The 72089-nt window shown below is 40.7% G+C and overlaps 2 protein-coding genes and 1 long non-coding RNA gene across 9 annotated transcripts; 2 read left to right on the top strand and 1 right to left on the bottom strand.

The window, feature by feature from the left end:
• Nucleotides 1-30081: 30081 nt before the first annotated feature.
• LOC147756244 (uncharacterized) lies at nucleotides 30082-32033 on the bottom strand. Its single transcript, XR_015326134.1, has 3 exons — nucleotides 31922-32033; nucleotides 31233-31480; nucleotides 30082-30476 (listed from the first exon to the last, which is right to left on the bottom strand). It is a non-coding gene; the product is annotated as an uncharacterized LOC147756244 (long non-coding RNA).
• A 6674-nt stretch (nucleotides 32034-38707) lies between these two features.
• Nucleotides 38708-48262, top strand: Rep (Rab escort protein). 7 transcript variants are annotated; one of them, XM_022805457.2, is made up of 3 exons: nucleotides 45047-45246; nucleotides 45547-45665; nucleotides 46242-48262. In XM_022805457.2, exons 2-3 carry the CDS (start codon nucleotides 45656-45658, stop codon nucleotides 47918-47920), a joined length of 1689 nt encoding a protein of 562 aa, XP_022661192.1. In that variant the 5' UTR covers nucleotides 45047-45246; nucleotides 45547-45655; the 3' UTR covers nucleotides 47921-48262. The 7 variants fall into 7 exon arrangements, with proteins under 7 accessions (XP_022661198.1, XP_086842836.1, XP_086842838.1 ...); XM_022805460.2 differs by having other exon boundaries at nucleotides 46238-48262; XM_022805463.2 differs by lacking the exons at nucleotides 45047-45246; nucleotides 45547-45665 and adding an exon at nucleotides 38708-39085 and having other exon boundaries at nucleotides 46238-48262.
• Nucleotides 48263-50485: 2223 nt separating this feature from the next.
• On the top strand, nucleotides 50486-52575 carry LOC111250351 (uncharacterized). The gene has a single exon (XM_022805468.2). The coding sequence runs from the start codon at nucleotides 50949-50951 to the stop codon at nucleotides 52221-52223; it is 1275 nt and encodes a 424-aa protein (XP_022661203.1). The 5' UTR covers nucleotides 50486-50948; the 3' UTR covers nucleotides 52224-52575.
• Nucleotides 52576-72089: the final 19514 nt, after the last annotated feature.

Genomic DNA, 72089 nt, shown 5'->3' with positions numbered 1-72089 from the left:
TGCCAAAAGTGAAATGAGTTAGGAGTCAAAAATGCATTACCAGAAATCATAAGCAGAAGTATCCCCTTTTGAAGCTTCGAGTTCCAGTCAAAATGTTGTCTATCACACAGCGGGCTTGGAAAGCAGTTTCAAATGGCCGACAGACGTGAAGAGGGATGGCAAAGGGAACTTAGAAGTAGAACATTACTTTTTGCCCAGAGTTACAAAACTATGCGCAGTCATCTACACCGCGCGTGTCATATAGGAACTGTGTATCTGAAACGGTTATATCTAATTGCCTCATAGATGCCAAATAGCTTGTATGCCGCCATGTTTGAAAAGGGGCAACCTCTTGTGACAGTATTGTTATTCAATAATCTAAACTCCTATCATTATTAGCATTACATGTTAAATAGAAAGTACAATTTTCAATTGGCAGTACAGCTCCTACTGGCTTTTCGCTCAGGCGAGTGTGAGATGTTCTTTCTCAATACCTGCTAGTTGTGACGCTTCTTCTGTTAAATCTATTGCTCCGAGCTTTTGCTACGAGTCTCCACCTTCAATCATCGGCCCATTTGTATCTCGCTCATAAGAGTCAATGCTGAAAACCTTGAATGACCCACATATGCCTTTATTGATCAATCCGTTTCGGCCCACATTTTGTATGTTGTCCTGCACGGGGCTATTCACGCCCCTATATGCAGATGCTTTGATGGTATGAGAAATATCAGGGGTCCCGCTAACTGCACGTTGTATTTTACTTACAAATGAGTAAAACCCCCGCCGCGTACGCTGAAAGGGCAATAAGGCGAACCTCAGAAATGTTACAGCAAAAGCAAGCCCATATCACTGTGTACAAAGTAGTATTATGGCATTCACTTGATTTTATTGTATCTGAACGTACTTTCATGGCCTTTGCACGTCTGGCAGCAGAAGTTCCGGTGACATTTCATGCTACCTTACCAAAGCATCGCTTCGATAAACAAATACCAATACTCTGGTTTTGTCATACCTACTAGCATGATTACATTGGACTTAGGCCATCTTTGCAGTTTGTGCCTTTATAAGATTTATTTTTGGAGAATATATCGTAGGCAGATGAAAACGATTGCGTCGACCATTATCATGCAGCGTGCAACGAACATGAGACGAGGCTGCGTGCGGATACCGGCGTGTCGCGTCCATCATCAATCATTTTCTCGGCAACCCTTTTCGCACCGAAGTATGGAACATTGCGGTACGCCATTTTATACCGATAGGCGCACGAGCGCTTCGGACGATGTCGACGTTTCTATGAAAGGCTACGTCCAGCTCCGAAAAGTCGAAGAAATACAGGGTCGATGTTAGCAAGGCGTCACTTAATCACAATAACGATATTTTATCCTATTAAAACAACTCGTTTTAATCTTGATCAGATGGGTCATTAAGACTGAGAACTGGAATCAACGAGGATTGTTTTTTAAGAAATGAAATATAGCGCAGACATTTGTGTCGAGAAGGTTGAGAAGATACACACCGTCATTTGTGAGTGTATCAGATGTGTATTTTTCGCGCAAACGACGTTTTGGCATGGCAGGAAAAAAAATCGAATCAACGTCTCAGCAAAGATGCTAAGTGTATATACTGATGTATTACTGATAAATTTATAATTTAAATCGATAAATTAAGAGTACCCACGTTGCCTCTGAGAGGTCTGTCGCTTTGTTGTCGCTGGAACTGTTTTCTAGAACAGTATTGTTGATAATAAGACGAACAGCGTCCTAGAGGATAGGCTCTTTCCGACTGAAACTTACTTGATGGCCTGTTATGTTAAAGCGTAATAATAATAAAGATGATAATAAGAACTTGCCAAAAGCAAAAAAGAATTTAAATTTTAACGTGGCGAGGTGTACTTACTTTTCGGATACCACCAATGAGCAAGTGGATGTACAAACGAGCCTTGAGAGTTCGCCGCCACCAGCTGCGTATCAACGAACGCAACTTAAAAAGCTTCTGCATATCGGAATTGTATTCTTGGTATAGTAGTTATCATAGCAGTGACATGTGTACCCTTAGGGTGTGTTTAAGATGTACTCAATTCAGTCATTTTAGGCATACGGTTTCAGTTTATTATCTTCATATTTGGCATGTATTGACTCATATGTGATAATGTGTATGAGGCGCCTAAGTAAAGCTATAGTTTTTGCCCGAATATTCTCTGAGAGGCCTTTAGGGCATGAGAAAATATTATAAACGACAGCGAACACCTACAACTAAACGGACGCACCTTCCCGTTATTGCTTTTATAAGACATTTTTCTAAGTTGGTCATTACTGTTTTATATACGAAAGTATCAGGTACACTCAGAACAATGAAACACACATTTATCCCAAGTCCAGACTGCGTGTTAAAAACGTCTCGCTGCTGCACCACTTGCTAATAAACGCTAGCTGGCATAAGTTTTATGCCAGTCCCCTTGCGCGTCGTTACCTGCCGAGGATACCGCACGCGTCTCTAAACTAATAACAACTAACAGCATCCTGCTAACAGGCATCAATAGCTATTTTTGACGCCTTAAATTCAACTTTAACTCAATTCCCTTTCCAACGCCCTAATGCTGTCGTCCTAAAAACAGCATGCGACCAAGAACATTGTTCAGATCCCGAAGTACGTTACTGATAAGTCTACTCCTGTTAACGAAAAGGCCACTAAATTATTGTCCATGGGGACTGCAGCACAGCTTCCTGGCTCTTGTTTTTGACCGTATAGTCTAAAACGTTTTGTTACGGTATCTTTTAACATTTGGTATTTGTCCAGCTGCCTACGGTTCACATGTATACACATGTCGCTATGGCTTGCAGCTGGTGTATGCACGCCAATGACGCCATTCGCGCTGAACCCTCTGTGACGGCAGAAGCTAGCAGAATAGCAGGACTTGGAAATCTTCTCCAGCTCTAATGAGCGCAGCTGGAAGAAATTCGATTTTCCGGCTGCCGTTGTTGGCTGCTAAAGAGATGTTAGGCCCTCACTGTAGACGAGAGCCGTCTACCGTAGTGGTCGAGGCTTATCGTTAATGTTGCCCGCAGTCCGCGTAGTGTCCGCAAACCCTACGCGTATCCCGTCGCTCCAAACCGAAGCTTTGAGCCTAACCAATATCGACTGGTAGACGTTAACAGAGGACGAGAGGACGCAGTGGGTCGGCCCTAGCCATACTGGAAAACATCAATTACTAAACAGACGGTAAATTTGTGGTTTGCAGAAATAGCCGCCTCTACTGCTCCTACTACCGCTGATTCTGTTATTCTGTGAAGAAATGCTTTAGGTTGAGTGGCGAGTTCATCGCAGCGGTAATAAACAAAACACCCGAATGGGGGGAAAGCACAATCTAGAGGTTAGGCGGGGGAGCATGGGCCGTACGCTGGGGGAAGCAGACGCTTGCGCTAACAGCTGCTGAATGACTATGGCTGACAGCAGTGGTAGCGGTGGCGGAAACAGCGGCGGTGGGTTACGCCACACCGGGACACAGGCAACCAGCTAACTCACTAAACTCTTAAAATGGCGAAATAAGAGAAACGACCAGAAATGGCAAGTGGCAATTAGGACCAACCCCACTACTGCCGACAGCACTAACATAGGGGTCGAAGGTAAACCGTCGAAATCAGTACGCAGCAATGGCAACTAGCTAGCAGAGGGGAAAGCGATGTGACGGTAGAAAACGGCAAAAAGCTTCAGAGCAGCCTTCGGTTCAGCGGAAGGTAAAAAAAAAAGGGAAGTGGAAGAGGTTGAAGTGAAAGACGGGCCGAGTAAGGAACTAGCAGAGGGCATTTAAAAAAAGCGGCGACGACGACGACGACGACGACGATGCTGCTCTGGCAAAGCAGCCGCGACGTACATGGTAGCGTCTGCGACAAATTCCCTCTGTTACATTCACACGTTTCTGCCTACGCGATAGGAACATGCAACAGTTATAGTTGAAATAATAATAGTAATTGCTAGTGTTAGAAGAAACTGGAAGTAGATACGGATAGTATAAGAATCACCATCAGGCCGAAGAGCGTATAAGTGCTAATTCGGGTGAGTTTTTTTTTATTTCGATGCCCTTTTACTGCTACTGTTGCTCGCCAAGTCTTTTTTCCTTCTCAGTTTCTTCAACGCACACCTTATAAAGTCTTCACTGCGGAAACTCCTCGCAGTCTAGCAACGGCTACGAAGTTTATCACGGGACTGTCGCATTTACCGGATCAAATGCTCAAACGCAAGATCGGAGAGTGGATAAATTTTATGACCTTACTACGGTTTAATGTGTACTGTTTTCTAATGATACACTAATGCATAAATCGGAAAACAGCTATGACGAAATGCTAACAATCGGTCTTTTTAAATAATGTATATTATCTTCTCGATTGGTTAGATTCCGTCGTGGATTTGCCAATGCTAAATTTTGAAATAGATATCTGTATGCTTAATGCCCATCCAGAAGCCGACGATATGAAAATGGTCTATTAATGCGAAATCGGGAAAACAGGGTATTATGATAAAATGATGAATGGCCTACGCGAGTATATATATATATAGGGCAGGCCATAACGTAACCACAAATATCGTTCAGTCAATGCGTATATGTCTGTTCGCCTACTATTCTCTACGATTCTTTTTCGCAGACCCTTTCGAAATAGCAGTTTCTCACTACACCTTATAGACTACTATTAATCACTACCCGGTTTGGCGTCGGTATTGAACGTTTAGGTCAGCCTTATAGCCACACTCAGTCCTTCTGGAACTGCTGCCTTCCATTTAAAGGCTTCGCAGACGCATAGGAACAGGGGCTTGGGGACACTTTGCTACGTTTAAGAGATTTCGTTTCTTCGCTCAATGTGCCAGAAAGCGGGTAACTGGTGCGTGAGACAGAAAGAGGCAGTACGAAAGAAATAAAACCGAATAGTGAAGATGGTATGGTGGCAGCATAATGACGCCTGAAGGAATGCTATGTTATACTCGAGGTAACAAACGAATCCGACTCGGCCAACAATGAGTGCCATTTTCATAGCGTTCAGTGGCCCCATGCGTGTAAATTGGCTGGCTAAAAGGTACTTGATATGAAAGCATTGTATAGGTTGCCCAAAGGAACCTGTTTCGAAAATAAGGCATATTTGAAAACCAGCTTCAGGTGAACTTGAAGCTAGCTTCGGGCTGAGCACTGTCCACTACATCTTAGTAAGGCTCTATCGAACCCGATAGTGCCGCGACTTAGGTTCACAACCTAAATCGTTCGTTGTGTTTAATCCGATATCTGGAGCATTCAAATGTCTGTTAGGGGCAATAAGAGGAACGAAGATCTTTATCTCTACGCACATGAGTAAACGAGTAGGCATAAACAAATGACGGAAGAATATGTGGTTCCGTTAACAATATTAATTGGCAAAGTTCGATAGCTTGCTATGAAGATGAGAGCATCTTGGCGAGACCACATTGAAAAAAAGAACGGCTTAGCGGTAACGGGAACAGTAGCATAGAAGGTAGGGAAAAGGAAGAAACAGATAAGATCAGTATAAAACGAAGCCAATAGGACCTTGAAAGGTACATGCACTAATAAGGTATCGAAATTTTTTGCGCGTCTGATTTTGTCAGAATGTAACTAGGCTTGGTCTCAGCTATCTAGGGTTAAGGAGTCAAAAAATCAGCACTAGGGACGCGCCGGCTCTACGATGTGTTCATGTGTTTCCATACGTATAATGAAAACTAAGATGAACGATTGCAGAGCAAGGAGAAGAAGAAAGAGATAATAACGTGCGCCGTCGACAGACATTTGTCTGCGCCCCCGATTGCTGTCGCTGTGTCCTTTATCATTATTGTTCTTGTAATTCGATGGTCATGTAGCAACATGGACACGCTGGAGTTCGAGACAGTGGAGGAACAAATTTGTGCTCACGAATGATAATTTTGAGAGCAAGCATTTGGATCTGAAAGTAGACAGGACGGGGCAGCGGACAGGAATGAAACTAGAGCCAGCGTTGCGGCGCCAACATCTGGAAACGGTCTGATATAATGGAATAGATAACGTCTGCTAGAGAACGCTGCTGTGCCAAGCTCTTTCTTGTCAGTTCTCCTGGAGCACGGCTGTTAGCCATTCTGCCATTGGGATAATTCATTGGCTGGCCATATTAACTTAGTACCCATGGCTCAGCTGGAGCTGGCTTAGCGTAAATATTGCTCTCGCTGAGTAAGCCTATTATGGGCCTAGCTTATTGAGCAAAGACCTAGGTGAGTGCAAAGAACATCAGCCAGAACCTCCGGGCAGATGGAAACTATGCTATAGAGCGTAGTTTTTTTTATTTGATTTACCTACATGTAGCAGCAGCAGGAACTAGAGGCGTTATCTAACTGCATCCTTTGTTTTCGCTCGCTCGTGTCCTAGCACCGCTACTGAGCCTTTGGAGTCGTAAATTTCGCCCGCCGCTTGTAATGCTACGAAAAAATGTCAACTTTACCCTAGAAAAATGAACTGGCTGCCTACATATTTATAGAAATGAGTTAAATGAAGATCAGGCTGTGTTTTTACGAAGTATCAAATCAATTCAATTGGCTCGTTTTCGTTGCTGCTCAAATTCGGCCTATCAGACGTGGCTGCTTTTCGTTATGGTCCTTTTCCATAATGGCGATTAGACATACTATACAGGTGTATTTTGCTATCTAATATATCTATTGTAGACTGTCGAAGCCGGGATCCGCTTATTAATGGTAGGTAAAACAGCTTCGGTAAAAATGTCGTCAAAGAAACAGGTCTATATCGAACAATCCCACTCGTGTAATAGCGGTAGAAATTGTAAGGATTTCATAAAATGATGTCTCGTTTCGCGTCAAAATAAGTCATTTTTTATGACTGAATTGAACTTTTAACGAGAGCCCCTTTCGTTGTCCATTTAGGTATTATTAAGGCCCGTTAGGCTGGCCCGCGTTTTAGCTTCACTTCCCCGACCAGAAAAAGCTCGGGTTCATAAACCCGAATCTAGAGATTTAGTAACACGTGCTCTGACATTGCTCAACATTCAACGCGCTGACGACAGCGTTTGCAATCAAGATTCCAGGGTTTCATAAACGTGCATTATAAATAGCACAATTACGCAGTACGTGACCGGAAAAATAGGATGTATTCACTTCATAGAATTAAGTAAGTGTAGCGTTCCCGCTAAATTATATTACGTGAAGTACGACTATACAAGGGCAGAGATTATAGTAGCCGATAAGTATAATGAGAAGTCATATTGACATTGCGTCCTTTATGTTGAGATAACTAACTAGCAAAAATAATTAACGATAATTTGATAGTAATATTACTATTCGTCATAAATTTACTTCGTCTTCTTGTTTCATGCTTCTACACATAATTAAATATTACGTGTAGTAGAAATTTTTTTTTATCAAACATAGCCGAAACGAGTAATGAAAGCAATATTTGAAGAATTTATATTTCAAACTTACCTTATATTGAATACTGGATAGTGATCCTGTCGCAATTAATAATCGAAACTTGAGAGACACTTATGTATACTTTTCTCAATTAACTAACAGCGGAATTAAAAAGCAAAAAGAAAAAACTATTCGGCGCTTTCTCCAGAAAAATCCCTAAGTTTAAGGAAATGGTCGACAAGCATTTTCGAAAGTACCTGTTGAAAAATCTTTTCCCCTTTGTTTGATGGGTGCGTTTAAGCAGCTCGTACAGCTGGCTGAGTTGCGGGCCCGTCTACGGGTTATGAATTGATGAACGAAGTTCGATAGTTTCCTGAAAAATTAAATATTGCCGCGATAATAACTTTGCAAAACGACTGATCTGTCACTATCAAGGAATCGAGAGTGGTTGGCCTTAACGAACACCTCTATGGTTTTAGCAGGGCAAAGCTGATAAAGAATGATAGTGTCAACTACTTCATATAGCTAAGTAGGAAGACAGTTTGGATCATTCGTACAAATCGGCTACTTATTTACAATACGAGAAAGCCTGTATGTCCAAAGTCCAAAGTGTGTATGCTTTTTATGGATCTATAATGTTTCATAAAAAGCGCCCACCTTTATATTTGCGACACTTTTAATGTCAAAGCACAGTTACGGCTACGTGCACGCCTGACAAAATCAGAATCCTTCATATACCGAATAATCAAAAAAGTCTGACTCATGCAATTTCTGCAAGTAGAATTGGATCGAGCCAAAAAGAGACATCAGATAAATGGGTAGTCGAAGATGCAGAAACAGTTTACCTTAGATCGTTCAGGCTGACGAAAATCAGGCGGCCAACGATTTCTTTCAATCAAATCACATGAACCTAAAGCTTGACTATTGTATATAAATAGAATGTTCCTACGCGTCCAGAACTTGACAAGCACTACGATGTTTATCATATGTACGCATGGCGTGTTACCACATATCGACTAATTCGGTTAACGATATACGATCGGCTGTTATCCGATCGCGGCCAGAGTTCGATCAACAGCGATAAACGTCACGTAAAGGATCGAGGTCGATTCCTTTTCTGTCACGTGCAAAATTCAATTGTGTAATGGTTGTATCGGCTAGGCGTAGCAAAAAAATCTTTTATCCAGGTGTACCGGCAACAACTTCCGTTAATTGCTGTCATATAAAAAATAAGAAAAATGTTCTTCCTTTTTTACACTCTCTTCTTTCTATCATGTATATATATAAACTAGTCATTACTAGCCGAAGTGATGTAGCCTCAAGAAGAAGCAGCAGACGACGACGGCGGCGGCGGCTGTTGTTCAGAACTTGTCCACTAACACGAATAAAGCGCTCCATTTAAGATCAGAACACGGCGACCTAGTCGGCGTGTCATACCCCGTAAGCCAACATACTGAAATCGGCTGTAAAATCTAAACACACACACACACACACTCACTCACACACGCAACTCGTTCGAAAAGCCCCCGGAGAGTTGGCCTCTTCGTCGTTCTCGCAGCTGCTATTACGAAGAATGAAGGACATCGAGGACTATTTTTATTATACAACAAATTTTAAGCCGTTTTCGAATCGAGTTGGTAAAAAAGACATCGCTAGTGGCCTGGACTGGTTATCCCTTCTGAGATGCAGTTAGACCATGCTTGTTTAAGTCACAACGCTCAGCTAAGAAGGGGCAAAGAAAAATGACCTAAGATGTATTCAGGTTAGTCAAGTACAGTGTATGTAAATAAGTAAAAACAGCTTTCACATTGTGGTCATTACAGGTTCTAGTGGTGACCGCTACGCGATTTCGATGTTTGATTGCAATCTACTAAACGCCAACTTTGCAGATCCTTCTTGTGGGCAGCTAATCCTATTTTTGTAAACCATGCACTATTCTGTAACATAGTTTATAGAACCATAATAGATCGGCCATACAAAACGTCGCATACACTGTACATGATTATCATTAGCTATTTACAAAAGCGAACATAAACACAGCATTTTACTAAACCTGCCGCATACACACACATAAGGTGAAGAAGAAAAACATACTTTAATACGTTCTTAGCTATTTGACGTAGTAGAGGACTCTTAATTGTGTAAGTTTGCAAAAATCGAAATCGGGCTTACTAAAAAGTCGTTTAGGCGACATCCGCTTATTTTGAATATGATATCATACAAGTTTAACCTTTTACAACGCGATATGCCTGGCCTTTAATATTTCAAACTTGAATTCGGCAGTCGGGCAGCGTGTCGTTCTCAGCCACCCTTTAATGATGATGATAGCACTTTTTTTTTTACTAGGAAGCATTTACAACCCCACTCAAAATACATGCAGTCACGACACAGCTATGTAATGTGTATGCAATACTTATTTTCGTTGTTTGTGATATGTCTATCTATATTTGAAGCCACTGCCTTATATTGCCTGAACTGCCCCATTTGGGCCCATTCCCAAATATAATGGCTCGAACCAAGGCCCAATGCTGGCGAATGCAGGGCAACTTCTCTCAATTCCGCAACAACCTCAGTGACACTTTTCTGTATGAAGGACACTGCTCGCGTATATAGGAAAACGGCGTTCCAATCATATGGCAACGGGAAAAATGTAAAACGATCTATACGAAAAATTGCGCGCCCATAGCTAATTCGTAAAAAAAGAGAACGATGCAATTTTGGGCGAAAATCTAGCCGTCCATTGGATCACCGTTATCGGCCATAATCTTGTGTCGCAAGCATCAATCGTGCTGAACTTTGCGTACGGCTGTTCCTTTTAGGCCAAAAATGTCCGGTCAAGGCCTAATGCATAAACTCAAAAAGAAAAATGAAAAGTTTAAAAAAGGTCTATATATCGATACACTAGTACCGGAAAGACATACAAAAATACTAGCTTATTATACGGCAAATCATATACGAATGATATTTTTCCTTTCCGTTTGAAGAAATGTAGAATTACTCAGATGATAGCGGAGCTTGTTAACATTATAGCGTTGTTGACGTACTTGTTTAAGCTATATAAACACACGCCGAGACTTGTGCCGAACGCAGAAATTGATGCTTTATACTATTCTCGGTAACAAGGGTAACAAGTGTGATAAGAACCGTTATGACACTGCGGTTTGCAAGAGAATAAACGTTGTCCTCTTTGGAAGGCTAAAGCTAAGGCGTCTTTGTGTATAGGGGGTGCGATAAACGATTCAAGGGACGCGCGAAACTGCGTGCATTACCAAATAAGCTCGATAAAAGTTTCCTTTAAGAACTAAAACACGACCTTCCCACTTACAAGGAAGACCTCCCTGATTTCGAGCATGGCTTCCGTAACTCAAAGCCATTGTAAGCACGGCGTGCTTACAATGTGTTTGGTACCGCTTAGTTGATGTTTCTGTTTAACATCTCTATTCTTCAGTGTAGGGTAATACAACATAGCACTTGAACAACAGTTAAGAAAGATCCTTTAGCAGTAACTTAAAAAACTTCGTTATGCAATCCGTTCAGCTTCATACGCACTCCTTTTCTGCAAAGCTAAAATAATACTTAAAATAATTATATTTCGTGATTAATTTATTTACTAATTATTTAATAAAGTCGGTAAGTCCGTTTGATCCCTAATGTAGAATGGTCTTGCCGCGTATTCAATTTGCGACGCAATTTTAATTCTTTTTTTGCGTTTTCACATGCGTATATCATCCATGGAACACCCTGATATACCACGGTTCGAATGATTTTTTGGATAGGTTTGTTTCTAATGGAATAATTGATCTGTCTGTTTAGGCGTATTATGAAGGACGAGGTATTGTTTAGGTTTAAAGCAATGACGACATCGAGGAACTGATCTAATCGAACAGTTCCTGGCAGAACAGGGTATAAATTATGATTCAAGGAACACAGAGAGCAGGCAGTTCTCCGGGTACCAACGTATAATCCTTTATTCCTTTTGATATTCATTCGGTAGGAAATTCGATAAAAACATACTGGAACAAATTTGAGAGTTATTTAAAAAAAACAGTCAGTTGACGCACAGCGGAGGTTCAAGCGTGCGGAAGCCGAAAAATTTTGTCAACTTATATCTGGTTAATAGTTCGGTGGTAGATGGTGGGTCTCCCCTCTCTACGCCTTCACTTTTCGCGTGCGATACAGACTCCTAGGGATAGCAGACTGATGAAAAGGCAATCGCTTACGTATGTGCCGCGTAGAAAACATATATAATGGTACCTCCTCACAGAATGCTCACTTTGTTTCGGTGCCTCTATATGTGTTGTACGCGCGGACCTTGCTATGAACTATTACAGAACGAGGTCGCCCCTATTACAAATTGCGAAATGATTTTGTTGCTGTTTGGTAAAAACTATTTTACGCTGTCCATGTTACACTCCTACAATCTATACAGAGATAAAGACCATGGCAACTCAATTGTCATTACGTGGCAATAAAGATGGATCGCTGCCACGAAAGATTATCGTCGTCACGTTCCTTAAGTAGTAAATCTTCACCGATTGTTCAGACGCTCTGGCCACCAGTCTCGCGTGTTATGGCCAATTAACACATCTTCGCTATTCTGTTTCATATTTGTATACAGTATCAGGAATCGTCGCAGTGTTGTAAATCATTGATCACTTCAGCTTCGATTATGGGCAACCGGTGTATTAGAGCTAATTATCTCCACAAATCAGAGATCCTGCTTTCATCGCCATGACTTGCTGTCACGGTCGATCCTCGTGTTCCCTTCCTGGCTTTCAATGATAAGCATGTATTCAAGGGCACACTATATCTAACAAGAAGGAAGAGCCTGGCAATGAGGATTCAGGGTAGAGTTTACAGGGGTATGAATGGAGGGCACGTGCAACTGTCTCGAAACAGCGATGTCCAGCCACTTACTACATACGGTAGGTATACAGATATTCAAGAGAAATCAAGTCGAGGTATTATCCACCCGACGGCAGTGGCAGCGAGGTAGTACCGTAGCTCGCAAAGCCATTGAACCGTCACGCTACTAGCCAGCAGGCAAATTACGAAGCGCTGGTGGCTAGCGTTATGTAACCATACATCAAGGTAAAGTACGTGGGAGACGAAGGACATTTTTTGCTTGCTTCGCTACTCCGTTTCTAACAGCGAACAGGCTGAATGGGCGTACTGAGGGGAGCCTGCTGTTTTAGCGAAGATCCTGCCAAACCAAAAGAGCTCAAGCCTATGCGTTGGTTTTCGTTATTCATCGTTGCCCCCGCCACGTTGGCGTTGGCCGCATTTCTATGTTGTCTTCACTTCGCTTTCGTTAGCTTGAGCTCTGCCTGCATAGCTCGACTTTGATGCTTTTATGTCGTTCCGTTGAGGACGTACGTGCGTATGTGTATATACGTGCGCGAGTTTTACGCTAAAGCGGTAATTTTATTTAATTGTGCCTTGCGTACGGTACCAACGTCAAGCTTTGTCACGCAGTCGACATGGCAGTAACGATGACGCAGACGCGATCCTTATACAGTCGGAACGGATTATCCTAAATGAGGCCAAACTATGCCGGAGGCAGACAGGCGACATGATTCATTGTTTGTCATGTGCGCCCCAGACAAGAACCGGCGTGGAACGGCAATTCCCTTTAGACGCGGCCCCGAAGCGGCTCAAGGGGTGGAGTATTGCTGGTCGTTCTACCGACATGATTGCCGTCACCATCGGAACCGCCCACCCAGAGGTTCCTGAAAAGATTCTGTGAACAGGTTCAACGCGGCGGCGAATGTCCTTTACTTCGTTAATCTATGGTAAGCATAAGAAGAAACATACCACGTAAACCAGATGAGGCCTTCAGCTTCAGGCTGCTTCAGTGCGGCGCATTCTTTCTTTGTTCTCCTGCCAGCCTCACCAGTTACCTGCAGCCCCATGTGGTCATAAAGCTCAAAAGGCAACGTTTTTTGCACACAAGGCTGTAAGTCTAAGCCTGGCAGGCAGCGTATATATCCCGGGAGAATAGCCTTACAGAAATTCACCATTATACGAAACAATGCGTACGGAATAGGGTGAGCTAGTACATACTAGCTAATAAGTGTTTCTAAACTAATAAAAGCCAAGCGGACAGCATAGCAGATAGGCCAGCATAAAAAAAAAACTGTCATTTTGATAATACTATATGATAATGAATGACTCGTTAATGAGAACAAATACGTAGAAGAGACTCGGGTGATGAGTACATACGAGAAAGACCAGTAACGTTTTCTTTTGTAACAGATTCGTTACCATCGAGTAGTTTTCGTAGAGCCAATGTTACATGAGGGCTGGTATTTATAATGTTTATTTAACCATATATCAAGATTACAAGCAGAAACGAAGTAGGGGGCAACGTCGCGACATGAAGTATACATTGTTAGCACAGACGAACGTAGAGACTTACAATGCGCCATGGATTAATGCAACGGTACAGACGCCGGTACAATCCATGGTCCCTGGCAGCTCGAATGCTATGGGGTATTCATGAAAAATAATTAATGTATCACGGACAGCCATCGAAAATTACAGCCGACAAAGGTTGCCCTAATGTACAACATATTTCTCTATTTGTTCACTCTGTAGATTTGTCCGTCTTTTTATATTAAAACAAGCGTTTGAGACAGAGAAAGAACGAGTAAAGAGAGAGGAGTTCAGGATTGGCAATCAATGCGATTTAGGCACGTTTGCAGGGAAACCCTTTATATGTATTTTCGTCTGCTAATTTTTGAGATACTCAGATGGACAATTTAAAAATGATTATCAATCACCATGGACTCCTAATGTTGTGCCTATTATATTGTGTCTCAGACAAACGCAAACCCGAACTAAAGCCATCAGTGTAAACAGAGAACAGCAAAATATAGGACTACTATATCGTGCCATCTCATAGCAAATCGATAGGGTGCGACGGTATAGAAAATAGGTCCCACTCTCGTTGCATTGTTTTCCGTTCAGTCCATATTTTCCCTTTTCTCTTTCATCTCGATGTTGTTCACCCTTGAGGGATAGTGTCGTCTGCCTATCTAGCTGGTCCTAGTCCTAGTTTGGCCTGTCTCTTTTTTTAGGTGGTGGATCCCATTCACCTGTCCATCGTCCCATGTTTGTACGGGCGCCGCATCGATCAACAGCACAGAATGGGCGAGTAGATGGCGTAGGCGTCAAACCTAACAACAGTGACACAACAGTTTTGCAACTGCGAAAGCCGTTGCGGCAGAAAAGCTGTGCTTCAGCTTACGGGTGCTTTGGCCCAGCTATTAAGCAGCAGTCGCTAAGGGAAGACTGCCGATATTGTACTTAGGAAAGCACCGTACATACGCTGAGACGACAACTCTGTGGAAAGCAGAACCAAGAGAGTTTAACTTGCCAAGGCTTGCTACTCCAGCTGCGCTGTTGCTCTCGCCAACCCTTTCGTTGGCGCGGTTGGCATGTTATTCAGGGCAAACCTCTTGGCCACAGGGGCACTTTCCGCTCAGCATTTTACACCGTTGTTCATTTATCGTCTATACGATTTCTGCCGACTAACTGGTCTGTAGTGTGCTCGTCTAATGCTTTTATAACTACTAAAGGTGAACTTTTCCTTTTTATTTTTTTCTATCAGGTCGTACACTTCTGTTGTTTCGCTGGACAGTTTCGCTGTCTGGATAAGGCTTATCTATATAAACAAACACTCCGTGTTATTTCAGCAGAATCAAAACGTAACGATGTTTCAAATAGAGGAACTATGAACTCCCACCTTTTGCATATTTGTAAACACATTTTCTGAGTATTGATCACCTCTTTAAAGCTAGATTTCCTAATACTATTGTCATGTGTCTGGTACAAAATTAATTTTTAGCTGGCGATCGCCCCAGAAAAAAATAAAATTTAGACCTTAGGGCAATTGCACTGGGCATCAATCAAAAAGGGCCGTCACAGAACAAGACTTCTTGCAGTGTTTGTTAGATTCCACGTACTAATAAGATTCCAAATCTAAAATTACGAAGCACGTTCCCCTACAATCGAACTGCAAAGATGAACAACTATTGCATAAGTTTTTTCTGTCGTGGAACTTGCTTCGTAGTCTAATTACGTAGCCGGTCGTGTAGCGGCGGTTTTTTCTGTATCTCCCGGACCCTCTTTTTCGTTTTTTTAAGCATAGAAGTAACAGTCTGGACGCTGCTATGTTCTTGCAAACAAACGAAGATTCAGGGGCGAACTAGCGAAACTACAACGGAAGTACTCATTGTCCGTTCGCTTGATAATGAATCGTCGGCCTCTGTTACCTACGGTCCTATAGCAGCAGCAGCAGCAAGAGGTATAAATGGAAAAGCAGCCGACGTGGCAGACGCAGAACCTTTCTCGCGTTTTCTGTCGTTCCGGCGACAATAAACAAACAGAGACAAAATGCATACGTAGACACGAGGAGAGCAGTACAAACAGTATGGCAACGGTGAGCATCACAACGTTACAGGTCATCGAGAGCACTAATCGACACAACCCGACGTTACTAATGAAAATAGGCTAGGCTGCTGCCTACGACTTTGTCATACATACTTAGGAAATCCGATCAAGCACGTGTGTATGTGCATGCACAACACGCTTGCCAAAAATGGCGCGGCCGGGAGGCAGATACCATCATTTACATAGACGTTGCTGTTAATGGTGACGCTTCTACTGTTGAAAAAGCGGCCAGTGAGAAGCCCAGAACACCCAGAGAAACAGTCATCGTCAACAAACGGGTTTGAAAAGGAAACAGGCGAAAGATGCCAGCACCAAACAGGCAGTGGTTGTATACATAATGTGAGGGTAATTAGAAGTGCGAGAAGTCAAGAGCCAAATAGTGTGTACGACATGAATAGGATTGCATGACGTGGCGCACGTTGGTCAGTTGGCATTAGTAAACCTACTACAGGCTGTACGCAGAGACGGAGTTGTAGAGACGCGAGAGATCGGAAGAGGCCGACCATGCGCTGAATAAAACCCAGCTGTGTTCGTTTTCATTGCTTGGGATTGAAGGCAACGTTAGTGATGCATTAGCAAGAGTCAATTGCTAGCGTCGATAAAGGGAAGTGATAGGATCGTCCCAGCCGATGAACCTTCATAGCAAATCTGGCTTATATCACTCGTTCCATCATAAGCATATGTGAGATTTTTCTCATCAATTAATTATGCGTAATGTTTCATGTTTGTGCGATGCATCTGCTACGCCGCCCTGTTGACAGCGGGACACGGAATAATCGCGTTATGGGGGCATCCTTGCTATATGGCGTTCTCTACTTACGCACAGACGGATTATTCTCTATATATATACATATATATATATATATATATATGGGTCGTACTTGTATATATTTCCTACGAGCACTCAAATCTATAGAGTAGCTACTCAAGTTTACTATACGATGATGTGATAATGTTATTCCTACAAAAGACAAGCAGTTAATTTCGACACAGATACACTTTGTACGTTGCAGTATTGGTGTAGGTAGAAAATTATATCAAGGTGGATTATTAGTGCCGTAGCAATGAAAAATATGCGTACGCACGCCTGGTCTTTCCTCCATAGACTGCGTAGGATATTTGATTCATCAGAATACTTCGGGACGCTACGGAAAAAGGTAGGGACAACATGACCCTACGAATGCGTCACACCCGACGCTGGTCATCTGCTTGCTGTGATTCTTTGGTAATGATTTTTGGCTATGCCACAGGTCGATGTTGCAGGTCAGGGGACCTATTTTTTTTCGCAAGTGTAAATTTACCATAACGATTCACCTAAACTTAACGACGTGGAAAGAATGATATTCCGTAGAGCTCAAGTTCACGGATCCGATTATACTATCCTTACCTGCTGCTCGATCTTTAAGGTAACAAGGTAAGCAGTTAATTGGCTAAAAAAATAATGAACCAGGAAGAAAAAAAAATATTCGAAAAAACTTTCTCGATGCTTGTGCCAGCAAAACAGTTTACGCAGTTAGATGCAGATGCTTAAAGTGATCTCCTTTTACCATCGTTTACGACATTCATTGTCAATGTAAGAGCCAGTCATGTCTCTCGCTGAGCAGTCAATTCTAAGGCAACAAACATTGACTGCTTTTCCTATGGTACATCGAATAATCTGTACATTAAGAGAAATATGGTAAAGACATGTGCTTTAAGCCTTTACTCGCATTTTGTGCGTAGCAGCTGACATGAAGCAAGAATAGGCTTCCAATTAGGAAAACGTTGCTTTTTAGTCCAATTATAAAGTGCTTTCTCTCTAAGCATACTTCGGTGTATATACATATGACTAGCCGACTGACTGGCGTTACCTATAAGTGCTGTTAACAATTTTCGTCGATTTTTTCTTTGGAAAGGCCCCCAGTCGCGTCCCTGGCACTCTAATGCTAAGCGTGGCCATGCTGCGCCCTCTACTTAAGCGCCTAATGGCTTGACCTAACTAAGCTCGAGTGTACCTACGGCCCTACCACCCATTCTACCACGTCATCATTGACAGCGTGCTTAGTGCAGTACCATTTCGCCCAGAATCAGTCACTGGAGCTCTCCTCCTATGGCTCCTCGTTCGCTTCAATCGTTCAACTTGCTAATTGAGGCAGCTGAGATTGCTTACCACTCGAACCTCTTGATCTGGTCACCCGTCAGCCTTCTTGCTGCAGCCATAGGCTGGCATTTGCGCTCTGCCCAAAGTATAAAGCCGACCACGAATGTAATCCGGACACGTGAGGGTACAGGCGTTGGGCTTTATTAAATCCGGGTGCTATAAGGTTCGCTCGTAGCAAATATTGGAAATAGGAGAACGGCTAACGCGCTATGGGTCTACCCGATTTTTACTCTCTGGGGCGGCCTGCGTTAATGGATTCCTATACAAAGGCGTAGGAATGTGTATGTCGCTTGGTGCCATTCTTCATGGATTGTCCCCGTAGTAACTGCGATAGTCATGCCCAAATTCCCTCTAAGGGGATCCACCATGTGGTACTTGTACGCCAATCGAAATGGTCGACAAAGCAGGCTCTGTCCCTTTTCTGGCATATTCTCTATTGAGGGTCACCGGTCCTGCGCTAAGCATTAACCACATCCTAATGTAAGCAAACAGCATTGGACGAACATCGTGCCTATAGTGCGCCTGGGTTACGAGATTCGAGCCTTATTGTTAGTCGACTTATTAAGCAATTCTGCTAACTGGCAATGATGTGGGTGGCAATGGGTGACTGTTTGGAATACTAGTGCACTTAGGGTGACTAACACTCATCATACTTAATAATGTCATTTTAGTCCCATTGGCCTATACCAATTGCTTGTTAAGGCTGCGTTCTGACCAAGGAAAAAGTACAAGGTAATATTTCTAACCAAAACAGCTGCAAGGACAGACCTGCACGACCCGGAAATTTTTGAGTGTTATAATCGCACTTCACTGAGGCTATACAGACTCGTACCAACTGCTGGAGATCTGGAAGCAACTGAGTTGTTGAAAGCGATAAGCGGTAGCTGATTCCAAGCAATTGCGGATGCATGCCTCAAGCCATGTTGCTCAGGACCTATGACATGCCAAACCATTGCGACTCGATGCAGTCGCACGTGGGTGACAAACTAATATTACCCATTAGAAGAAAAGCTTGCCAATCAATGGGTTAACTTATCTTTGCCTCAGAGATTGCGTGTCTTCAGCGTTGTTTCGACAACGCCTCTTACATGAAGTACACGGCCTAACTTCAAACTCGCAAAGAAATACAAATATTTTCATAGCACATTTTGTCATCGTACAATATACGCTGAAAAAGAGGATACGGGAAAGCAGAAAAAGGAGAGCTTTTTGTTTTCTTTAAATAGTAACAATCGTTAGGTTCGTACGTAATGATTTACTAAAATAACGAGAACAGATTTTTTTTTTTACATATTTTGGCTTCTGTACGATTATTATGAGCGTACATTTAGCGATATAAAAAATCGTATGGGAACAATTGTCAAACGGTAATCGCAACGCAGCCGATTTTATTTGTGGTATTTTTGAAGTTAGTGTTACAAGTTTCTTGATCACATGTTCTTGGTAGCCACGTTACTCAAAAAAGGTCTGCTCCATAAATAGCCAACATCTAATGAATCTAAAAATCAGAACAGATGCAAAAAAGCGTTTAAATCATCTTTTACCCCAATAGGCAATGGGTTTACTGCTGCCTCTAGGAGAACTTAAAGATATTACAACCTCGAAATCATAATGTTTGAAAGTGACTAACGCTTGCAAAGTTAGGACCAGTTCCGATTTAACTGCGGTGAATCAGCGAAAAAGATTAGAATAAAATAAATGTACTTAGTTTTGGTGTACGGTCTATGGTGAATGATAGGTCCCCCAAAAATAGCTCTATTCTGAGCTTTTCGATGAGTGAGTGAGGGATGATAACTGTAAAAGCTACTTTATGTCTCCAAAATCCTAAAGCCTTATTACACACATCCTAAAGCCACAGTACATTAGTGTCGTTGTTAGTGGTATGCGTCTCTTCTCAGATCTGACTAAAGAAAAGTTTTCATGGAAACACGCACGTGGTTTATGTATTCTGACGGCAGCTATTTTACCAGAGATCAATTGACCAATGCCGAATTAACGCGATTTCATTACCAGATATTCGTTTGAATGCACCCATGTGCAACGCGTATCTCACACTACTCAGCGGAGAAATCCTGTCTTCACTTATATGCATAAGCTCTGGCCAGCGGAGCATTCTCCTCTTAAATCGTATCCCACCACTGACGTCCATTTCCTTACGCACCACTCATTATAGTTGATCAGCTATATCCCAGCTGTAGAAAATGCATAGAAAGATGTATATATTTTATTCGGCTCATCGTTTCCGCCGTTATCATTGTCGCAACCACCTGTAAAACGAAGGGTGGTTGATGAAAACGCCACCATCAGTCCTTGTCAGGTCTACGGTTGGGGTCGGTCCTCGCCTACAAAGGAACTGTCTATTGAACCTGCAGCCCCCGTTCCTTTCTTACTTCGATGGTAAAGAAACATCGCCAGACATACCAACCCAAGCCTAGCCGGCGAGGTTAGCTCGGAGGGATTATCGGCTTTCGGATCAGCTCAGCCATTTGCGAGATATTGTAAGTGGCCTTATTTAAGGAGATAGGAAGTCTCAAGGGGCGCTGAAAAACGTAGAGGGTATCGCGGACGCACAAGGAGCGGCACAGTGGTAGCGATCACGACACGGTGGGAATGGCATTTAAACCTTTCTTCCCTTTCCTTGCCAAGGCCACCTTCTTTTCTTTTCGTGCCTAACAGACAAGCAAACAGCATCCCTGAAACCTAATATCGCCACCCCAACCGTTGTTGGCGTTACGCCAACGTACATTCAACGGTACCTGTGAGTCGTTGCTTGTAAGACGTGACCATGAACTCATCGCCGCATTACGTGGCGATCAATCTTTTCTCATCATTTCTCATCCAGAAAGAGTACAACCACTACTGCTAAAGTTAGGACAAAACGCTGTCTTCTGTACCACACTATAGAAAACGGTACTGTTCAACTGGACTGGGCAGGGCAAAGGACGTCCAGGCAAGCGATCGGTAGCAGTCGTGGCTTATTCATCCGTCGCGGGCACGGCAGCAGGGTGCTCAGAGCGAACACGCGGTAAGAACTAGCAGACTAATTTTATTTATAGCCAGAGATCCATCAGTTCTCCGTGGAAGATTGGAAAACCGAGAAAAGAGATAGACGAGCGAACAGACGATCTGTCGTCGATAACCGTTTCATCTCTTTCCCAGAATAGAAGGTATTCTGCGTCTATCGATCGCAGTACCAAGATTTAACTGTTCGAGGCCATCGAAGGGCACCTATGACAGTGGTCGCAGTTATGAATAAATATGTTCTTAAGGTAAGCTTTGCAGATCGACAGAGAAAACAGCTAAGAACAAACAACACACATGCACGTGTCTAGGGGCCAGGTTTTAGGAAAGGCAAACTAATAATGATGATTATATGATTTGATGATGACGATCAAGATGGTAAATGACTATTGATTATTGACTGTCGTTTATTTCTTGTGCATTTATAGCCGGGGGATTTCCCTCTCGTGGCTGTTCTCTAGCGGAACACTTGAGTGCTGAGTACGTCTTTGCAAGACGCTTTTAAATAAGGAGAGCACGTTTCAGATCAGAGGCCACTATAAATATCTGAGAAGGATGTCGCGTCCCTAATCAATGGATCTACCAAATGCAATTAGCGGATGCTGGCGTCAAGGTACATAGAAAACTTTTGCGTATAAAGAAGACGTTATAGGTAGCTTGTATTGCTTTCTGGTAAGTTGCTATAACAGATCAGGTATCAGGATCGTCTCGATCAGCTCGCCTGACGACACGTTTTCATTTTTTCAATTTTCAATCTGTGATCCTGTTTTTAATATAAGTCGAAAAGAAAAAAACTCTAATTGAATTGAAATAAACTTTTGTTTTTCAACAACGTTCTAAGACACTTCGTAATGGTAAGCTAAAAAGTACATGGTCTACGCGCCAATGCGCTCATTAGCCAGATGCTATTCACGCACGGCCCCGCCATTATCGTCTTCAAAATTGTATAAAATAGCTAGACGTTACAACTAAAATATGATTCGTTGGCCTACCTGAAGATCACCATTACCATAACATTTGATGCCCAACTTCATCCGACTATCCGTGTTAATTGTCAAAGTTAAATATTTACCATGTTCGCTTATGTGGGTGGTATTTGCCACCTGCCAACTATGCTGAAAGTATGGTTGTATAAATAAACAGCATTTCTGTCTTCTTAGGCCTATAAGATTTATTAAAAAAATTTATAAAAATTCGGTTATTTATCTTATCCTCATTTTATTTTTCCTGGAAAGACTCCTCTGCCCAATTAAATGTGAGGTTTCTCCCTACCGTAAGCACGTTTGTGCTGCATCCAATCAAAATTAACTCAGTCCTTTGATCAGCTAAATCTAGGTCTTTCTTAAATCGGAATTCCCGCTGTAAAATAATAGGCTTGCCAGTAACTAGTGGGTGCAAAGAGGCCTGCTTCGTTGGCCACAAAACTAGACAGTAATTGAGCTGCGAAAACGTCGCGCTCTTAGTACACGACCTGTACGTGGGTGCTATCTAAAACAGTCGTGTTTGAAGCCTCTCATGAACCCCGTTAGTGATTTAGGATGAATAATTTGCCCGGCTAACAATGGCCACGCTCCTTCGTAAAAATCAGAAAAAACCTCTTATAGGTTAATGCGAAAGATTTACGATTAAAAACGACATTAAAACATATCAAAATATCCAAAAATACCTACTCACGTATTCTGCTAGCCCTATTTCTAGTACATTAGGGATGTCTCCGTGGTACTTGGCCATAGTCTAAATCATGAACGTACTGCGATCGCAAAGCAATCACTTCTCCTTATTAACATAAATCATGTATATACTTTATAGGGAATGCGATCCAGCTATCCAGCGACATCATCTGAACTGAGAAGACCAGCGCTCTTGATGCCTATACATCTTCACATTTACATTAACGCGCTCATGTAATACGCGCTCAATCTGTCAATGATACTATTCGCCAACAATGATATTGCCCACCCTTGCCAAAATAACTCAAGTTTTTATTACGATACACCGACTTTTGGCGGCGATGACCTTATACAACCATAAACAATTCGATCGTTCGCTGATTTACTATCTAGGCTCGCCTGATCTAAAATGCAGGCCAAACCAAAGGCCTTAGCCCGTACGATTACCGCTCGATCCAAAAGACTGTTAGCTCGGATTCACAGTTTCACACTGGTCGAGTGACCTATATATAAGCTGTTAAAGAAATGTTTTGTGGAGCTGCATGAATCTATTTTATACAGCAGTATTAATTTAATAGAAGAACAGTGAAAAAAAAACAATCACCCAGATTTCTCTATTTTTTCAATTGTCGAAGTACAGTGATCCTTTATCGCCCTTTTTTAATATCGTGTACTAAATAACTGCACGCGTACGCGCCCCTGTAGATGCTGTAGTTGTACGGAAAGCACAACTGACATATACGCACTTAATTGAGATTTTAATCAGTAGTTGTCCTTTCCTATTTGAGGGCCCTGCATGCCTAAATTGTACTATTTAGAAAAACTGACATTTTTTGATTGTGTTGCTAAGTTATACACATATGCATAATTCAATGAAACAATCAAGTAAGTCTTCAAATAGAAGAAATAGAAAAACAAAAACATGCCTGCGAATCATATACAGATTATGTATACTAAACCCTGTGCAAAACAGAAATTATAAGCAAATTAATGCGCAAAACACATATAATGTATATATTGGGCTGCGAGAAAAAATATTGATTTTTTCAAGGCCAAAATCGGACGATATATGTTCATATAGTAAAATGATGTCACTAAATAGGTATGACTTTCTGCCGTACTATAATCTCATCACCGTCTGATTTTTGTAGCTTGTGGGTAAAAAGCTGTCACAAGTGATCCTAAATTTTGACTGAAATTAAATTCACAACAATAAGAGAGTTCTATAGGGACCGAAACGGCTTATTGGCGCAAGGTCCGGACTATACGACGGACGCCTAAAAATTTCCCATCCATTGTGCATCAAATCTTTCCGGGTGGCTAAAGGTATATGCGGTCTGGCGTTGTCATGGTGGAAGGCAACGTCTTTTTTGTTCACTGGTTTTGATCGATTTTTGTTTTGGCGGCTTGTTGTAGTCATCTTATTGATTTATAGTACAAACACGAATCAGGCGACAGCTCCTACTAATGCATGATTTCTTCTCAATCCAACCAAACACATAACATCACCTACCTTCGAACAAGAGTTGCAGAAGCTTCCTTGAGCCGTTTGTTCTGACAACGCATCCTGATCATAAACAATGTAATTGTTTATGGAAACGTGTGTAACAAAGATACAACGTAAAATATATATTTGCAGAAATGTATCTTTTTTTTCCTTCAATCTGAGAAAAAGCGTTCCAGTAACGTCAGCAAATCTGCGACCATCGGATATAGGTTTTCAAATGACAGCAACAGCAGTCCGCCGCGACCCATGTTACTTGCTATTAGTAGCTAGCTATTGGGAAGAAAGAGGTTAATACTTTTTCGGCAAGATAATATATGGAATTGTTTGAATTGCTGAATTCGCCTACATCCTTATCGCTGAAACAGGGCTAAAGATGCTTTACTTTTAGGGACAGCAAAAATGAAAAACAAGTTAGCACCAATTTCCATTTCTGCAAATCTATCATAACCTCAAATAAGCTGAATCGCTGATCCCATATCTTCTCCTTGCTATGAGCATCACACAGCGTCTAGACACAGACTGTTGGCAGAAGAGATAGAATAACTATGACTATTTAGACCAACCTGAGAGGTCCTCTACAGTCTTGAGTAGGAAAAACGATCTTCTTCCATGTTTTCTCCCACTTTACAACTTTACACGGCTATATGATTTTTTATGTTATGTTACGTTATGTTAACTAACAAAGAAGTCAAACGAGGCGCAAGCTGCGTTTAATACAAAACCTGTTTGTGTTGCCATATATTGTCGAGATGCTTGATTTTACCGTCCTGCTATGTAACAGAATATAGGAGACTGGTCTCGAATCGCACTGAATTTACCGCTATGAGACAAGCAGTTAAGCTTCCTATTTCAGGTGTATTTAAATAAGCTTCGAAGACATCAATATTATTACAAAGAGATCTACGTGAAACACGAGACTGTCGATACGTTTCTTTTGATAGCGTTAAGCTGATAAATAATATACATCATTGTCCTTCATTGTTCCGCTTACCGTCGCCCGCGCGACCAAAGTCACCTTAACGAAGTCTTCCCAGGGGCTGCAGTGTTGCTATAATTTCAACCTCACAGAACCTCTACCGGCCGATTCAGACGTCGTGGAAAAAGGGGAAAAAGAAGTTTTCACAACTTTAGTCGTATTAACTGAACCGATGTCTATTTGACCAAATCGTAAGAGTTACGTACATTGAGAACACTACGACCTGTTCTGGATAGAGGCTATTCTGGGCTTATGAATTTGAGTGAAGCCATAAGTTCGTTTCTTCGTTATGTTTTTCAGTCAGCCTTCATTGAAACAACACTGACAAAAGTCAGTTGAAACAATTCGCTAATATGACCGTGAAATATAATTTGAACAACGAAAAGGCTGCCTCTAGTCTGATTTTATCGCCGCCATTGCGAGTTGTCGGACTTCCGGACTATCTTTTTTTAGATCTATTTTGAGCTATCATGTCAACGACGTCCCATCCTGGCGCGGACGGCTGGTTGTATCATTGAAAAGTAGGAAAAGAATTCCCAGGAAGGTATTGCTCAAGGAGAGAAGCCCGCAAAAATAGGTGGTCCCTTTACAATGCAGTGGCAAAGCCTCTATAGGCAGACGGAGAGCCACGGACCCAGTTGTCAATGCTCATAGAAGGTGATCTGCAGGACAGTGAATTCGATTTATAGATAGACAAAATAAGATGTTCCCATAATTTACGAATAGACAGACATACGCATGGCACCGGAAAGCTGGCCAGCTAAACTGAGTACAATATTGTCTTTGAAGGAAAGCCATAGAATTTTAGGAAGAACATCAAGGTATGTAGCAACTTACGAGCACAATTATGATACTTATAAAGTTGTGTTAGTTAATAGTAATATAAAGAACAACAACGCAGGCCTGTGTGTTATAATTGAAGCAAAATTAGACTATTGAATATAAGACCTTCGCAATGGAATCTTTTTTATAAAGCAGTAACCCACTGGCTAGCACCTGAGGCTGATGAGTTTTTCATCACACTGATAAGTTGCGCATCTGTACAAAACATATAATTGACGGTGTTTACCGAAAACAAAATGCGGGGTTTCGGTTGAACCAGAATTTGTTGAAATAGAGGGAATATTTAGAAGTTTGCAGTTCTGCTACCCACCAAAATTCAGAGAACAAGGCATAACATGTTCAAGCATCTAACGTCGTGCCTTTACCTGTATTTCTATACCAGCTAAGAATAAAGGACTCGAATCAAGAATACGCATTATATTAATTATAATTACGTCATTAATTATAAACAGGTATCATTTCTCCTGAACTGTCACCTTAGTGTTATTTTTAGGAAGTAACTGTGACCTCTTCGTCCGACACGGGTTGTCTCTGAACTGGTTGTCTTTACCACTAGCTGCAGAGCTTACCAGCTATTTTGCCGAGTGCGAGATCCGTTAACAGCAGTTCTCTCCTATCAGCTGTAATATTGCAAGTATAGACTAGTTCTCGGCACTCGAAACGATCAACTGAATAATATGCCTGAGGTATGTGACAAGCGATCTGCATTATACAGTGGTATGGTGGATAGCTACCAACAATACTGTTTGACCATATGGCCATAAAAATGATTTTGTCCTACATGAATTTTTCGTTGCTGGATAGTGTTAGTGGCCAGGCTAGGGATCCTGAATAGAAATCCAGATTTCTCTCGACTCAGATAGGCGGCTATCTGTCTGGACTAAAGGTTATTAAATGCAGGTCGCATAGGATTGACTTTGGACGTCATCAGGCCAGCTACGAAATAGGCACCTTATTGAAAATTTGGCCTTTACTTATAGCTTGGTCCTTTATATTTGGCACTTTATATTTTCATGGCGACGGTACGATCTGAACCAGCCACTCCTGTCCCTTTGAGGTTTCTAATTGATAAAAAAAAATGGCAAATAAATAAAGACCGTCTGACAGGCTTGATAGACAAAATCAAACGGTTTGACTTACCTAATTTGAGTTTATTGATAGATTGTACTTCCAATGAGATCAGGCCAACAATTTCAACTCATCTATATCTTAGCAACAAAACTCTGAAGGCTCTCATGCAGTAATTTCACTATTATCTATGGATATCGATTCGAATTTTCTTCGACTTTCCAAATAAAACACTGTCTAGCCATATTTGGGAGCTAGCTATTTTTTTTTCCATTAAAAAGATCATTGGATTCTAGAAAGCTGACCGGCCGGCGAGCAGAAGGAAAAACGCAAAACTTTATTTTCGAAATATTAGTATTTCGCTGAAATGATTTAAATCGACTGAAGTAGAGTCAGATGGATTGCTTCGGTTGGCTCACACTGCTTAACGTCAATTGATGAGAGAAAAACTATAGAAAAAAAAATCGGGCGTTCATTTAGAGATAATGTGTGACAGTGTATTACATAGGGAAACAGCAAAGGCATTTACACGGGAAAAAATTGCCCAAAATACTGATTAGCTTTTCAAAATAACTGACCTAACCTAATAGAAAAAACACCACGAAAGAACCTACCAAAAGGCTAACAACTTCGGATCAGGCGAATCCGGTCTGGCGATTTCGGAGCAGCGAATCCTAAGCACGTTTTATTCAATTTATAATATAAAACCTGCTACATAGTTACAGAATAAGAATATTAATTTACCCACGATGCATTATATGTCAGTTCTAGTCTTTTGTTTTTTAATTTTCCTTGATTCCTCTCTATCTACAATGCGCCGGTTTGGATCGAATCGATGTTCAAGTGGAAGGGATGACGGTAACCGTGTTCGGTTGACGTGAACGTATCCCCATCGACTCCGTTCTATCCGAAACGATCTTCTCATTTCCTGTCATTAGCAATAATCTTCAGAATGTGCTTTGTCGATGATAACACCGTTGTCTGTCTGCTACGTTGACCGGCTATTTTGTTTCGCCCCATAATCGCGATTGAATGTTTTCCACATATAAGCGAATGTACATATCTACTATTTTCGATTTACTCTGTACACGCTAATCAAGGTACTCCCCTGTCCATTTGTTTTTTGCAAAGAGAAGCTTAAATTGGTCCCGTTAGATCCTTTTTTGTTCTGACTCGCCTTTAGTCTCGAACTTATCCTGCCTTGCATTCGTCTTATCGAAAGGGCGCCCTTACAGCAGCTGAATACTATGCAGCAGCAGAGGCAGCATAGCACCACACTAAAATGCACATATATGAAGCATGTGTGATTGCGTGTACATTAGGCCAAGCCTCACAACACCCGAAGTCCAGCTGGAGTGAATGGTACGTCGCCTTGAACAGTTCAACGAGGCTTGCCGCTTCATAAAACGAGCACTAGGGGGTGATGATACCCCGGGTCACCGAGACAGCTTTCAAATATCTATCATCAATTTACGAAATATTTTCAAAAATCCTTCAGTCATTTATGGTTTTCTATGCATGAATAGTAGGAAGCCGAAAGTAAAGCAGTAGCCGTAATAGCGTAGAAAGAACAGCTCGCTACTGCTGCTGCTGCGGCACGGCATTCAAGCTTGTAAGTGATGATGGTGCTGGTCGCGTGTGTGTAGGGCAACCCTGTGGGTTCGCTGTGAATAACCCAATTCTTTTAGTTAAAAGGAGATGGTCGAACGAACTAGGACTGGTTGGATAGGATCATACAGAGCCCGAGTATGAATTAGTGAACGGGTTTGTTCGCCATTTTTGCTTTTGTACCTACCAGGGTACTTCTACTGCTGTTATTACTTCGACTATTTCACCTAGATAACTAGCCGAATAGGACCGCCGGGGCCCCTCGAAGATAGCTAAGGAGGCTGTAGGCTCTATTGCTTTAGGCTACTATGAAATCGACTGCGAGTCGCCCTGTATGAACCAACGACTTGTTCGTTCCTCTCTGTTTTTCGTGCGCGTTCCTTATCTCTGGGCCAGACTCTGTGAGCAGAGCCGCCCACGTTCACTGCCTGCATTCCTACGTACCGTCGTCATTTCCCATTCAGCCATCCGGCTCTACGCCTCTCGGGTCCTTTCTGCGCCTATGAGAGCTCACAGCCATCGTCGCTGCCCACACCGCTAACATATTTTACGCCTGCAAACTTTATGAATAGACAGACGGTACAGGAACCCGACTGACGACAAGCAAACAAAGCAACGATCGAATGAGCACGACAAAGGTCTGAGTACTACTCAGAGAATAGTCAGAGCGGCCTCCCTCACTTATTATGGGAGCCCGGCGGCTGAGACCCGTCCGTTGTGACAGCGTACGGTCTCACTTTGGGTTCAGGATTGATCAGAAACGTCTCGAGTTCTCCTTGGCAGTCGCTAACGCCTTTGCTGCGTCTGCACCCGAATATCGAAGAGGTTCAGTGAGTCTACATCCGTAGATCTGAATGTCAGGGGATGACTTTACGACCTTGGGGATGAGTTTACATTACGGACTAATTTAGACGGCTTTTGTAGTTGGTGGATCAAAACCGACACTGTCTATTGGTGCTTATTGCTAATGAGTTAAATCCTGAACAACAAACCTATTTATTTGTTTTATTTACTTGCCGCTATGGTCAATTGATCACATACAACCGTGTTCGTTGGCATTGGATTGTTATTTAATTGGCATTGAGGTATGATTGACTGACAAGTAGAAAACAAGTCTATTTCGGAATTTACCTATTCGGACTAATATTCTAATAGCCTACTCTAAAGTATATATATGCATATATATATATATATATATATATATATTGGCACTTGGATAAGGTACACCACTAGTGAATATGGAACTCGTCAACCGATGACCCAAATGTATACAAATTGTATATTGTACAAATCTAAGTTGTGTAACGCGGGTGCATGGCTTTATAACATTTTCGTAATTATTTCTATCACTGAAACTTAGTTACCTAGAATTAATACCCAAATACTTACTGCATACCCAAAGAGTACTTACGGCAAACAGAATATTTCCTGTAGTCGAATTTAGTTGAATGATGCCACTTTGTTTTTCCGTTTCTTACACATCGCAAAGCACTCCCCGATTTTCAAGAAAAACGGGTTGAGATATAGGTTGAGTCTGCGTAGGTGTTTGCTAGCGTCGCGCTTTGACCTTCGCCTCTGAGCAGTCCAACGTGTAGAAGGGATTACGGTACGACGAGGGCAGAGTTGTTCCTCTTGCTCTCTGCCCTTGAAATCAACTCATTTTGCTTGTATCATATATAATGCACGTCTACAGACTCATTTCTGATGATAGTTCATAATCTAACCATCCTTTTTCTCCTGGGATAGCATTTCTTTAAATGTTTGCCCACCTTTTCCATGTATGTCCAATGTTGGCATCTCGCGCTTGAAGTAACGCTTCAAACCCTAAGGCAAATTCATACAAGGATTTATGCCCATATCAATTTTTGTCGGCTTTAATCAGCAAGCAATCAGGCTTCAACTACAGATTGGATAGGTCTACAAAGAGCAAACAGGTTTTGCCTACCACCCACCTGGACATCATCCGCTGTGTATAGTATTCGTCGTGGAAAAAATGTGTATTAATAGGATTCCTACGGGTAGGTTGCTATTGCCAACGGAAATCGTCTTACGAAAGCCGGAAATTCTATAGTGAGCTAATGGCATAATTTTAAATAATGAATTTATAACTCGTGTTCTGAACGAGTCAACGAGCTATCGGCTGCTTGCGGGATTTCACAGCTTTAAAATTCGTTCAAAAAAACGCAAACGACATCAGTGTCAAAAGTTATATATCTGAACTAAACTCTTCAAATCTTGAGCTATTTCAAATGATCTTGAAGAAACGGTCAGAGGAAAAACATTCTCACTATCGCAATAGCCAGAGTTGTGTAGTTGCAACTTCCGAATATTCTTTTCTTTGATTTGAAGCTGAAAATCTAGTTGAAGGTTATTGAATAATCAAAATAGATTTGGTTCACATAGAACTTTTATAGATCGGTACTTGCCACAAGTCTTTAAGCACAAGGTCTTCAATAAGGTTCACTTGAATGAATAACACAAAAGTAAATCCCGGATTACCATAAACCAAAATGACAAATAAAATCAAATGCGCGTTTACAAGTAAAATGATTTCGTCCTCGGCCAACAGCGTATACTCACCACGGCTGTGTAAGAGTTTTCGGTCCGTCCGTCCGTCCCACCTTCGGGGTAACAACGTTGCTTCCCTTTTTCCTTAGCAGGACCACAGACTTTGTTCTCTTACGATGCTTTAAACTCTCTTTATCGATAAAGCTCCTGTTATGCCTCATCACTGGAGATATTTTGTCGGATTCGCTGGCGACGCTATCTTTTGTCTACCGTATTTATCAAAAAGGTTCCGTGATAGAGTTTCCATCATGGCTCGGCACCTACATAAATATTAACCTATGTTTAACGAAGACATATCCCTCTACTGTGTTGGCTGTTTTGTAAAAAACCTCAAGGTCGAATTAGACATAGTCGGCAGAAATGCAAAATTAACAGACAGCAGCAGTAGAATGTCCTTTTCATAAAGTCTAGCGTATACTACAATATAAACGCTGTGCCCTACTGCAAACAATAGGGTCATCCTATAGATAAATTGTTATATTTAGTCAATATAACAATGCGTGCACATAAACACCTTATTCACAATAGGCCGCGCTATCAGCTTCCGTCTTCCCACGTAAAACCATTTTACTATGAGGCAGCTATGCCAGTTTTTTTCCCTAGTAGCTTCTACCAGTTTGACACAATACGAGAGAGGAGAAAAAAAGGAGCAAACACAGGCATAAAAATATGGTATCAGGCAAAATACAACGCGCACTTACATGAACTCTAGATAAATTTCGTCGCGGGAAAGATCTTCGCGCTTAAAATTTCAGGAAGCATATCACGTTGCTCCGTCCTGCCGTAGCTCGAGGCGAGAAAAGTTAGCATATCTGCGAAATAAATTATTAGATTAGAAATAAATAGCGAATCCTATTTATTTCTAATCTACATACATTCCAATTTTTATTATCTATTTTTAGAACTCTAATTTAGGCCCAAATCCTTGTGAACAGTATTACAGCTCGATGGAGAAGAACCGATTGGCTTTACAATTACGGTTGACCTGCGTCAGTTTAAGATGACTGATCACTGCTGATTGGGGTGGATGCCTTTACCGTCGGCCTATCGATCGTCCGAGAGTCCATCATCCATCACTACTGATCGTTATCGCAGATGTTTTGCTGCTTCATCTTCCTTCAATCCGCCTCGGCCGTCGCCATATTTACATCCATATATAGCGTAAGTATTGAGTGTGTGCAGATAAAACCAAGTAAAAACGAAATAGAAAATGCAATGAGTGTTAGCACTGGAAATTATGTTGGTCTGGCTGATACTGTTTTGTTTACTTTAAAGCAGACGAATTATCATTGGTTATGCGTGCGCGCATAATATTGCGTTAACTTTGTCAATATTATCAGCTATAATATGCTTTCTGAAACAGAGTATCGGTATCAAATAGAGAGAGAGATGATTAGAGTGATGCTTTTATGGAATAAAACAGAAAGTTATTAATGATAGTGGCAGTAAATAAAAAACGACGAGTAGTATTGAACCGTGTTGTCGTACAGTTCGGGATGGTCACAACCCCATCCAGGTTACGACAAAAGCTTTTTTCCTTCAAAAAAGCTTCAAAAAAGTTTTTTTCCAAAGAAATTCACTGGATAGCCCTCGAAAATCGATTATTGACCCAACCCGACAGCTGAGCGAGCTCTCTAAAGCATTTGAGCAGTTCGTGTCCCGAAAAATAACTCTATAATGACGCTGCGATCGCCGTAATCATGTAATTCGCACGTCTTCGTTGTTCACGTCACTCATTATTCAGTCACGATCGAGCATGACCAAGGACGAGGAAGAGAACAAGGATCTGTCACATAGAAACCTTTTGCACTCATGTTTGCCATCAGGTAAAAACATCAGTCAAATTATTGGCGAGCCTATACGGAAACAAGGTCGCGCCGACGAACCAACTCTACTTTAAGCTTCAAAACTGCCGAAACGCGCATCACTTAATTTCGAAGCAGCAGACACCTATAGGAGAAAAAGACCTGAAGAATGCTATGGGTCATTGAGACCCAAGGCGGGAAAAGGTAACTAATTCAAGCATTTTGAAGGAGGACATCATAAGATGTACCTATCCCGCGAAAGAGAATCAGATACAATTTACAGAGAAAGATATCAAGAACTGCAACGTTGGATCGAGCTGTGCTAAAAGCAGCCTTAATCCTTCGTGGAGCCAGTTAATGCGGTATAGCGCGGGTACGGCCAGGAGCACTAATGGAGCACATTTTGCCTTTTTTGTCCAGGTATCGCTTTTTGCGCATTGGGGGCATAACCTGGAAACTTCTGGCGACCGCCCACAGGACCACAGAGAATCACCCCGAAAGTCACTTGTTATTCATTCTAGCGTCGGCGGTCTATTCGTTGTTTCTTGTCTACGTGAGTCTGTATCGGGTTCGCGCATGGAGCGTTTTAATCAAATCGCCGCGTTCTAATAGCTTGAAACAATTAAGCAATTAGGGTAAGCAAGAAAGGGATAAAAAAAAACATAAGCAAAAGACATAATTTGTGAGGTATAACAAAACAACGGTGAGTAGTCGTATATTATGTACACCATCGTTTTCATAACTCACATTTGAACTAACGTTTTCTTCGACATCAGTACGCGCCAAATGAAAAAAATGCTCTTCTTGCATGAGGAGTAATACAGGGGTTGAAAATAATCGCGACAGGCACGGTATCTCTGACTTTGAGTTCACTTCACAAGCGTTGTCATTGGTGCCCTTAACGGCGGCGTTTACTTCACCATTATCGATCAGATCGACTCTACTATAAGACCGCTGTAGCTTTTCTAATGGAATCTCCATTTCGAAATAAGCTTGGCGTTTACCGATCCGGGATTGCTTCTCTGTGTCCTTCTCTAACTCATTCGCCCGATTCCCACTACCAATGAGGGTGTCGAGAAGGAAGTACATAAAATCCTATCACCTAAAGGCCAATAGAACTCTGAGCGATAGAAAGCAAAAGAAATATATATAGAAGATTAAGTGTACCCAAGATAAGGATTCGATTATCCACAGCTAAGAAGCATCGTATAGAATGCCGTTTCTCGAAACTGGACTCAGAAGTTCGCTGGCCGGCGTACGCCCGGCTGAGCCTTCTTTCAACGGTCCTTCGACCTATCACCAAGCATCGGTTGCTGTGATCGTAACAGCAGGGTAGTTGTAGCGACGAAGAGGTGGTAGACGCACAAACCAAGAAAGTAATTTCATGTTCCTTCCGTACACTCCTATATAGATCTATAGAATAGGTTTGTAAATTTTGACAAAAGTAAAAGCAATTGCATCTACCCTTGAATCTACAAATTGAATACTTGGCCAGACGCAGCTGTTTAGATACGTATTGTATTCACGTCAGATAAGTTCAAAGTATGAAATACCAAGAAGAAAGAAGACAGACAAATTGCGAGAAACGCTTTTTGGCATAATGGTAATGCTTTCAATATGTATACAGCTATAGCGAAGAGTGAACGCCATGGTAATAATCATAGCAGAGACACATCGCGTCCCATGATGGGTGGTTTGTCTACGAAGTGACATTCGATTTCCATGATACTTTATATACATTCATACCTAAAGGAATGAAGAGACCGTCTATCAGCGAGTCAGATACTAGTTGACGGCTTATCGCCTTCCGATATAAAGAGAGGGTATGATTCCATTACATTGGTTCTCAGGATTACGAGTTGCCGTCCAGTGGAGTGTAGCGTTTAATACAAAAGCTACATTCGCCCAAGCGTCGCAAACGTGAAGACACACTCGAATCCTACACAAAACAAGGATGGTCACCACGTGTCTAATCTATTTCTACCATTAGTTTTGGGTTAAATGTTTGATATAACTATGTCGTCGTTCTAGTATAAAATCGCCTTGCCAGCTAGCTACCTAAATTTTCGGATATAGTAAAGCAGGTTTAGGAGCTGCGAAGGTAGACGCGTAGCAAATCAAAAGATTGCCCGAAGTACATGTATGACCGGTTCCGGCAAAAAAAAATCTAGTATTTGCCGACATCACGTTCACATAATTCAGTATAGTTTAAAAGCTTCCCTCCTGTAACATAAACAACAAATGAGCTTAACTGTATTATTGTAGTGCGCAGTCTCACAAGCAATTTAACTCGGATGTAATCCTAGGCTAATATGCAGCAAGAGATCCCTTGGGATAGAGTTTCATGGCCTCACCTCTCTACAGATATACTAGCAGTGCGCTTGAAATAGGGGGCTAGAAAGCGCAAGTTTTTCTCTATTGCAGAAAGCCACATACGAAGAGCGAGAATAACGAGCAGTAATTTTCCCCGCCAAGTTGGTTATATTGTTGTAATAGCCGAAGCAGTTAGAGTCGTTATTAGCGAAGGTTATAGTGTTGAACGACAAGGGAACACTCAAACGTTCTAAGGCTTTAAAAAACAGATGGCTTTTCGGGACGGCTTGACCGATTGATCTCGACTATCTAGTGCTGTCGCTACCACCGCTGCTGATGCTGGTGCTGCTGCTGCCTGAGGACAAAAAGCTTTATTAGAAGAGAAGTAATAGAAGTACCACAATGAACGTAGGGTCCGGTGTGCCATGTACGCTGGCGATGGTAAGGGGCAGCAGCCCGACCTCCTCGCGTTTCTCATTCTTTTTAAACCGATCGCCCAAGTCGATGTGGCCCTTGTCTTTCGATTAGATCCTACTACCATCTCCAACCTCGCAAGGGCCATTGGGTTCTGTGGGAACCGGAGCTTCTTTCTTAAAGCTATCATTGCATATGGATAGGACTACAAAAAGGAGCTACAAATGTATAGGAAGAAGACGATGAGAGAGAATAACTAGAAGAACTGAGAAAAAACCAGATGACGGCAACGAAGTTGGTGGATAAACGATCTTTGGGGCAAAGAGATGACAGGCAAATTACGAGAGAGAATAAGAGTCTCTCTATAAACGAGGGCACAAGGCGGGCAAACACGAATCGAAGGCTTCACTCTTCGTGGGGCAAAAAGAAGGCAATAAATACCGAATAGCTTTTCGTCTTTGGTTACGAAAGGAAACAATGGCCAATAAAACTGAAAAAGGCGGGGATAAGCAAATTGAGACGAATTCTAGGGTCGTTGAGGCACACTAGCGGGTGACAGCTTTCGTCTATTAGCGGCCGAGGCACCGAGGTCCGAACAGCAGAGAAACCAAAAACTGACATAAGATATACAAAAGAAAGAGGAAAAGGCCTGACGACCTTGTGGCTAGAGTTGTCCTTTTTACCGGCCAAAATGTCTTGAAGACGGCAGGTGTAGGGGTATCGGCAGGGTCGGTAAAAGCGGCCGTGATAACATCAACGAAAGCTAATCCCAATGGTAATTCTAACTATCGCTCATGCTGCGATGGTAGTTCTCGCTAAACTGCAGAGCAACTCCGACGGTTTATTTAACTACATGTCTGTCTAGCCTGCTTTTTTTGTAGCTGACTTCTGTATCGCCGGAAGTTTCGCTTCCTGGTTATGTACAGGTACCTGTATGCGGGAAACTTTTGAGAACATCAATGTCTGCTTGTCTGGCCCGCCTCAGTGGAAGTAGCCGAGAGACCGGAAGAGGGATGAGAAAAGGCAGAAACAGGCAAGAAGAAGCGACCGAGAGCAAATTCCCACTCAGCACCATAAATTGAGTCAAAAATGGGAGGAAAAATTTTCGAAAAGAAAAAAGGCTACAATACGGGCCGATAGGAGAAGGACGTGCAAGGGAAGGAAAACCGTACCGCGTTTCGTTGAGTCGGGTTGAGCTAGGTCAGGATAAGCCGGTTGCACGCATTAGGTCGATAAAGAACGTGGAGCCACCAAGAAAGCGCGACCCGTGGGAGTGCGCAGGAGACTGAAAAATAAATTCGTTGGGAATCAGTGGGAAAACTGCGGTTACTTAGAGCTCAGACCGGGAAAGAGCGAGAAATAGATAAAAGGTAAGAAGGTTGGAGATATCAGAAAGCAAGCTGGCAAGGGGCGCAATTTAAAATTTGCGACGGCGAGGAAAACAGCATTTGGGATAAGAGCCGTTTGAGTGGAAAATAAGATGCAAAACAGGGAAGCGAGTATATAGAAATACGTGAGATAGTGTCTTCTCGCTTGATAGTAATGATACTATAAACCGAGATTTTATTCTCCGTTCTGAATCACTGTTTAGAATAACGTTTAAAATGCGAAAAGGCTTCTAGTCCAGTTAGTATTGTATCCAAGACGTAAGTTTTCTGTAGAGTTTTACCATATTTCACAGCTTCGCATGTTCTATGCTTTCAAGGTATCCAACTGCCTCCGAAAATATCGGGAATTGGTGGAGCCGACGGAACTCAATTGTGGTACACGATCTCAAAAATGAAAACTCGAAATATATCCTCACACCTGACACACATCTCGCCCAACAGGCGTAACATCCTATCGACTCGGCTGGGTAACGATCATAATTAGATTGCATCAACAGTTTGATGCAATTAAATTATAATCGTAAATGAAAAGAAACTAAATATCTCTAGAGATAGTTACCTCAATGTCAATTTTCACCCTACGCATAGGTAGCCTGAGGACTCGTCCTAAGAAATTCTATGGTAACTGGAGTGGGGCGTAACTGCTTCTATCAAAAATAGCACCATATGACAAAAGTACTGTATCTAATGTAAAGAAAGGTGTTCAATGCATATGGAAAATGACGTTTCGCCACATGCAATATAGCTTAAAAGCAACGGTTTATGTAGTCTAGCTATTTCTACACATTCGCTATTGTGTCCTAACTATACTGCCGTTGTTTAAGTTAACCGCGCACTCCTGTTACAGAGCGACCTAAGATTATCAGAAGGTAAGTCTGCAAGTGCAGAGAAGTTTATTGAGTTAGTTGTAGCGATCCTCTAGTAGAGGCGTCGCGTCCGACTTTCTAACACAATCGCGATAGGCATATGAATGAGTCGGATAGCGGCGCTATTTCATGATCATAATGTCTGTTGATCTGGTTGGAGAATTTAGAAGATACTTTATTTTGAAGATCGATAACACGTTGCATTTGTTACTTGCCTTTCTCTGTGAGATGTATCGCGCATCGTTTCTACCACAGATCTAGGAAGTAGTAGCACACGTACGTACGTGTATGATACCTATGCTAAACAGGATCTATTCCGAATCATTAGCATGCTAATGGAATTAACTTGTTCCACAATTTTCCTTTCATGTTCTGGGTCTCTGGCCGGCCATCTTGGACCAGATAACCTCTTGGCTATTTTATATACCTGTGTATTAATAGCTGTGACAGGGTAATTTTTGTTATGTCATATGGCGAATAGTGTTTGATAAATGATTGTTCCTATTTCTATTTCTCTTCTGATTCTCCTATTTCTATTTTCTTTATTTACGTTGGAATATAGCGAATCAGTGGGTAGACAACCGCAATAAAAAAAAAAGTACATAAATGCTAAACCAGTGCTCATAATAATACTGTGATAGATAAAATAATTTTTTTCTCCTTCAGAGAGCGGCAAGGGACCTCGCCTTGGATCTCAGCCTGAGTTCTTGCAGAGACTTTTGTATCGGGGTTGGACATCATACCACCGCCAGCACTGTCTGCTGCTTTCTTCGGCAGGCTTCTATACTAGCCCTTACGGCGACACGGCTAGCTGTCGAGTGCGTGCGCTTGTATGTGCGAGATTCTTCCGCGTTGTTGCTCAATACTTCTGCTCCTAGGAGACTGTATTGGATTCGTTTTCTATCAAACATACGGCGCGCGGCCACAAAGGCGACACCAGCTGACTCCCGACGCCGCTACTACCGCCAAAATCCAAATGGAAAGAACACGAAATCGAGGCAATCATTCGGCAGACCCAGCCCAACCAGGAAAGCAAAGCAGAACGGGTGGACTCAGAAAACAGACGGATACAAATAAAGGTAAGCTGGTAGTCTGCCGGCGGTCCCCTGATGCAACATAATCCAAGTGTCTGCCTTGCAAGTCCTTGCTTGGCGATGGCATATGTAGGCGAAACAGGCCAAATAGAAACGCACAATGGCAATAGTGAACGAATAGCAGTATGTCGAAGAGTATGATTGGAATTCGTTTAATTTTATTTCCTCTAACCTGGTCTGCGTTGTGTTTTTACTTTACCATCCCCTCTACTTTTCGTTACTTGCATCTACGATAAACCTGATAAAGGACGTGGGCGGAGGGGCAAACAGCCCGAGCAGAATGTGGGTGAGACGCAAAAGCGGAGAAAAACGAAGTTGCTAATTTTCTAGCTCATCTCGATGCTTCAGAATAAAAACAATTCCCTGTACAGCCATTGGGGGTAACCTTGCAAAATATGATGAACGTACAATACATCAGGAGGAGGTTATGGAGGATACTGGCGTTGTCGGCCGTATGAATGATATTGGGTGAATGTTCTGTTTTCATCTCAGATAGCGTGCCTCTGGTTAGCGATCACTTTTTTCAAGTGTTCTGGCCTTATTTTTTGCAAAACGTAGCTGGGCTGGTCTAGAGTCGCGCTCAAATAGAAGCATGAGAGCGGATTTAAGAAAATAATGCACTACGGCAGATAAAAGGTGGATTCGTAAAAAAGGTTTGAATCCGAGATCATAGTGTGTGAGATAAACGCGTATCGACATTCGACAATTTCATGTTGATGCTCACTTGAGATATTTTGTTGAATATCGATAAGGGCTTAGCGCTTTATTAAATGAAAACGCTGCTTTCCAATAATCATGATAAGAGAACAGAACAAAATGTATCAAAGTATATATTCTCTTTTGCTCCCTTATTAGCTATATTGCGATCAAAATTATATATAATAATTATCGATTTTAAAAGCAGTAGTAAGTAATATAATCGAAACTTATCTAGTAGGCAAAAATATACAGAAACGAAACACTATCCGTATACTGAACCAGCTCTTCCTTTGGGCACTTCCGTTACAAAACACAGACGACCTTGTCACGGCAATGTCTCCGTTCGTGATATCGAACCTATGAGAGTTGAGACTGAACATTTTGGTGGACACAGTCAGCCATTACGGCGGCGTCCGTAATGGCGTCGACGAACGACGCTCTATTGAACCGTTTCAAATGCCAGATATCAATGTAGATGATCTTACTTTCTATCTATAGAATGTGGACATAAATCCGTGTACTTTTCTGTAAAAGGGCTGAGGCTGCTAAACACCGACTGGGCGATACTTAAGTCATAGAAGTTCAAATGGTAAGCGTTAAATTACTTTCAGGCCGCTCGAAAAGTTTGTTACAATGTTAAAAGTTTTGAAAATAAAAACAACAATAATGAACAGTTCTATCTTCTAATTCAGTCAGCTGAATATGGGGAATCGTTTGATGGAGAAAAAACAAGAAACTTTTGCAAAACATTAAGAATGATTAAGTTTCTATAAATTCGATTAAAAATTCATAGAATGAACCGTCCATAAAAATAATGAATGTTTCATGGCTGTGCATGCGAATTCTCAGATAACTCAACCTGAGATTAATCCAACCCGCTGACCTTATCAGATTTTTTATGGGGGTGGCAAAGGGAGGGGGTATGTCCGCCAGTGGTTTATGAATCTAAGGTAAACATTTTAACTCTGCTAATACTACTCTATGCGATATAAAAATAGATTACCATCTGTCATAGCTATATTAATATGACATGTATAGAACAAGCTGTGGTGTAAAATCTCGTGCACTTTTCCAACTGAGGTTTGCGATACCGGTAGGGGTACCTATAGGCGGTAACAGCATTCGTTTAGCAAATCAAGGGCCTACAGTTCGGGATCCAGCCGTCGTACTATTTCGATCTTTTATCTCCAATCATTTCAAGTATCTAATTGGAGACAAATTATCTTCTACCGCCCACTATGTTCTATAATAGCTTGTTTGAACCAATATTACTGCGCCGGCACATATTATAAGCAGTGGGGTATACGACTGTTTTTATGAGGTCTATTTATTAAAAGATCTACACTAGAAATGTGCTTAGTGGTGTACGATAGAGTGTGCAATTAAACATTTTCGGTTACAATGGAAACCTCGTAGATCTAATTGCGAGTTCTAATTGCGTACGGTGATATACGTGGACTGTGAAATTAATCTTTGCTAAAAATGACATGAATGCAAACAACTTTTTCGTCATAATTTTCTGCTTTAGTGAACCAAAGCATCCTATCCACAATCGGTCCTCTTCAAAAAATGGTTGGACACAAAAAATTGCAGAAATTGTAGAAGATTGTTGTTGAAATAATTATTGTAACTATATTCAATTTTTTTTTCATTATCTGTGTTGTAAAACAAAGCCATGTACCACTAGGGCCACAGTCTGGTTACTACATTACTAAATTCGTTAGATTAGTAGACAACTCACCAAAGAATAAGATTTAAGATGGTTGTTTAGGGGGTCAAGAAAGATAACAGAAGGAAGACTTGCCCTGCATTTCGAACAACTGCTTAAATAAATACCCTCTATCTGGTAATTAATAAAAAAACCGACCATTTGACTTACTCATTATAACAACAGTACCGTCTCCTCTCTTTTAAACACAATGCGCATGTAAGTTCATGCACATACATTTTTTGTGCACTTATCTGTTTAATTTACAGGTAAATCATATTTTCTGTAGCAAACTTGAAGTTATCCTTTACAACGCATTCGGGTCTATCAAAACGAAGGCTATATTTAAGCAAGTTGAAAGGATCGAGCAGAGATGGAAACTACAATATGGATCGCATTTCCAATTACCCAGTTTATTACCGAAGGATAGAAGTAAGTCTAGGTCGGCTCTTTCTGTCGAGAAGGAAATTTTTAAAAACGAACGGATAGAACTGTGTACGACTCACATTTTTGATGTTTGTAGACCGTGAATTTATCCACTAACGCTTTAAAGGTTAGATGATTTGAAAGCCTTGAGAGCTGTTTTTTTCATCCTTTGTCTTTGTTAACCCGAAACTTTGTTTAATAACACGACGCATTAAAGGGGTAGAGGGTGGCATCCGATTCAGTTTGTTGCTGTAACCTTTCGGGTTCCCTGCCATCTTCCGACGCGCTTTGTCTTATTGCATGCGGATTTGGAATTAGCCCTGCGTCATCTAGCCTAAGTCTGGCCTAAGTCACTCGAAATGTCTTTCTATTGAGACTTGTAGATTATGAATCAGGTCGTCCTTTGGCATTGCAAGAAGGCTGCTAACGTTTCGACACTCTTCGTAGTTGTATTCTCAAGTAATTCGGTTTTAAATGTGGAGCAACTTCTGTATTTGGAGAGTCGTTCGCAAATCAATTTCGACCGCATTAGGACAACCTCATTGTCCCCGCTATAGTACACCACAACTTGAAATCTCGTCGTGTTCGAGCGTAAACCAGTCTTGATCCGTGCAAAGAGCCAGCCGACTGAAACGGTGCTTAACGGCAGTATATATTCATGTGTAAACAAGGACTCAAAATGGCTGAAAGATCTAAATTGTGTAAAACGACTAAGAGTTGTAGCTCATTAGGATGACCGAATTGGTGATTTCCCTTAAAAAAAGAACCACTAATACATGAAAAAAAGTGCAAGATCGTCAAACATTACCTGTTGCAATTTTTTATGAGGTTTCAAGTGTTTTACATCGCACCTATAGAGAATATTCCCATTTACCTCGTGGAAATCTTCGTTAAGCTGAAAGGTCTCGGAAGCTAAATGGAAATAGGTCGCGACAAGGACAGTTGATTTCAAACAGAAAGGATGTTTTTGATTTTCACGCTGATCTGTCTCGCCTAAAAAGAACTGATCTTTGCCTAAATTACGAAAATGATCGGTGTTTTAGCTATGCTATACGTTTGTGTGCATCATCTCTTGAACGAGGCTTCTCGTAGCAATACAGGTCTCGGATGAACATTCGCGAAACAGCAAGCTACGAGTCACAAAAGATAACCAATTTCTATATAGATATTTCACATGTTATACTTGAAAACCAGCTACGAACTGTCTATACCTCAAAAACTTATGGTGTTTTGAACATATTCTTTTTTTAGAGAGAAGAAAAGATTTTCTGAAAGCTTGTCTTTCAATGCATCAAGCTTCTTTGGCATTTATATACCCGGCAATAGACAATATAAGGCGTGTTAATGCGGTGCTGTTTATAATTTACATAACTTCGTGGCTTACGTAAATATTGTTTCGGTTGCGTAGTAAAAAAAAGACCTTACACTTACTATTAAAAGCAACACTATCAAAGTGAAAAATAAAATTTAAAAAAATGGTAATACATATATTGGTACTTTATTCCAGCTCCATTTCTATCAGTTCCAAAAGTAATTGTTTCGAAAGTTCACATAAAGTTTTTTCATAAAAGTACCGTTTTTCTGTCAGAGCAGACTTTCAGTTGTCCCTTCAACATCAGGCTTCGGCACCGCTCTTTGGTATCGCTTAAAGAACCTATCCAATCAAAATACGATGCGAGTAATTGAGGGGGGTTAAGCACACCTAACATAAAGTGGACACTGCCTAATAATAATAAATCGAGTCTGCGGCGGGGCGCTACTAGGGTATATTGTCGTGGTCCATATCTAAAAGCTTCATTAGTGAAGACCTCAGCCAGCGTGTACCGCAAAGCTTGGTCACCTGTCGGACGCATTTTACATACAGAATGGACTGAAAATGCGACCGTATTCAGGCCTGATCGAATTACAAGAACCACTAGGTCTCAGTGCATAAAATCTCAATTCTAATTTTGTGAGTTCTGTATCTTATCAGTACTTTCTGTGTGGCGTTCAGAAAAACCCGTATTATAGTAGTGTTTCTACAAAACTAGATTTGATTGTGCTTCCTCATACGTTGGAGTGAATAGAGTTTAAGTTCGCAATGGACAATCTTAAACAAAGCATTTTAAATGAATCGGTCATAAATTTACGCACAGAAATGTTAGTTCTTACAGGCAATATAGGTTTGAAATAATATGTTAGACCAAAGAATGTTTATTCGTGAAGAAAGCCATTAAATGCCGATTGTGGATGATAATTGGTACTTCTTACCGAAATTACGCTGACTTAGCTTAAAATAAAGAAAAAAAACCCGTCAGTGTTTATTTACATTTAAATTAAGCGAAGTCTTCCTATTTATTTCACTGACTGGACAGTGGCAGAGTTTAGAGCAATATCTATATATAGTCCTAAAATTTAAACGTCTTTTTCATGTTCAAAAGCGTGGTAGAACCTAGAAACTTCACCTAGGTTTCATACCAAGTTAATTAAAATTAAATTCGTTGAATTGCATGATTTGCTATGAAACTACTTATCATAATGGCGCTCATGCTTCTATTATCGAAATACAAATAATACTAATAATGCCGGATTTATACCGGATAGTAAACAAAGGCTTTGTTATGTTCAAGCGTGATTTCACCATCCTTTTTTCAATACCGATTCAAAATAAGCGGTTTAGATGTCATAGGTTTTCGATGTGTTTTGTTTATTTAAACCGATTATTTGTTCACATACATCCCGACAGTGGGAAATAAACAATTAGAAAATCGTTAGATCAGCTTTTATTTTTGCTACTACCACGCTTGCCTAGTATTAACGTTGTAATATATTCTATTTCAAATACTAGCTAATTAAAGAAAAGAGAGTGAACGCTTACTCATGGGAGATGTTATTGAAACACAAGTACACCTGGCGTGATATACTACAGCTTTAAGCGGATTCGGACCTAAAAATAGAATGTTAAGGTACAATATTTTATCTAGTGTATATTAAACCGAATTATATGTAGGTGCAACATTTTTATAACAATTATAACACTGACATGCTCGAACATGTTCAAATTTGGCGCCATTGTTGCGCGATCGCGGACGTTTTAAAATGTAAACAAATATGAGTCAGCTGGTGAGCCAATACGTCTTTCGTTGCTTGTCTGTGGGACTGTGGTTAGGTGTTGGTGTACGAGAGGGCGAACAAGTGGGCAGACAACGAAACGGCGTGACAGTGTGGGTCGTATTCATTTTTGTAAATGTTCTGCTTGATCTGTATGCGAGACCTGAGTGTTACCGTCGTGTGTGAATATTATACGTCGTTCTCGGTGTTGCCAATGAGATAGGTAGGCCGGCAATGTTTCTTCGTAATTCGTCTATCAGTTTCTAATGATACAACGAAAAATTTCGCCTTATTTTAGAGACCAAAGTGTCATTTCTTTCAACAATCTGGGGAATATAGCCACGCGAGTTTTCCTGATATCACTAATGAGCTCATGCCAGTCAATTAAGCCAAAAAAGAAGCCTTCGAGCCGTCTACTTGCATGGTTTTTCGTTTTTATTTATATTATTGTGGAAATACTGTTTACATATGTGTAACTGTATCAATATATGTCCAGATGGCTATTGTGTGAAATTTCCTTTAGGCAGCCGAACATACGCGAATGGTCGTATTTCCTATAACCATGTCAGTGTTGTGTTGTCGCAGCGAAGTAGCCGATTGAAAAAATATTTTTGCAAAGCGATGGGCGTCTAATGAGTACGGGTAGGTTAACGTTATTTAATTAGTTGGGACAAGAAAAATCGCTTTCAGCGTATATGTGAATGCATATTCTTCCAAATTTTAACTCATGTACTGTCTATTGTATTTCATTTTAATATAGCGGTGTGGGTAATACGGAATTTTTCAATTGTGAAACACTTAGAGCCATGAATGGCACAGTGAACTCGATCACTTTGAATAACCACATAATAATAATGTGTTGCAAGAACTATGAAAAAAGATGTGTTGAGGGCTTATGTGCTTCATATATGTAATACATGCGTGCATCCAAAAAGTATATATATTCCCTACAAATATCTAACATATATCGATCAATATCTTGTATTACAGAGATTTGCTTTCTTTTTTTAATAAAAGTTGATTAATACTCCTCGCACGGCAAGGCCAGTAATGATGATATATACTTATTATTTGGAAAATGAGCAACCTGTTAACATTTTCTCTTCTACGATATGTTGAGATACGTTGTTAAGTCTTGCTGATTTCCGGCCTGATTATACAGAGAAGAGCAGCCGTTGTTAACAGTACATGTTTAACTCCTACTGTCGTTTCAGCCAGGCCGCAGTAGAGAGATGGACGACCTTCCGTCATCAGCCGATCTCATCGTCCTTGGCACCGGTCTTGGCGAATCGATTGTCGCGGCCGCTTGCTCGCGGATCGGCAAAAGTGTCCTCCATTTTGATAATCGATCCCATTACGGAGCGCACTTTGCCGCCTTCAGCTTCAACGACCTCAATGAGGCTCTTGACAATCAAGCCAATGCTACCAAAGAGACGGATAACAGCGTGCCGCTTGACAGAAGTATTCCTAAAGGTCAGCATTTTGTGCCGGCAAGACAAGTACCCTTATTTTCGAATGTCTGTGTAGAACTGCGAATACCAGAAGGCTGCGGATGGACAGAGGACTGTTTGCGGAAGGATTCCCGTAAATTTAACTTGGATCTTGCACCCCGTCTACTCTTTGCTCGGGGCAAAATGGTAGAACTGTTAATCTCATCAAATATTGCAAAGTATGCCGAATTCAAGCTCGTTTCGCGTGTGCTAACACTTAAGAACGGTACCCTCGAACAGGTCCCGTGTTCTCGCGCGGACGTGTTTGCAACAAAAAGTGTGAACGTCGTCGAGAAGCGGGCACTCATGAAATTGATGACTGCGATTCAAGATTTTGAAAAGCAAGAAATATTTGCGGACTGGTTAGACAAACCTTTCAGTAACTTTCTGGAGCAGAAAGAACTTCATCTGACCGATAACTTACGCCACTTTATCGTTAACTCAATAGCGATGTGTGATGAAAGCACGCGGACAAGTCTGGCCCTGGCCAATGCGAAAAAATTTCTTCAGTCACTTGGTCGTTACGGCAACAGCCCGTTTTTATGTCCGATTTATGGTTGTGGCGAGCTGCCTCAGTGCTTCTGTAGATTATGCGCGGTGTTCGGTGGTATTTACCATTTAGAAAGGAAAACCGACGGCTTTCTGGTTAATAACAATGACAATAGGATCGTGGGAGTAATCTCCCAGGGAAAAACATTTACAGCTAGCCATGTCATCGCCAATCTGGATACGTCACCTCAACCGATGGCAGAAAGCATCGAGTATGTTTCAAGAGGAATAGTGATTGCTTGTGAATCGATGCTTCCTCTTGAAAAAGAGCAAATCACGCTATTACGCGTGCCTCCTGAGGGAACGCGGCAAGCTGTCACTGTCATCGAGCAAGGTCCAGGAATGATGGTCTGTCCAAAAGGCCTCGTTGTTGCGCATTTATCTTGCCGAAAAGGTGAATTAGCCACAGCGCAAGAGGATCTCAAACCGGTAGTTGATCAGCTTTACCCATACGACAAGCAGGTGTGGGTAGCGTACTTCAATACGCCAGATACTGCAAGCAAAGCTTACTCGATTTCTGGTGACATCCACAATCTATTCACAATGGCATCACCTGGTCTTCACTTGGATTACGACTTCCACATCGATCAGGCACAGCACGTCTTTTATAGTATGTTCCCAGAGGAGAAGTTTCTGCCAAGAGCACCAGACCCAGAAGAAATTATTCTGGACTTCGAAGAGCCTAGCGCAAAACCCGCTACCGGTGGGGTTGAGCAATCGACTGCTCAGTGTTTAGATGCGCCTGTATCGAATTTAAATTTAGAGAGCCAGCCAGGGAAAGATCAACAAGATGAAGCTTTAAATTGCGCCACGAATATCCGAGAAGATGTCGAGCAAAATGAAACGGGCATGAACTAATTAATGTTAATTTTGTACTGGTGGACTTACCTTGTGAAAATAACATATTTCTCTTTTTTTTTTTTGTTTTCAATGCATTGTTTTTAGTTACTACATGGATAGACTCGAATATAGGCGCCATCGGCAGGCTATAAACAAGTTAAAATTTCTTCTCAGATTTTGCTTGGCTTGTGATTGATAACATTAAGAGACTATGCATGATAGACATTGACGAGCAAAACTGTTTTTTGGTTAAAAAAAATCGTTAATATTTATAACACATATAGTATTTTACATGTCAGCTATGACGAAAATCTGGTCTTTGAATTGTCTCTAATAATAAAAGCCAATGCATCATACAAACTGTTTGTGTTATTACTATTTAGAAAAACACAGTACTCAACAGATGCTTAGTTATGCTTCTTTTTTTATAAATTTACTGCCCGAAAGTAGTATCAAATGAGAATGATCAAACCCTTTGCACCTGTTCAAGACAAACGGGGCTATATGGTGACCAACCGATAAATGGGGATACTATTCGAGACCCACTGTAAGGTAGCTCCAAAACGAATAATGTAATCATACTGAGCGTTTTCGTAAGAGACGTTTAATCATGATCCGGAGAAGAAGTCTTGTGATTCTCATCCGCAATGGACACTGACGGCAAAGAGAAACTGTGATTCTATCACAGAACACAGCTGTTTGTCGAATATACTACTCGGGTGATAGGGAACAACCTTTAAACTTGTCATCTATAAAAGTCAAAAGGCATTCTAAATTCTACCCGAGATTTGGCGAGCTAGACACCCGTGGCGTTAGATATAAAAAAAACTATATTGTTTGAGAGTCCATAATAATGAGGATATACTGACTAGAGGAACAGACAGAACCAGCAGAAAAATAAATGAACCTAAATTAGCGACCTTGCTTCGATCAAAAACAGTTGTACACGTTAGAAAGCAGTAGCTATTTCTATGAATTGTGTATCTACTTGAATTACTCGTTTAAAGTAACAGACCAGCAATGCGAAATTGGTTACTTAATGTACGTAGAAATTAGCTTGTTTCGATATAATCAGAACATGAGACAGGCTGTGATTTCGATAACACTGCATGTCCGTGATATGTGGAAGAAGCCACGTGCCGTCAAAAATGGTGATTTGAGCGTCCACTAAGTTATTATACTCACTGTATACCATGTATGCATATCTGAGAACTAATTGCAATACTCTCACAAAACAGATTTATCCTTAAAAATATTTGCTGGAAAACTCACTGTCTGTTGCAAAGAGGAGAAGGGACCGACTATATGCCTACAATTAGGATACCAACGGATTCACAGTTTTCAAACAAAAGTAACTAAGTTTAAAAACCATTATTCTAACTAAAGGCCGACCCTCGCTAACCACAGAGTTATGTCTTAACTAACTATAAGCGTATATTTTTTCCTTTTCCCTTATATTATCTGTAATCTCCACAATCCTTCGCAATTTCTTAAATTTCTTTTGGCAAATCATCACTTGTTCGTTGCCCGTTTTATGGAAGCACTGTCTCTCCGTCTCTAATAAATGGTCCATATAGAGATGTACCAAATGAGAATTTAAAATAGACGTACAAACTTTCGACCTTCTAAATCTGCAGTAGCTCAAGAGTTGCTTGCACACACAAGACTTTATTGCTTGTCTTTGGAGCTTCAGTTCCACGGCTGTGGAGCGCACACATTTGGTTGGCTCACATTGGCTCAATAGGCCATTTCTAATTAATGTTACAAGGTAACTATGTATCTGGCTGCTTTCCGCCGTGTGTATGAAGGTAACACGACAAAGTAGTGCGTTTCATTACTGACTAGCAACATTTATATGTTGAAAAATCGACTTTAATATATCTCTAAATGTTTTATTATTTTTGTTTTTACATAAGCAGGATACCTGTGCATATCTTTGTCCCTAAACGGAATTGGTATTAGCTTTGATATTTAACAGACACGATTGAGGTAAAGCGGAACTCTCATATTCGAATTTTTTGTGGTACATTCCTTGTCATGTAGAATGGATCAAAAACTTATCCCAAAATAACTTTAGTTCATTACATATATTTTTAGTTTTCTGTTAACTAATTGGATTAACGATAAAAATAATTAAAAATAGGCGTTTGCAGTAGCACCCTGTGTACCATCACACATGTAGCGTTGTGTATGTAACACATAAATGTGGTTATTTTTTAGCTAATCCATATAGAGGACCTAATTGAAGCTTTGTCATTTGCCTAACGTGTTCGTTTGGCTCTACACTTACCAAGCTCATTTCATTCATGCCGCTTAATGAACTGTGTATAGACAAACTGCCCTCAGACCTCTTGAATGTAGGTAATAAGCGACACAGAACATGCTATTATTGTTACTATTATATACAAGAATATAGTAAACGAAGCCTAAAATTGAAAAACAGCTTTTTCAATGGCATCGTATAGCGCATCGCTTACGAAGCCGACTAAATTTGCTGTGAAGTGTCTAGCAAGCAAAGATGGATCAACTTAACTGAAATAAACACACACGTTAAATGTAGCGTATGCTGCCCTTCGTGTGAAAGCATTCAACGAACCATACCCCAAATAGGCTCTGCATTGATTTGAATCAAGTTTCCCATTCACTTTTGTTGCAGCCGAACGACCATGTTTTCTGTAGCATATACTGTGTATTTCAGTTAATTGGCAACGCGTACACAACGATATCCAGCACGGTGCGCTGCAGTCTACCTAAAGTCGCCCCTCAGCTATTGTTACTGTTCGCGTCTTCATGCATGCGTGGCATTTCATGCAATGTAACGTGCTGCCGAACAATTTTGTGAGCCTACATAGTTAATGTCTATGCGTGAATCGACGTACACTAACGACAACACGTACCTGATTAATATAGGTACAATTAGCCAAACCAAACAAACAATCTCGTGATTAACTGGATTGACAGTTTTATCTAGATCGTTTATCGTTCAATAGGGCTTGCAACAGTTAATTTTGTGTTTTGTCATTGTTGAATAGGAGTGTCGTTCAAGATGCCTACCAAGGCATTAAGAAACAGGCTTGTTGGTGCACTCTGGCCGCAGTCGTTAGCAGGACGTGGTTCTAGATTTCTTACGCCAGATGACATTGGGCGACCCAGTAAGGCCGTGCGCACCGTCCATTGTGTATGGCATAAAACGCAAGGCCTGCTCGGGCTACCAAAGCCTTGGATGGACCGATGGAATCTTTTGCAGCAGGAGCAACAAAAGAACAACGAAAACCTATTTGGTCCTATTCACAACGAGTCAAAAAATTCGATTTCTTACCGGGCCAAGCGGAAATCTATTTATGTTTATCCTGATCTTAAAAAATGTCCACCAGACCCCCAACAGGCTCGGAAGGCGCTCGAGGTTCTCAGTGAGCCGGGTGAACCTGTAAGCAAATATGAAATTCAGGAAATCATCGGCGGGGGCGGCTATGGAACGGTGTTTTCCGCGAAAGAACGGGATAACGGGAAGGATGTAGCCATCAAACAATGCGATCCACACTACGTATCAAAGCTGCCTTCGCTTTTTTTGAATGAGCTATTAGCCCTAAGGATATGCAAGCACCCGAACGTTGTATCGCTTATTGCATGCCATATGGCGTTTCCAATTGATGAAGATAGTAAACTTAGCAACAACCTAAGTATTTCGGTTCGTGTCCCGTTTCTCGTTATGGAGTACATGGAAACATCGCTCTACAATCTGTTGAACCTGGTCTATCCGGCAAATAGTTTGCCTGAGAAAATGGCTACGTTCGTTATGCGTGAAGTACTTACAGGAATGGCATTCCTTCATCAAAAAGGCGTAGTCCATCGAGATCTCAAATCCGATAATATACTTCTATCGAGAAACGGTAAAGTAAAAATTGCCGATTTCGGTCTCAGCTGCCGGTTTGCCTATCGCGACGAGGAGTTCGAATCGACTATAGGCACCTGTTTATGGATGTCACCAGAAATGATTCAATGCAAGCCGTATACGTTTCGAGCCGATATTTGGTCTCTGGGCATACTGTTTATCGAACTCATAGACGGTGAACCACCTTACATGGATCTACTTAATGGAGGAGAAGCTAAGGACGCTATAATGAAGCTTATCATTGTCCACCCACCAGTGCGGCCAAAACGAGAAATTTCGCCTGAGCTTGAAGACGTTTTTAGGGCAACGCTTCGATATCGATCGGAAAGACGCTTATCATGTACGTCGATCCTCATGATGCCGGCGCTACAAAACGTATCGTCAATGGATCGATTTGCCAGTTACGTAAGCTCTGTTCTCAAATTTTAACACTATATATACGGCTGCAGGCAAAATAGCAACTCTGACTCTATGCACCATCTCGTGGTATGGTACTCTTATTTTATTTATTGATTGTTCTGTATGTATAAGGATCAATAATGCACATTTGTAGCTTGACTGAATCTTTTCTGATGATAATACAAACGGACTTTACTTCACATTCTGCGTATCGCCACTGAACTAATTGTTTCCATTGTGTTCAACGTAATCGAGTAGTCGCAGTGGTGTGGTTTAGGGTGTAAGGGCCGCAACGATTCGTTTGCTAGTTGATAGACACCGTGAACAATAAACTTAATGTATTGATTTACGCATGATACACTAGGAACATGTTGGATCAAAAGATTTGTCTTTTTTGTGCAACTCTTAAGCTGTATCGTTCCGTAATTGGTTTCGCGTGGCCAGGCAATTACTCAGTTTTCTTTAAATTCTAAATTATGCGAAATTTGTTAACTTTTGCTTGACCAATCACCACGGATAGTGTCCCCATAATGGTACAGTACTAACGTGTTTTCCTACTAAATTTGAAGACGCCTAAGGTAGCTTAGATTCAATATGTAGTTCGTTTTGTGTTGGCTCAACCATTTGAATTAATATAGTATAATGATAACTGCAGTACCGTACGTAAAATCCAATTTATTCATTTGTTCTAAACGGCTTTAAATGTATTCATTATCCTAACAGCATTTTTGATGTTTCAGCGTTCAATCTCTTCATAGAAATAGATGTATAGTATAATCGGTACGGTGCCTAATTCTAGGCATTTTAGTGCTTTCTTTCCCGTGGCTACGTCTTTTGCAGCCCAATATGCTAATCGCTTCATATCCCTGCTCCGACTGACCACTTCCGTAATCTGAGCACTGTCATCTGAACACACGTCATCACAGTCATCTGACGATTTTCGCGTTTTCACACTCCCATCTATCGTCGTACAACATCCTCAACATCATTCTTTCGTCGAGTATTTATAGTCTGGCGATCCTCGTGCGATATCCTGTATGACACACATCTGATCTCCATTCCGCTAAGCTTTTTTTGATAACGCTTCATGGCTAAATCCTCTCTTCCAGTCCTTGCTTCGAAGCGGGCGACCATGCAGACTACCTTTCAACGCCACTTCAATACTAACGGTTGCCCCAGTCTGCGTTTCCGGCCTCGTACTCGAACAGCTAAATTTTCAAATTTAATTTTTCAATGAGTTTCACAGATTTGTTCGGGGGCGAGTTTCGTCACTTGTACGTTATAAGGGACTGGATCGTCCAGATTGACAACATATCGACTAGAGGCTAGGGCACTTATACCCTAGCTGCGTTTGAAATATCGGCAAACAAATTATTTGCATTCTCAAAAAAAATATATATATATATTTATATATACATATATATGTGCATTAGTATTTACATATTATTCTCAAACATATATAGTTTCTTTATTCGAGTCCATATATGTAGAAAATAAGCGTAGAATATATCGTAGGCGGGATTAATAAAAAATAAATAAACAAATGACTTTAGCACGCATTTAGAAATTACGGAAAAAAAACTACCATAGCTGGATTTTTTATTTAAAAAAAATATTATTCAACAGCCAATCGTTGAATTTGGTCTGTAAGTGTATGTCAAAGGTGTATGTTCACAGCTGAATTTTCTTTATTCACCCACGTTAGTTTTTGGAAGTCATGGTCAGTTTGCCAGTACTAACACGCTTTTAGCAGGAGATTACCAACGCGATCAAAAATAAACAGCCCTGCCTTGTTATACTTCCAAGTGTTGTAGCTGCTTTCAACGGCTTAGGCCTGTCGAATTTCGCGCAAAGATTAGAATGAGTGGGGTGCACACCAGTGACAATTGATTAGTCCAGATTATTTCCCTCTGCAAAAAGTCAGCAGGCACTTAACATTCGTCGAATTAGGCCTTCATAGGAATAAGATTTTTTACGATCATTTCAAGATTCGGTTTCCAGGTTTTACATGATCATCTGCTTTTCAAATTACATTCCGCTTAAAATATTGGCCAATAATTATCTGTAATACTATCGCTTCCGTGAGTGACACTTCGATGGTTTTTCATATCGAACCTGTCAGGGTCGCCTGAAAAATACAAGTAGCTCCTGTGCATGTCATGGAATCTATTGAAGCTTTCAGGATATTTCGTTTTCTTATTCATATTAATAAAACGGAGTCTATACTGTTCTTCTCGCCTCGGAATGGTCAATGCGCAACATGTACCACTTGGTAGAGCTCGGCTTCCATTGTTCCAGAGCATTAGATGATTTGGGATCAATAATTTAATTGACACTTGTATGCCCAAGAATCAAAACAACAACAACGAGGGACATCAAAATGATGGACTTGCTTTATTGCTCAAACGTCTAAATGCTCTACTATTATTGCCGAACTGAAGACTAGCAGAGAGAGTGCTGCCGCAAGTGAAGTTCTTCATATTGTTAATAAGGTGCCATTGCTGTCTGTATTATTTTGTACACTCTTAATGTGAAAAGGTTGAGAATATCTTGTAGGGTTCGGATCGTCCTGGATTATGTTTTGAAGGTAGCACTTGGCAGGAGCCATAGAGCCTTCCTGGATGACTGGGTACCTTGAACAAACTATTTTCCATAGATAAAATGTCACGCCTGCAGGTGTTTCTGCTATTATACTATATGCAAAGTGACATTTCTTTTCCATTACTTTTAAGGGAGCTTGGATATAGTCAAAAATGCAGTTCTGTAAATAAACGGTTGTGTATTATAAATGGTAAACACAGCGTTGTGTATTATACAATAGAAGAATAGTCGAAGTATTATAGTATTACTTGAATTAAAACAGATACCGATACAATATTCGGGACAAAGAAAAGTGTGTGTGTTTAGTTATAATTAGCGTAAGGTGGCTAAAATCTCTTACTACCATGACAGATATTTACAGGTGAGACCTGGCCTCCATAAACGAGATCGACGTGTTGCCTCTTCAAGCATTTAGAAAAAGTGTCACGTTATCAAGCAGTATAACAGTGAAACAATTTTCCATATTGTTTGGCTGAAGTAGATTCGCGATGGTTCCCTAACTTGGGCAAGTTAAACGCTATAATATTTATTTCATAACTCACGCCTCGCGAGTCGCGCAATGTCAGCGACGCCCGTTTGCTTCTGGCGAGTTTTGGCTCCCAAGTATCTGAACCCGAATGCCGAACAAGAGGCAAGTTTGTTTATTGCCAGTTCCTTATATGCATTTCACAGCCGTTCGCAATCGACACTTGGAGGCCTGGATGAATCTTCAAGACATTTTGCTCACACTCGTTTGTTCTCATCTTTACCTACACGCAGTTACTACTTTTCTTCGAGTCTAGATAAGAAAAAAAGAACGCATCATTGATGTGTCGTGTATCTCTACGGTTGTCCATCACCCAACCGCATTATAATCTGCATATGCGAGTAAACACATATTGCATTTTGAATAACTGTTAAATGTTTTCTTTCTGGCGCCGAGTTTCTGGTTAGTTCTATCAACCAGTGGTTATTCGATGCATGCCGCTAAGCTCGTATAATGAATGGGTAGACGTTAGCGATGAATAAATCTGACAAACAAATGATTGAGCTTGATTAACAGCTAGTACCTTCCAGAGCATGCTGGTGATAAGCCGGTACGTATACTAATAATATGAAAAGTGCTCTTTAGCTTCCTTCGAGTTTTGTAACTGGGATTTTTTTTCATTCACTCGTTTGTTATGCCAGAAAGAAACGTTAGATAAAAAGTAAGAAACGTTGAATAAAAATACATGCAGATGCTTCTATTATACGATAGAAAAAAGCGTTAAAAATTGAAAAACTATAGGTCGAGGTTTTAGATGCACTGCCTGTGTATCGCTGCATTGTACTAAACAATGTAGAATTTCTATATTTAACTCTAGACAAAATTTTCTTGGCTGTTGTTGCGACCGAAGGATATTTGCAGGGCACGCGCGAACCCAAACTCTGTGCATGGCCTTTGTTATATACTTGGATGAGGAACTTTTCAAATTTGTCTTATTGAATGCCAAAAGAAAGAGGATATGTGCGCGACCACCGCGAGGCCACCAAGTAGAGTCGTTCTGAATCTCTTTTCTTTATTCACATAGCAGTTGTATTCAATATTCCTCTCAGTGCCGCTTAGGGACGCTGCTTGCCCTACCATCCGCATAAGTAAACCGATATTCGAACTTCTAACGGGAATTTGTAACAGTAAGGCGTCAAATTAAAACATAATCGAATGTTTATCTATACTTGAATTGTTTAGACTTTCGTTAGCTTAGAGCCTCTACTGCTTTTAAAGAAGGTTCTTTTTCCCGAAAGAACGGAACGAATCTCTACGCGTTTACTAAACATTATGCAAAGTTTACGTTATTGTAGGTACCGTTATATAATGCAACGTATAAGCTTCCTCGTCTATTTAACGCCTGTTACAAACACGGCCTACAGGAGAGATCTGCCATGGGCAGCCAAGTAGTTTTCATCTTGTATTGACAATAAAGTTGACGCTTAAAGAAGTCCTTTTTACTGACAGTACTCTGGGTAATTTGTTAATGTCAGGAGACACACGACTACTGGCCTTCTTCAGGTTCGCTTTGAGGCGACTAGTGAAAGACAGATGCACTACCAGATAGGACGTCTCGCGATTCGGAAGCTAGTATTTAGATCCAGGCGGTACGGGAACATAGTTGCTATGGTTCTCGGCTCTTTTGAGAGGCGTTCTTCTTGAACTGCTTAGTGTTTAAGCTTTAAGCGCGCGACACTGTCGTCAGGTCCAACTTGTCTTACTCGATCAGTTGTACCGTTTACCTATAGTTCGGTTGTGAGAAAATGGCCAACGTAGAGTGACACCGGCGGTCATTTCGTACATGCTTGGATTTTAACCGCAAAAAACTTAACTTTAGCCCATAGGGAAAAAGCGCTTTCTCAACTACGGCGTGTACTCTGACAGCTCGTCGACCACTGCTCATCTACCAACCCATAGTTGTCATTCCTACTCTGAACGCTGCAATGCGTTTTGTCATTGACGGTAACAGAGCGCGTGAACGGTGTGAGTACCAAAAGTGAAGATGTTCTACGCGGAACCCAGCTAATTTTTTTCTACTATATTATTATTATTATTATTATTAGTAATTATCTATCATAGTTCATTATTAGGGATCTCAGCTACTTTACTAAAAAGATGAAAACGAAATGGATAAACCGTACTTTCGATACGTCTCTACCTAATATCACTTGCACGAATTTAGTAGAGAACAAATGATGGGTCCTTATTGCTTTGCATGCGATTATCTATCGTCGCTTTTTATCAGTTTTTATTATCAGAAAGTGAGTGATGTTTACAGGTGGACCAGGGCACGGTTTTTGCTAGACATGTTAGGCATAGAAGTTCCATCCAGTTTGCACTGATGCCGGAGCTGTCACCGGAAACCCGTCAAAAAAAAACTAGAATAAGGAAGAGAACGAAGAATTTTTATGACGCAGGGCAGTAGCGCCCTGCTTTGCCTTTAAGATAAACGAGCGATTCGATATACGGAATACAATGGTAGACAACGTACGTAGACAATCTGGATGTACTGATTCGAATCTGGCCTTATAATTACATATGTGTATCCGTATTATAGAGAACTGAGAAAAATAGTCAGTGACCGCTTCAATGCTGACAAAATCAGGAGAGTTTGTAGCGCAGTGTTAAGATTTAGGTAAGTGGAAGTTTCGGCATCGTCGAGTTAGCAGAAAGCTTCGCGCCCGATTGGTTGGTACTTCGACATTATTTGTAGGTTGGGCAACAGGCAATGCAAATCCAGTTTGCGTGACCATAACTTTGTATGTGTGAACTGTTATGAGGTTTCCAATGAACGATAGAGCAAAAGATTACACTAAAAGGAAAATCTGTTGGCTCAAAAAGTCAACGAGGATATGAGAGCAGTACTTTTTTTGGAAATTTTTCAGGAAAATGAGCGTAACAAAATCAACTCGCGGAACTAATCTTGTTGGCTATGCCCCGGAATAATGTACTTTCCATACAGCATTTACCATCGTAGCATTTGTAAGGGAAACATTAGTGGGCGACTGACGATTACAGAAAGCCTGAGAATATGGTCATGCACTTATTTTGATTTATGCTTTACCCTAATTTCTCCAATACAATGAACTTAGAAATTCGCATTTTGATAATGTTCAGCGTAGAAGTTTAAACGAAGTATAGGCTTTGTTGTAAAATATGCTTTAAGATGTTTTGACATGCGTTTATTTGATTTCTTAAAGTCACCCGCAGGAACGATGTTTCCCCATATCAAAGTATGATCAAATACCCGTAGCCATTCCTGTAGAGGAACGAGTTTAATAAATATACAGCAGTTTATTTTTACATATGTAAACATCCACCTAGATCAACTAGTTCTTGAATATTTTTTAGGTTATTTGACTTACCAAGCCATTCCTAACCAAGCTAGCTCCCAGCACACACAATACCATAATTCTAATGGGAACTGTCTTACCCACAGAAAGAAATCGCTAACAGTATACAGTTGTTAAGGCAATTGTTCACTATTTCTCATTACAGATACTAAAATACTTCTGAAAAACGATAGTCTCACTGTGAACTGCTCATGTTCGGACAGACAAACCTCTGAAAAAGTCTCTAAGTCCTGCTTGTACGTTGTTCCGTTAAGGTGCGCCGCTGCCCCACAGTAACGCACAGCGTAATGATCGTGTAGGCGGAGATAGATGGAAAAAATGGGAATAGCTTTCTTTTCCGCGCTGCTTTCTAGCTACCCCGACTCGATCGCTGCATGTTGTCTGTCGGTTATGAAAAATGATGGAAAGCGTTGCTGATTCGTTAGACGGTGCATTTTATGGACAAAAGAAAGCTGTTCTGTTTCCTATTGGCCGGTAGCGCGTTACACAAGTGTGCATTAGCGTGCTGAAGATTCTAAGCATTTAAGGCTAAAAAAAATAGCAGAAACTCGCGCATTTCAGCTAAAGCGATATTTTGAGTTTAAACGAATTTCTGTTTACGACTTCTTGTTTACTTAGTTGTATATGTGGAAATGGAAGGTAATACGCTGGCGGTAAATCGGCAAACTCGGGTTCAACCAAAGTATGAATGATGTCTAATGAAAAAAAAGTTTACGCTTCCCAGCATTTGAGAACGTTAAACGTCAGTATCCTGATATTGCACAAAAATCTATATAGCGAAACTCATTTCAGATGAGGTGTTCTACATGCAGTGGATTCGCTCGGGCTGGAATTTAGAAGCGGCATAAAAAAAATAGTATACATAATATATGACAGTTTTTATTAGAGGGCTCACTGATTCCACGATAATTTGTTTGGTGCTATTCCAGCTCTCTTTAGTATCATCAGTCTGCGATCGAAAAGGTTTTAAAGCTCGAGAGAAAATGTAAACGTACATAATTTTTAAACAGCAGGACAGGATTGACGATGGTATGAGCAGAGACAATGATTGCAACTAGTGATGGCTTTCACTTGGGACATGAATGGCATCCTCAATGCCGCGATGGCAGCATAGCAGTTGGACGCTTGAGTGAGTCATCAAGTGAAGCTGCCATTTCATCGTCATTTGAAGATTGGATCTCAGGTATCTGTTAGTCTAGGAGAAACATTGACATTAACAAACAGGCGAAATATTCCGGAGACTTCAAAAACCTAATGGATATCTCTTAGAACGGGTCGTGTATGGTACGATTCTAGTAAGCTTAATACAAAGAAGCATCGAGATACTGTTCATTGCTACATCTCGATGCTTCTTTGTGTATCTACACACCACTATATCGTATATTGCTATGTACATTACTAAATACATTACTAATGTCTTTGCTGAGACTTTAAGTAGAAAGTAATCCGCAAAAGCTACGACGAAGTTTTGAGACATTTTGACACTGACCTTATCCAACGTGAATTCAATATGGCCAATCTTAATCACCTGTCACCTTCCAAACAAATGTGATTTAAGGCTATTAGTAATAATTGATGTACACTCAATACATTTTTATGTCAGCAGTAAGACTGAGTACCTCAAGCGGCTGAAGGCATTCCCAATATCCAAAAGCACACTAATGTGAGATTGCCTATTTTTAGTTGCGTTGAAGGTCTTCTTACAAAAATAGTGTCGACCACTACATCCATGAACCCGATAGTCTTTGTGACAAAATTCTAGCCATTTCAATATGTTTTTACATGTTCACTCATCAGTAGCTTTTTCGACTATCTAAAACGGGTTATAAGTCTAAACATGAGTTTCAAGTTTAATAGTATACTGCTCTAACACTAATAAGACCAATTTACTCTTTGCATAAAAAGAAGCTGTCTTGTACCCTAACAAACATGGCCGCTCTTTGAGCGGAAACTCTTCATATGTATGTATGTATGTTTAAAAATTACGGGTCGAAAGATACAGTGTAATTCAATTTTTTTTTTTTTTTTTTTTGCTAATTCCCAACAAGCATGGATGCTACATTTTGAATCCAATGTTTTGGCTGGCGAGCGGCCTAGCTTACTAAGCTTTCGATCTGCAATTTCATTTTCGTCGTTCTATAGAGAATTATAGATTATTATATAATAGAGAACTACCGATATCAGTAAAATTAGATTGTTATAGCCCTTCTTGCTTCGCAGCGCTGCAATAGTTATTAAGTATGTAAGTAGATAATGTAATGATGTTTAATTCTCATAAATTATAACAATGCCTACTCTGGAGTAATTATTTACAATTGTCTATTTTTCTTCTATACATAATAAAATCGTGCGTACTATAGAATAGTCTGATTCCATTACGGAAGACGCTGCACGTGCTCCTTCCAAGATGCTACTCATTGTTATACATTGCTTGGTGTATGAACTAGCATACAGATCTTTGGTAACACAAGTTCACGCAACTTCCACCAGTAGTTTCTTTTACCTTTTCGCTCAGCGTTTATTAGAATAGAACGATGATGTAAAGTTAACAAAAACGTATCTTTTAGATTAGCTATTTGTATATAGAATTTCAGTACAGGTTCGCTATGTGATATTCAACTGTTTCCGACAGACGTCAAGGACGGCACCGATAAGCGATAATACTTCCCAACCAGCGTCCTCTAGGTAACGCTCTATTTGGCTTGGTCTTTGTACCGACTCGAAATCGATGTTGGCATCGCAGTCACAAGTACACATTTTTTCACTGTAGAATACATGTAGATCATCTTTGAGAAAAAGACAACAACATTATGAAACAATCTAACCGCTCCTGTGTCTTCAGCAGGCGGCCACGTCCTTCAGTATTAGCGTCATCCATTTCCAACGTGACAGCGTATCAATCTATTCGCGACCCAGGATATTTGCGAGCGTTCCTGACAGTAGGGTAAATTTGTACGGAGATATTGCTCCGATAATAACAAGCAAGCGCACAATCAATATATTGACATGACTGAACGGCTGAACCCAGCTTCCAACTATGTGACAGCCAACGCCAAGCTTTGCGAGCTAACATTTGAAAAGTGTAACGCTTCGTTGCGCCGAAACTTCAATAACCAGCGCCAACAGTCGTAGTTAAACGTTTAACGTCATAAGCTATTTTACGCAGGTTAACAGGCTCGATGTGAAAAAAGGAATTGTCGATCCGACTCGACGGTACGATGGGGTATACGTTTTACTAAATCAGTCCGGTTTCAGTTTGACAACTGCTTAGTTACTGGGTGCTGTCCTTTCCGGAATGCGATGGATAATTTAGCCGTTCGATCGTAGAAACTCCATAACCCATTACTCCATTTTATTTTGTATTTTAATTCAGATATAATTAGCTAATAGTTAGTTAGATATAATTTAGCTAATAGTTAAAAAAAAAACAAAAACACACACACACATTTATTAAACTTGTAAACCATAGCTATGTGAAACTTTTGCCTTGTTCATGTTGAAACGAAATACCTACAGACAAGTAATTAGGGCTAATTTAGAATTGTCTATTTTCCGTGAAGCAATATATAATAGTTCGGAACTTAGACAACCCGTGTTTCTTCTTAACTTTGATGTATTATAACATCTTTGTTTATTCTGTGGCCTTCGGAAGACATGTTTGGCGAATTCAATTATTCTTCAACTACCGCAGTCTGGATCTAACTACCGAAATGGAAATTCTGATTTTCATTTAAATATTGACTGTTTTATGTAATACTTGTTTTTATTATACTATATTATCATACTATTACATTTTTGTTAGCTAAACATCTTTCTACAACTGTCGTGAGGTTGTCATTGTCTAATTGGTTACAAGATCTATTTCGTTCTATATAGGTGAAACGGTTCTTAATTAATCTTATATGAACGCAAGAGTACGACTATGGGAAGTTTGCCTTTGGTCACTTCGACGATATTTCGAACTATGGCGGTCGGTGTCACAGGATACTCGACGCTACGGAATAGCGAAACGATAATTACAGAGCACGTGTATAAGCCGCGGTCGTGTTCCGAAATGAAACAGTTATGAGGGATATAAAAGGTCAATATCACACCCCCGCTTCTGGTTAGCCATTATTTCAAAGTTCAATATGATTGAAGCATCGGGGGTCGTTTTGTTCGACAGTGAAGAACCGTCGTCGTTTTAGCATCGCACTGCAGAAGAACCTTGCGGTCTCAAAGGGCCGCTGTAACAGCGATTCTGAAACGAGCAGAGTCCCTTTTCGATTGATTCGAAGGAAATCTTCTAGTTTAAAAACATTACGTGACTTTCGCAACCACACAGACGAAAGACAGCTGTTGTTGTAACACGTTGATAGGCCCCACTATATATGGGGCGGCACTATTGGGCAGCGTAATATATTGGCAGTCGACATCGTGTGGCTAGTATTTACAGGAAATGCTGGATCCGTATAGCCTATATGTAGCAGTCCTTACGTTAGTTTTGTTGCCATCGGTAGTTCTGCTGCAAGTGCCTCGTTCTTGCTTTTAATGATTTCACTGTAAATGAACCCTAATGGCATAGTCCTCTTTTTTACTAACGGATTGTACAAGACGCGGTGGTCTTTGTTACATTTATACACTTTTAAAATTTCAGAATACCGTTTCTTATCAGGTGTATCGTTGACAGGGCGCATGTAAAAGTGTGGAACTGTTTATAAAGAGAAATTGCAATATATTGCCCAAGCACTCTGTAGGTTCCCCCACGCTTTGAAACTGTCTTAAGCCTTAAGATACCATAGGTGTGTCGTACTAGCTTGCAGCCGATCCTAGTCGTTTACGCAGGTCTTCATGTAGAAAATGAGCTCTTTTTGAATATCCATAGTTATAAGCTCGTTAGGACTAAACTAAGATAATGGTCATTTTCAGAATTTCTCAAGTTTTTTTTTTTATGCATATAATATTTCCGAACTAAACACAGAAGAGACGTGCCGATAGTCGATTTAGCAGCATTTTTCAAACAGACAGGAAAAGCTTTAATCCAGAAATTGTATAATGCATAAAAAACTAGAAAGCGAGCGCTGACAAGCGCAGTAACTTGTGCAATTAGAACAAACACGGATGTCAGAAATTTCCTATGTTCACTCTTACATAGTGGGCGGGTGACTTACTCGCAAAGCATTCAAAGACCCTTATTAAACTACAGGCTGGCCCCGATGAAGGCATTGCCTTCATGCTGCTGCTGCTGCTGCTGAAGCAGCGTTGGCGACAAACCCCGGAGAGAAGTACAATGTTTTCATTGGAAGGCTAATAATAACATGATCGTGCTAGTTAAGGCAATAATACGATAATGGATACATGCATTCCATAAAAGCTACGGAATAGATGCGTATTCGTTGCTAGACTCACTTGACAGGAAGGGTTGACGAACCACTGATGGAAATTTCCTTATGTTGAACTACATTGGTCATACCAACGATCAATTCCGACAACGATATTCAGTCACCAGTTGATAATCGGTCTTGATCGAGTAATTTTGTCTATAAGTGAATACGAAAAGGATGAATTGCAGAGGGGCAAATAAACGTGGGGAAATGTGTTCTAATCTCGACTCACAGCAAACCTCTTTGATTCTGCTACAACCGTCTGAGTATTGGTAGCGATAACGATGAAGCATGTAAATATTCTCTCAGTATTTTTTCGTTAAACGGTAATAATAACTTGCAAAAATACTCTAGGCTTCGTGGGTGCATTTCCTGGCCTGTTTCAGATATTACTTTAGATATTTAGTCATCGTAATGTACTTAGAGCAGTACAAATGGTCAATTTCTTTCTTAACACAAACCGTAAGAAATCGTTAACCGTCGCAAGCCAACATAATCTACCGGGATAAGCTACCGGGATAGATAGACTGGGAACAAGGATACATTTCGAGAACCTTAAGACAGCCATACAGGCATGTGTTACTATTCACTTGTGGGGCAGATTGAGTAAAGCGAAACATTGGTACATAATCACAAACGGGCCCAACTGATACAGATGTTATCCACCAGATATGTCAAACTGTTCTGTCGTTCTCCTACGCAACTCCGATACTGCGTTTCTCACTTACAGGATTGGTTTTAGTTGTCACTTGATCAATTTTGCAGTGGAAACGTATTCGGTCTGTCTGTTCCCTAAACGTTGGTACCGTTCACCAGTGCTGGCTAGTAGAAAAAAGCTTCGTTTAATACTCCATCTAGACCGACAATTTGACAGTACATAGATGATACGAAAAGCTTCATCTAATGGATGTTCGTAACGGCAAATCAGCTTTATTATTCATTATTATTGTTATAGTTTCTATAGTACACAGTGAAATTAGGGGCGTACATTGACTTTGACAGCTCATTGGCTATACAGCAAACCACACAAAGACAACCTTTTCCCTTTTTTTTTTTTGATGGAAAAATGGCAATCTCCTAATCATTTACAAGCCGGCCAGGTTTGCCGGTCAAATTCTTTAGAACGCTGTATGTTTATTATATGCCATTGGTATTGCGGATAGAATCGTATAAAATACGACTTTTGTCTTACGGAGAGCTAATTTAATTAACACAAAGAATACGCCACTTGACATTAGGATTCACGGCGTCAATGATGATTTCTTTGGACATTGTGAAAACTTGTGAGCAACGAAACCTCCACTACAGGCTGTTCTATACTGTTTAACCTTGTGACCCTCTCTATCTGGTAAAATTGGCCTCCCGGTTTCAAGTTTGGCTGGAATTTGTAGAACTTGTCTATCTGATTAGTTAGACAATGAAGTTCATGGAAAACCTGTTCGTCGTAGAAAATGGTGAAAGGGTACTTATTACCTTCATCCACTTGCACCTTCGATTAAGAACTAATAGCTTATCGCGTTCAACCGGCGATCAGATATGCAGAAAGCGCGATACGTGAGAGAAGGTTGTCGAACTAGAAAGATAATCGGGCACTTTGTTAAACACAGTCTTTTTATTTCGTTGCTGCCCCCAAAGTTCACAGCCGATCCAGAACGTGGGAAAATAACAGGCATTTTTCCCAGTGGTATAACAGGAAAAATCTAAGAGATCATTCTCGCTACTGCTTCTATTTGCAGTAGTTATTTAGCATATAGACAAGCTACACTAGAACTGAAATTGCCAAAATCATAGACGGCTCCCCATCATCGTCTGCCAAGCCATAGGAGTTTCGGTGAAATTTGGATAGTCGCACACATTTTTCCAGTCAAAATACTAATTCGCAGGTGAACGACAAGCGCTAAGAGCAATTACTTATTGACAATCTAGCAATCCATGCTCGTCATTATGGGTTTATTCACTGAACAAACGGGCGGACGAAGTTGCCCAAAGAACATTTTGCGTCGCCGCTGATGACGATAAGTGATTGCTCGAGGCTTTTGTGCTTTGCTATAGCTAGAGTCAAGAACATGTTCCGCTTACGAAAGACCCGACTGGCCGTAGTGTGTTTAAAGGGAAAGCACCTCCACTTACATTGGCCTTTGCCATGATAAGTGGAACAGCTATTCTTCCGCTTGGAGTACTTTGGAGGACCGGGTGCATTCGGCTTGTACTACCCAATGCGTCTTACTAACTGTGTACGGAGAAATGGACGTCAAATATGTTAGAATCATGCCTATTTTACTTTGAAAGGTGCGAGCTTTTGAAAGAAATTGTGGAAAAAACTCATCTCTAGTATGTGCACTTACTATACCGATGACTATATCTTATAACGTATACGTCTAGTCATGCTTTGAAATATTTTTGTTAACATATATATATATACTTTTTATTATTATTTATATATTTTTGTTGCATTTGATCGTCGACTGATGACTTATATTGTAAACAATTTTCAATTGTACAGGGTACGCGGAGTGAAAGCTGGGGCAAAGTGGGTGGCGCGTGCTTATGCACGACAGGATAGCTAAATAGGAACCTGAATGATAGTTGTGTCCACGTGCAGACAGTAGCCAATTTGATTGGCATTTTTATTTAATGCTGCTGTTTTTAGCTATGACCTCAGCTGCTTAGAGCGCTTTCAAGCCCTTGCCTATACCTTTCTATAGCTACTTGTAGACGCTTTATTTACAGAGACTCGACATTTTGATGTTGAAATTTGCTAATTTCTTGCTTAACAAAGTCCCGCGCAGGGTGATCGACCAGTAGCCGTTTAAAGTTTTTAGGATATCGAAAAATGAACTTAGTTAGTCATCGAAAGCACGGCTTTCTTGCCCATAATTTCCCAATAATTCCATAATTGCCCATAAATATTCTTATTTTAGATACCTAACTAAGCTCCATCTAAAATAACGATATTTCCTGAATTATGGGCAAGAAAGCGGTGCTTTCGGTTGTCTATTTTTATACATACAGTGAACATTTCCTTATTGCTGGCGGGTTGAAAACGGTTGGCTGCTCTCTGCTTCAGAGAACCCAGTGGCAAATGGCATCTAATAAAGTCTTGATTTTATCGCTCGCAGGAAGGGTAGAGACCTGCTTCTATCTCGTCAACAGCCGCGTGCCCAGTTGCGATGCGGTAGACCGTACGGTAACTAATGACGGTTTTCATTCTCGATGAAAGCTCGTCCGGATTCAAAGTTGTTGAACAATAGCTGATCCTCCAAATTCCGAAGACGAATTTCGTGTCCCCGCCATAACGAGTTTATTGTTTTGTTTTAAAAGGAACTGATCTTCTTGTATCAAACGTAAAAAGTAAAGGCATGCCCGTTACGGTGACCCGCCCACCAATTGACCCGCTTCACCCGAAACACCATGTGCCGGTTTCTGATTTGGCTATGCATGTGTAAATTTGTGACATCGAAGCGAGCCCGCAATACCGTCAGGCACTAATGCCAATTAAAGGCGAAAAATATTAGGAGCGAAACCGTCAAAGGGATTTTGCTTTTTTATTTTTTCTGATGCGTTTTATTTTTGAAAAGAGCTTTGCTTTGTTAATGTTTGTCATAAAATACGAGGTGCCTGAGATCTGACATAATCCGTCTAAGTTTAATCTGAAATGAATTCAATTATTTATGCGGTTCAACAGTAAGTCCCCAAAAATGATCGTAGCTCTGAAGTTAAAAGGCTCATTGGCAAAATTTTCTACGAGTTTTAGCTTTACAGTTGATCGTCTTTGAAAAAAACTTAACTCCACACAGGAGATGTTCACTCTGCTAGGTTAGCCCAATTCATCCAGGAAGCAAAACCAACTCAAAATTTAGTTAGTATTGCAATATTGTCATTTAGCTAATGCGATTGCGTAAGCACTCATCTCTGTTTTTTTTTTTTTTGTCTTATTCTGTAATGCATATCTTTTGTCGATGGTAATCCATTCTGTTTACAAAAGTAGTCGCAGAAGCAGTGATGCAGCTGGAAACACTGTGTATGGACAAATGTCTTGAAGTTGTCATTTGCTTACATAGTTTTGACGAGGAGCGACTACTTTGGCCCTAAGCATAGCCACTACTCAAGACAGAGATGTGATAGGTGACAGACGTTTCGCTTACCGACAGGGCGCTGACAGAATGCCGGAAGAGATCGTATTGTTTCGAGGAATCTGTAAATTTTATATGTTTACTGCAATAACGACGTTTTTAAATTTTGCTAAGTATTAACTGTGTATCATTGTGATGGCCCGATAGAGACGTGTTAGAGTACTCGTTTTCCATAGACGTGAGATGGATTAAGTCTTTATTCAAATGTAGGGAAGTAAAAATCTTAAACCGTACATATGGAGCCGATAAGACAGTGTAACATTTTACCTATTATTTATATCGATTGGCTAGACTTTCTTGCCTGAACAGGAAATTTATTAATAAAAGGTTGGCAATTAAAAAATATTTCTTTTAAAGTAACTAATTTGAATTTTTTTTTTAGTTCCACATACAGGGTAGCCATAGAACCCGTTTTTTTTTTTTAGTATTAGTTATTTTGCTTCGAAGAATTGGGTTTAAAAGAAGGCTTCTGAGAAAGTCTAACATGCCTGTCGATAAATCTGGGGTTTGTCCATAAACGAAGCTGCCACTTTTTCAATCAGTCTTACCGTTTTGCTAGCTAAATAATCGAGAACCAAGTAGCTAACCACTTTCAAAATATGTTCACAATTTATCTAAAACGGCTGCATAAAAATCTACCCCACGGAGTGTTACCAGACTGTTTACATTTTGACATGACATCAAAACGATATAGTCGAATATAACAGCAGCTGATGAAATTTATCTAGAGGATTTGTCTCGTACATTATGTAGTCAGAGAATGATTTCGTATAGGATTTATAAATTGCTGTGTAAGCGTTTCGGCAGCGCCATGCTACAGCCCTGAAGTAAATTACAAGCTCAACTTGAACTTAGTTAGCCAACCTTCGTCCTGAGGCTTCTGGTGACATCTACCGCAAGTTAATACGAAATAGTGTTGAATTCCACACTACTCTACTAGATTACGAGTGCCGCAAAAATATCGTTTTATTTTCTGTCTTTTCAACTGTCTCTATTGCATTATACCAACCGATGTGTTATTAAAATTACACAATAATTATAACATAACATATAACAATAATACATATTTTGTACATAATGAACGTACTGTATTTATTATTGTATCGGTCAACCTTGTCAGCACGAGTCTACGGTAATCTTCTAGCAAACTTGCGAGGCGTCTGTCTCCCACCTGATTTTTTTTTAGGTGTGATAATAAGCCCGACAAAGATCGGTTTAACTAAGCATGGCCGTGATAACGTGTTAAACGAACCCGAATGAGTGGGTGACTGACAACTGACGTAAAAACAACGGTCGTGTTAGGACGTGTAGAATAGCCCCGACAGTCAGAACATTCGGTCCGTACCAAACGTTAAGCCAAACGTCAACATAATATCTTTAAACTACAAGTTGGCCTGTGTGAATTGGCCTATTTCGACAGCCAAACGTTCACTGCTCTAGCGAATATTGGAGGAGCGAAGGAGTAGTACTTATACTGTACTAGTATGCATGCACCTACGTACGCATCTATGCAAAAAGACGAACAAAACAGGTCTACCAGTAACTGCCAGATAGTATTTTTGTGAGGTGAGACCAATTAGCGCAACATGCTCATCGCTTCTATAACGGTTTGCAGCGTGAAAGCTATCCTTATAATCCATCCGTCTCTTATCGTGAACGGGTGTACGCAAGGCAGAAGGAAGGAACTTGCACGTTGTCATTCGCCATAGTATCTTTTACGCTTCAATCTTTACACTCTGTGTTCGATCAGCCTACGGCCGTGCGTGCTGAAAAAACCCTCTCGCTTGATATATGTGTAGAGCACTCACAGAAATTGTCATAGTGCAGCGCTATTGTAGTTTTTTTCCCAAATAGCAACCGGGGGATATTGTTAGCGCCAGCCACAGTGATTACAAACAAGACGGCGACTTCTCCTTCTCGCTCAATCGGCGAGAATTTGAAATATTGGTTGACAGCTGTGGTTATCGCAAGGGGCTCCTGAGCTGAGTCTGCTGCCAGAAACGTGACATGAACGGAGACCCCCACCATCTGGAAAACAACATATGTCGAGCGATCGATAAAAAAAGAGAGGGAGGGAAAAAATTAGGGATACATAAAAAAAATTCGAGATCTCTGATCTTCGGCTTCATCCCCTTCCTCGGCTGATCTTCGGAACACTTTAGCTACTCTGCGTACATGCGCCGAAAAGGCCTATCTCTGTCGGTATTCTGTGGCTATGAGAAATAAAATAACGATCTTGGCGGGCTCGCTTGTACGCTAGGTTTGTGTGTATTAGTGCGTAAACACACGCATATGTGTGTCTGTGCGCGTGTGGCTTAGTTTATATCCAATAAGCTATTGAAATAACGCGCTGAGTAACTTATCGCTTGTTCTGGTCGTTCCCTAACGCGAAACGACGATTACTACTGGCGCTGGCTTACCACATCATGTCACATGGTAAATGGATCACGGCAAAAAAATCTGTTTTAGATAACGACAACAATGTCAGATGTGTTGCGCAGGTCAAAATAGCTGTAGCAGTTATGCGGAATATCATGGGTGTGAAAAACAGTTGAGAAATCTGCTCTCGCTTTGCCAGCTCACGTGGTCATAGTAACAGCAGAAGTGTTTGTTGGCCTAGTTTTACGTTAACAAAGGACACTCTGTGTGTTTGTTCCAATCCTAAAGAAATGGGATTAATAAAAAAAACACATCAGATTCTATTGGGATGTCTGATCTCGACAGAGATTAGGTCTGATCTTTACCTATATATATATATATGTTTGGTAATATACTCAATATTTCTTGAGTCATACCGCAAGCACAGAGGTGGTTAAAGGCAATGGTTAGCTCGTAATATACGTAGAGGTATGGCTTGTAACTACAAGGCCGAGTAATAGTTGCTATCAATAAATCCCTACGTACCGTATGCAACGAAAGACAACAAAGCTTCACATATTGTGTGAATAGGTTAGCAAGAATATGCAGATTCATTGCTAATATCTATCACGGTTCATTACAATTGAATTTAATAGCAAAATTTTCCATAATTGCCTATCTTATCTATTAAAGAAAAATCTATTTGTTTTGCGAAATGTGTATCTTTGTTAAGTTGTAAAATGATAAAATAATTTTTTCGGTGCTGGAATGTTTTGTCGTAATATTATATTCATTAATAAATTTGTCACGTTCAATTAATATAGCAAAGGTATTGTTCGCAGAATTTAAAGACATCTTTCATAGCTAGACGTTTGTTGCCCCATATATTGTGATATATAACCTGCTTTTACCCAACTCAATTTATCAACCTTTAAAATGAAATTTAGTTCACACGTAAGCTTTTAATATTAGCCCATTCTCCCTATCAGTCTCGCATACAAAAAGTAAGGGAAAAATATAGAATTGCGGCGAGCGTATTAAAAAAACGTGCTGCTTTACGTCTGAATTTACGTTGCTACAATAGGCATATCCTAGTCGCGTCCGTAGCTAACACCCTTTACATTCTGCAATAACCGACGCTAGTGTAAGAGTGTAATAAACACATATTTATGAGGCTTCTGTAGAGGTCTGTTTAGCTTCCCTACACTATGTAGGATTATATATATATATATATATAACTTTTTTTGACATCTAGGGTACAAGATTTATTTCGTAGATCTCCTAAGATTGCGTGCACAATCTATAAGTTTAGTCTATTACAATTTGGTATTGTTAAAATTGATTCAAGTAGCGAATACCTTTTTAGACACTCCTAGATTACCCAAATGCATTAGAAGTAAACGGGAAACTTATATCTCGGTTAGTCCGGTAACTTGAATTTCATGCACGCACTCTCGATCAGGATTCTCGCATAGCGTGCTACGCTCGAAAGGAAGATACAATACGCTGGTCCCAACTAATCTGATTATGGCTCGTCTCCATTTTACGTCTGAGGCGCTTTTACGCTCCCGAAATTAACT

This window comes from Varroa destructor, unplaced genomic scaffold, assembly GCF_002443255.2.
Source record: "Varroa destructor unplaced genomic scaffold, Vdes_3.0 BEIS01000004.1, whole genome shotgun sequence".
Taxonomy (NCBI): Eukaryota; Metazoa; Arthropoda; class Arachnida; order Mesostigmata; family Varroidae; genus Varroa; species Varroa destructor.
Note: the sequence above shows the minus strand (reverse complement) of the source record. Positions and strands in the feature narration are given on the sequence as shown.

What these genes read in the sequence shown, in the direction of transcription:
- LOC111250351 (XM_022805468.2), top strand. Translation starts at nt 50,949, where the DNA reads ATGCCTACCAAGGCATTAAGAAACAGGCTTGTTGGTGCACTCTGGCCG.